Genomic DNA, 72,089 nt, shown 5'->3' with positions numbered 1-72,089 from the left:
CACCAGTCCACTGAGGGTGTTACTGGCCACCTTAAACACCAGTTGGCGATCTTGTGTTTAACCGTAGAGCCCTATTGTTGGGGAGGGCACACGACAGTCGACGTGAACGAGTCGTGTTCTCACTCTTTCTTAATAAGAGGCCGTTAAGATTGACTGGGAGACTCTCCTGGCGTGCAGTGGCGCCGTGAGGATCGAGGGAAGACCCGCAGGGCTACGGTGAGTTACCTTGAGCATAACTATTGCTTACCCCAGAGTAAGGGTAGAGAATAATAGAGAGGTGGAAACCCCAACAGTATGTTCCCCAATTTCCAAGACTGAATGTTTCCGGCACATGTCCCATGACGGTCACCAGAACCTGACGTGTCGCTGCCTTGTCTACTTTTGTGCGGCATCGTTCCGCATTCAGGATTTGCTTGTGTTCTAGTACTGGATCCAGGGGAAAGTCGATTGGGTATCCCAAAAACACGACTCGTGTGCGTCTTTCTGAAGGGTCCAGCTTTTCCAAGCATACAGGTTTCCCTTGCAGGACTCTTACTTTTTCTAAGTAATTTGCAGTCTGTTGGTCTTGTGGTGTTATTATTATTTCTCCTTTCAGGTTGACTGTAATGGAAAGTTTGAGCTCTGATTGCTCTTTTTCCATTGCCGTTACTACTCCATATGCTGTAGGAAAGTGGTCTGTCTGCATTATCTTGAATTTTGGAAGATGTGCAGAGTCTGGCGATGTCTGGTGTGAGACTGGTGGTGTCCTCTCCTGTCTCATACTGTTGTCCTGTGGCTGTGTTGTGGAGAGAGGTACAGTGTCTGACACGGGCTGGTGTGAGACTGGTGGTGTCCTCTCTAGGTCCATTACGTCTGCTATCTTGCTGGTAGAAGCAAGTGGTGAAGCCTCGATAGCAGTTTTCTTCGGTGCCTGCTGCACATCGGTCCACCGTCCCTCCTCGACTGAAAGCTGCCTCCATTTCCTCTTTCTCTTAGCCTTCCCCATGACTCTCTCCACGTAGTGAGGACTGACTCACTGCCCTACCTAATGCCTGAGACACTCCTAGGCCTGGAGAAATTCATTCCCCTCCAACGGAGGTCGTAGAATGATTCCCCCAGGTGGAATCAGGGATACCTAACACCTAAATGAGCTGTTTGGTCTACCTTTCCCTGTCAGGCTCAGTACACCTTCTAATTAAGGTGCCCCCTTGTGGCGCTGCCCGCAGGGTATCGCCTCGCCCTTCAGGGTAGGACTCTAAGTGACCTGGTCAGTGATACGGTCCTCACAAAAAAAAAAGTGCGGTACGAGAGTTTGGGTCGCCTGCATACTGGGTTGCGCAGATTACCAGTCAGCTGGGCAGCAGGTAATCAACAACGTTGTTTCTCCGTCAATTATAGACGAAATCGGAATTGTTTCCTTCAAAACAAGATATTGTCTGGGTCTTGGAGTACTGATGTATTCTTCCTCACAAAACCGCGATGAATGGAGCTGATGGGTGCTCAGAATCGTGAGTTTTTCCGGGAACAAATCCGTGTGCGGCCAGCTAGCAATGGCGCCGGCAGCGAGTTCAGTGCATTGATTAACACATTGAACAGAGTAGGACTGAGGACACCTCCCTGTGGAGTGCCAAGTTCAAAATCTCTCGTTATACTAATATGCCCTTGGAACAGTACAGATGACTTCCTGTTGGATAGATAGCCTCTTATCTACCGTAGAAGCCATCCTCCAACATTCATTTTAGCAAGTTTGCTCAGAATGACGCGGGGGTTAGCAATTTCAAAGGCTGACTTAAGATCTAGGAAAGTGGTGTATGATCTATCAGTATGCAGGGTGAGGAATGTGGTAATACAGTGATGTACACTCTTTCCATGCGTAAAGCCATATATCTGGGGAGACAACATGTTATTAATTCTGTAAAGGAGACGGTTGAGAACCATCCTCTCAAGACACTTACAGAGACAACTAGTGAGGGAGATTGGGCGAAAAGCACTCGGCTGGTTAGGTTTAGGAATGGGAATAATAAGACTGTTGGTCCATGACCTTGGAAGCTCCCCAGTTACATAGCTCATATTATATAATTGAAGCAAGGGATTCCCTGGAACTAGCAGAAGCATATGCAGTATGTCGTAAGTAACTCCATCCTCCCCGGGTGATGTAACTTTGCCTTTATGTAGAGCAGAGTCTAGTTCGTATTCAGTAAAATAATGTCACAGTCATCCTCTTGATGAAGCATGAAGTCAAGGAGCCTTGCCCTATCAGTATATTTATTATTTAATTCAATGTAGCTGTCAAAGCTGGAAGTCGTGGCCCAAGCATCAACAAGCTCATTTGCTATGTGCAGAGGATTAGGGTATGAGATCTCTGCAACATTTTTCTCTTTGATCTTGTTGATACCCTTCCATGCCCGGCTTAGTGGCGTGTGAGAATTGAGACCACGGACAAAAGTGTCACCAGTCTGTCTGCCTCAGCTCTACCATACGTTCCCTGGCCTCTGCCAGAGCCGTTTGAAAGAGCCTAAGCATTTCAGCAGTGCGGATCCTTCTATGACCTAGTCTAGTTCTTCTGGCAGTGCGTTTTAGTGCATGCAATTTATAATCATTATAATAAGCATAAGTGCAATGACCAGTGTCATTTGGGTTACGTGGCCTGGACGATGGATCAAGTGGTTCTATAAGTTGCTCGATAGTACCTGTGAGCTTATTGTTAAAATCTTCAACTAATGAAGGCTCAGATGAACTGTACCATTATGACACATGAGCAACAAAATTTTCTCGTTGATCGATGGGCACAGCCAACCTCTTCCGCTTGAACATTCCGCCGGGGAGGATAGAGCTTCCGATGCTTACAGTGGCTAATATGCCCAGATGATCAGACGCCATATCTGGCACTATTGACGAAGCGCACACGGTGTGGGAGACGTTGACACCGAGCCATAGATCAAGAATACCTCCATAGATATGCGACGGTTCAAGGTCACCCACGATCTGTGCATCATCGTGACTGCCTAATAGTGACACCAGTTGGTTGCCGTTACGATTACTGAACTGTGAATTACCAATATTCCTATGCCTAGCGTTATAATCACCTATAATGATGGTAGGCACAGTCTGAATACAGATAGGAAGGTCAGTATAATTAAAGTTACAAGGAGTTGATTATTTAGTACATAGTTGTTTTTCTCTTTAATTGGAGGATAGAGGGGGAGTCTTTAACGTGATTGGGAATACATACATACATACATACATACATACATACATACATACATACATACATACATACATACATACATACATACATACATACATACATACATGCATACATGCATACATACATACATACATGCATACATGCATACATGCATACATGCATCATACATACATACATACATACATGAGAGGTATGAGCTACGAGGAGAGGCTACGGGAATTAAGCCCCACTTCGCTGGAAGACAGAAGAGTTAGGGGGACATAATCACCACATTCAAGATTCTCAAGGGAATTGATAGGGTAGATAAAGACAGGCTATTTAACACAAGGAACACACACACTAGGGGACACAGGTGGAAACTGAGTGCCCAAATGAGCCACAGAGATATTAGAAAGAACTCTTTTAGTGTCAGAGTGGTTGACAAATGGAATGCATTAGGAAGTGATGTGGTGGAGGCTGACTCCATACACAGTTTCAAGTGTAGATATGATAGAGCCCAATAGGCTCAGGAACCTGTACACCTGTTGATTGACAGTTGAGAGGCAGGACCAAAGAGCCAGAGCTCAACTCCTGCAAGCACAATTAGGTGAGTACATACATACATACATACATACATACATACATACATACATACATACATACATACATACATACATACATACATACATACATACATACTTACATGCATACATACATACATACATACATACATACATATACATACATACATACATACATACATACATACATACATACATACATACATACATACATACATTAGTATATTTTGGTAGTAGTCTTTCCTGTAGACACATATTATTAAATATGACCGAAAAAGTAAGATTAATAATTCTAACACTGTTTACTATAAAACCAAAAAAACGGCCAGCCTACTCATGAGAAACTCTCCAGACACAAAGCAGAACGCTTTAAAAAGAGACCAACGTCGTCTATGCCTTCAAATGCCCTCTTGGGGACTGTAAGCCTCAAAAAACTCAGTATATAGGCAAGACAACAACATCTCTTTCCAGGCGATTAACGATGCATAAGCAACAGGGCTCCATTAAGGAACATATAATCTCTTCCCACAACCAAACCATCACCAGAGAAATCTTAGCAAACAACACAGAAATCATCGATAGATACAGCGATAGCAGGCGGCTTGACATCTGCGAGGCACTACACATCAAGAAGTCAGCACCAGCAATCAACAGCCAATTAATGCACAACTATATTCTACCCACTTCAAGACTCCGCTCCAATATAGAAGCATCAAGAAATATGGGCCAATAGGCCCTCTGCAATTACTTCCATTCTTACCTTCAATACCCATTGTTTCGTGTTCTATCCTGTGTTGAAAGTTTTGTTCACCTCATCCAAAACTGTTGTAACATATCACCTCACCCAAAATGCGGGTATAAAATGAAAAATGAAAGCTGTTTAAATCATAGCATAAGTAAGAACTCTGTTTAGTGTTAGCAGGTAATAGTTGTGTGTGTGTAAACTAAAAGTCTTTGAAAATGTAATAAGTTATTACGAAACGCGTTCAAGTGTCGCGTCAGACTAGAAATAAAAATGAATTTTGGAGAATTGATTTTTCAATTACCATCAACAGTGAAAAGAAACATAAGAAAGATCGAGAAAATTCGTGTTAAAATTATTAATCTTACTTTTTCGGTCATATTTAATAATACATACATACATACATACATACATACATACATACATACATACATACATACATACATACATACATACATACATACATGTGTGCATATGCCCCATAGACCCCATACAAAATTCTCAGGGGAATTGGCAGGGTACACAAAGACAAACTCTTTAGCGCGGGTGGATGTTAATACCCTCGGTTCCTCAATTGGAAACCAGAGGTCAAATTGAGCTAAATAAACTACCACCTTATATTTGACACGCTTGTCGATGTGTCTCTGTTCATATCTTTCTTGCCAAATGTAGGACGAATCTTGTTGCTCACAAAGCATTCAGACTCTTGAGCTTGTTGTGGATTAAGTATAACATTGTAGTAATTATTAACTATCCTTAGAACGAGTAAATTAAACAATATTGTACATCGGTGAAGATTTTTAATGTGTATAGCTGCACGATCAATTAGGCTCTTCCCGGCACCACAACAACTCCGGAGCCCTGGACGGGACGCTGGATGCGGCCTTCTCTGAGCTGGCGTCGTGGTGAAAAGAACCTCTCCCCTTCCTCTTGCTTCTCACCCTTCCTTTTTCTGTGTCTAGTTTACCAAGATAAGTATACTGTATTGTTACCTCATTTTCTGGCATAAACATGTTCTGTGTGTAAAGTAGTATTGTGTAGAATATTATTGGGCATTAAGTAGGTGATCACTAGTGTTTATATTACTCTGTTACTCTAAGGGGGTCCCAGTGGAACCACGTGGGTTCCAGTAGTACCAATAAGTTACCTAGAGTACTTGCTAGTGTCCCTTGCCTGGTAAACTTTACCCTAGCTTGTTCTCATTGTAAAACCTTGTATCCTGTCTATGTGGACCAAGGCTTTTAACGTAAGATAGTGTGGTAAAGTAATTATTGTTAATGGTGTGAATGTATATGGGGGGTTGTTAAGGGGTTAATAAATAGTAAGTTAGTTAAAGGAGTATCCATTTTTCCTGTGTAGGAGATCTATGATCAACCTCTAGACTGACATTGTTTTGTAGCCAATTATTAATCACTGCTATATTTTTATTGGGGGCCGGGCCTTACTGATCTCCACTACTAGAGATACATCTTTATTCTAACAGCTGCCCCTACTCTAAATTAATACTAGATCCCCCATAGAACAACCCACAATTTATAACAAGTGGTTGGCCTGACCGGGAGGAACTTTATAATTGTAAAAAATTAGATTTTTGAGTGCCAAAACTGAAAATTCTTGTTTTCCGCAGAAGGGTTGTGTGTTAGCCTAGGGCCCAGCTCAACTAGCAAAGGATATTCTTGCACTGGATGGATACCCAGCTGGATCCCTTCACGATTGAGGTTAGCGTGGCCTTGTGTTAGGGGCCGTGCAAATTTTTGTTTTTTCAAATTTTTATTTTTTAATTTTTTCCTTTGCTAGGAGCTAAATTTATTAATGATGGCATCTAAAATGCAGGAACTGGCAAAGGATCCTTCAGTGGTAGAGATTAAGAAGCTCACCAAAGCAAATTTAATATTGTTAGGCAAGGAATTTGGTCTCGAGTTAAACGACACTGATAAAAAGTGGACCTTGGTGAATGAAATTTTACGGCATTGTATAGACCAAGAGCTAGTGCCAAGTGATACAATTTTATGCGAGCCCAGTTCAGGGGAAAGTGTAGCTAGTAGAAATATAGAGTTAGAATTAACACTAGCCAAGTTAAGACTGGCAGAGCAAGAGGCCAGAGTAGCAGAACAAAATGCTAAAGTGGAAGAGCAAAGGCTCAAAAATGAGGCGGCAAGAATAGTACCATCTACTGGGGACTCAAACCTCAGGCTGTCTGATAAAAAAACATAACTTGCCTGAATTTTCAGTCAAACCCTGAAAGATTTTTCAACCATTTTCAGAGACTAGCCATGTCCATGAACTGGCCAAGGAAAGAGTGGGTGAAAATCTTGCAGGGGCGGCTTAGGGGTAAAGCACAAGATATTTTTATAAACATGCCTGACGACGAGTGTTTTGAATATAATAAAGTCAGGGAGCGAATTTTAAGGGCACATGAAATTACTCCGGAAGCTCACCGCCAAGCTTATCGCAACCTTAGGCCTACTCACAACCAATCGCTCACTGAATTTGCTAATGATCAAATTAGATTGTTTGATAAATGGATTCGCTCGGCTAAAGCCGAAACATATACGAGGCACTGAAGAATTTTGTTTTAATGGAACATTTTATAGATAATATGCCAGAGAATGTAGCACAGTACATTAGAGGTAGAGTAGAGGTAGATTCTAAAATAGGGGATTTGGCCAAGATGGCAGAAAACTACCAGTTGGTGGGCAAAAGGCCCAATAAAAATAATTATACCTCACAAAGTAGCAAAACTTATACCCACAGCCAATCCAGACCAGTTCATTCTAACCCTTTAACTAATGCACCTTCTGTTTCAGGCATAACTAACCCTGTTAAAGTGTCTAGCCCCACGGTACCTAAGAGTGAACAGAAGGGTAATCCTGTTAGAAATGTACGTCTCTTCTCCCCGACGTATCTGTGGTCACTTTTAACATCCAAACCACATTACTAGCCGTTGTTGGCAACTGTACCCGGAAAAAAGACCCAATGCTCTAGTTGTGACACAGGGCTAGAGGCCTTCTGAAGGGTTAGGGAGTAAGACCTCCAACCCACAGTGGTTGGATTTGCTTACCCCATTCTTATCGAAAGGGAGACTACTTTTGTCTAATGTTCTTTCTGGAAGGACGTGGTGATCTTCCGAGACACCGGTGCCATCCAGACTTTAATTTTAGAGAGTGCTTTGCAAGGTGCCAACACTCTCGACACTGGAGAGGTGGTACTGGTCGAGGGTGTCACTAGTGATACTCGAGCAGTACCCCTCCATAAGGTTACCCTGGAATCTGATTTCCACAAGGGTGTTTGTACAGTCGGAGTCACTTCATACCTACCTTTCTCTAATGTTGATGTAATAGTTGGTAATGATTTAGCAGGGGATAAGGTAGGGGACTCCAGACTGCCTATTATGTTGCCTACCTCTAAGGTTTGGCTGGATCCACCCGCCGCAGAGGATAATGTTGTGTACCCTGCGTGCGCGGTGACCAGGTCTATGGGACTTAAATGTAAGGGCAGCCCTGTGCTTGCCAAGGTGATAAATCCCGAGGATACGAGGAACTTCCGAGTGGTGAAAGCCAAGTGGACCTCGCGGACACATTCATGGCCCGACTCGATGACGTGGCCGAGGATATTGTGGAGAGTCTGCCACCGCCGCCTACCGAGAGTAGCGAGGAGGTGGAGGAGAACATTGTTGAGCCTCGGCCAATGGCATCTGACCAAGGCCTGGACGCCTCCTTGAGTGAGCTACAGAAAGCTGACCCCAGTCTTGCAGAATGCCATGAGGTAGCCATCTCTATGGAGGAAATTGTAGACGCAGCAACTGGGTACTACTACAATGATCGGATTTTGATGAGAAAATGGAGACCACAGAGTGCTCCCTTGTCAAATGAGTGGGAGGTAGTCCACCAGATTATGTTGCCGACCTGCTATAGAGAAAGAGTTTTGTCAGCTGCTCATGATGATCCTATGGGGGGACATCAGGGTATTAATATTACTTATCACAAAATCTGCAAGTATTTCTTTTGGCCCAAGCTGAAAAGCGATGTGGCAAAATTGTGTAATGCATGTATTACTTGTCAACTTGTTGGGAAACCAAACCAGACTCCACCTGAAGCTTCTCTAAGGCCTATTGTTGTGCCGGAGGAACCATTTTCTCATGTGGTAATGGACTGTGTTGGTCCATTACCTAGAACTAAGTCTGGTAATATTTACTTAATCACGATGATGTGTATCACGACTCGTTACCCAGAGGCTTTTGCTGTAAGGAACATCCGAGCAAAGACTGTTGTTGCTCGTATGTTGCAATTTTTTTTCCACTTTTGGACTGCCTCGGGTCGTGCAAACTGACAATGGTACTAACTTTAAGTCAGATATTTTTGAACAATTTTGTAAGGACCATGGAATAACTCATAAGGTTTCCAGCCCATACCATCCACAGAGTCAGGGGGTAATTGAACGGTTCCATGTAACTCTGAAGCAGATGTTGAAGACATCGCGCGAGAGTTCCCATACTTTCTGGGATGAGAACTTGCCGTATATTTTGTTTGCTGCTAGAGAGGGGTTACGAAGTTCACTGGGTTGTTCTCCTTTTGAGTTAGTCTTTGGCCATAAAGTTCGTGGACCCTTGTAAATGTTACAGGATAATCTGTTAGGGAACGTAATGTTAACTGAAGGTTCGGCTTTCTTTGCGCAACACCTCCAGACACTCAAGGACTGCAAGGCGGCTGCACTAAAGTATCTTGGGAAGGTCCAAGAAAATATGAAAGAACGAAACGATGCTAAGGCTAAGTTGTGGGTATTTCAGCCTGGTGACCCTATCCTGGTATTAAAGCCTCTACTAGGGAACACTATGTCCCACAAGTACGAAGGGCCCTACATTGTGACAGAAAAGACTGGGGACCTCACGTACAAAGTTAGACACTCTGACAAGCGTAACCAGGTAATGCTCGTACACTTGAATCGACTGAAGAAGTTCCAGGGCCCCAGGCCCATTGCACTAACCAATGTTTCCATTTCCAGTGAGGGAGGGGATGATTGTTCTAGGGACCCGACTAATCTCATTCTCAATAATTCTAGTTCTGTGAATGCTGTGGAGGAGGGACTGTCCCATTTGCAGATGGCCCAACGTGAAGAGGTGCAGTCGTTGCTTGATGAATTCTCCAGTCTGTTCGGGGAGGTCCCGACCCAGACTGATACCATTTACCATGATGTCGAGTTGACGGACTACACCCCCATTCGCCTTCAACCCTACCGGATGAGTCCGGAAAAGAAGGCCATCGTAAGGAAAGAGGTAGACTTCCTGCTCCAGCACGGCCTCATCCAGCTGAGCCAGGGCTCTTGGTGCTCGCCCTGCCTTTTGGTCCCCAAACCAGACGGCTCCTGGCGATTATGCACCGACTATCGGCAGCTCAACAAGGTGACCATTATTGATGCCTACCCGCTGCCCCTCCTCGAGGGCTACATCGACGAGCTGGGAAACGCCAAGTACGTCTCGAAATTCGACCTTTCGAGGGGATATTATCAAATCCCGCTCAAGAATGTACAAGAATGTAACAACTCTTGTATATATCTAAAAAAAAAAAAAAGTTAACCCCATACCCATCCTGTGGGCGGTAGTATACACAATTTTCATCCTGTGGGTGATTGTGGACCCCATACCCATCCTGTGGGCGGTATAGTGGACGCCACACACATCCTTTGGGCGGAAGTGGAACATATACCCATCCTGTGGCAGTAGTGGACCCCATATCCATCCTGCAGGCGGTAGTGGACGCCATACACATCCTGTGTGTGGTAGTGGACCACATATCCATCCAGTAGCCGGTAGTGGACCCCATACCCATCCTATGAGTAGTTATTGTGCCCAGACCCATCCTATAAGTGGTATGGACCTCTTACCCACCTAACAGGTGGTAGTGGACCCTATACTCATCCTACAGTAGGTAGTAGACACTATACCATTCTGTTTGCAGTCGTTTACCCCATAGACATTCCAACGTAACATCGTTTTCTGTTAACGTTCCTACAATACATTCTTTAAAGATTTTTAAAGCACAAACTAGTGTATATGATGTTGATTGGTGAAGCACTATTATTCTATGTAATAAATTATAGTGCTTATTATAATTTACTAAGAACAACTAATATTTCTCAAAACAAAACTACAAGCCTTCAATAGGATGTAGCTGATCTGTAATATTCTAAGAGTATGGACAATAGCAGGTAAATTTCACAAACCATATGGGACCTGAAAACTACAATTTTCATTATAATTGAACCAATCACGACTATTCTGCTGTCTACGGCGATGGAAGAGTACTGTGAGACGTAAATTGGTACGTGAGGAAGAGTTTGGGCCTTGGAAAAAATGTAACTGGGAATTTGTTCATGGGAATATACCACATATGTACTAATTCATATTCAACATATTGACTTTAAGCATTAAGTCATATATGTGCTATCTTGTGCGAGAGCGGGTTGAGCAGATACTCCACCTACTGTCGCATGATCTTTCTCTTCTCAGGACTTGCCCGATATATATGTGCTCTGCTTGATTGGCTTTCCTCTACTCACATCCATTTCGTGCACGATACTCTTGTGCCGTCGGGGCACATCTGTGAAGAGTGACTTGTGCTTCCTTATTAGGGTCACTAGATCTCCTCTCTGCCCTCTATTTAGATGTAGTTTCTCTTCCAGGCACACCAAACTTTCTGTATTAAAAAGACGCTTACCATCGGCACGGGCCCACTTTCCTTCCTCTGCCGGCAACACTTGGTTCATTTCCATACACAGAACCAACTTCTCTTCTCTTGACTGTGTTGTTTCCTTCCCTTTCGGACTCTCCTTTTCTTCTTGGAAGTATGGCTTCAAACGGTTGCCATGACATACTTGTGTCTTGCGGGGGCAACTCTGCTTGCTGATCTTGTAGCTTACAGGACCTACTCGTCTGACGACTGAGTATGGACCACCAAAGCGTGATTCCGTCACTCTACCTCTCCCAGGTAGCAACATCATCACTCTGGCTCCCACCTCAAACTCCCTTGGGACACTCCTACCCAACGTCCTTGGGCACTCGATCCTACCCAAGAGAAGAATCTCTGAAGGTGTCCCATGACGCATCTTGATGTCACCTTCTGCACTGGGATCGCCTCTGGAAATCTCGTTGAAGCACACATGATGGTCAACAAGTAACTATTTAAAATTTAAATGAGGGATTCACACCCTCTCGAGGGGGCACCTTCATCAACGTCGTCTGCCGCCCCACTAACTGTCACCTCGTCCACACAGTCTTCTCCAAATAGTAGAAAATAATGGCTGCCCTACAACCTATTCTAACACTAATATAATAAGAAACATACTAATAATGTATATGTATATCCACCAGCCTAATCATCAAGGGATATTAGGAGGGAAATATGATCTCCCTTAAACACTCCTGTCCACGACGCCTGTCCTCTGATGGTGTGAGGTCCCACAGTTCCCAGGTCGTCCCTCAACAATCCAGTAGGGTGCTGCAGGTACTCAAGTGTTGTGAAGAAATCGAGTCATCACCGTGCCACTCCCTAGTGTTCAAATTTTCCGAACCTGGTCCAACCAGTGGTCACTGAGCCTGTCACTGTACACACACGTTCCTTCAATTAGACGTTCTCTCCTGGATCCGGAAACGGTGTCTTCCATCCAGTACCTCAGCAGACGTGATCCAATCACTGCAGCTCTGCTCGTCATACCAAGCTAGACTCGCGGGCGCCAGACTTGCCCTCCTGAGTCGTTGCTCACCTCCAGTCGCTGACTAATATCCTCAAGTTCTTGGCACTCCTTTGCCCACTAAACTTGGCTTCTTCGTGCTCCCAAGGAGCACAGTGTCTTCTGTGACAATTGTAGACTGCGATGGCTGCTCAAAATCCACTGAGCAAGGCTCCCAGAGCCTCCAACCTCGAGAGCTCACTGACACACTTTGCTCGCATCCAAAGTCTGTCCAGCTCTGTGGCGACGCCCCCACCAGCGCTGGGCCAGGTCTCTCGGTGACGTCAAGGCGAGCCCTGATTGGTCAGTCATGTCACGTGACCTCGGCCAGCCAATCACCAGCCTGCTGGTATTGTCCACAAAATTGCACACTTTTAAGTAGGGGGTCGCCATTTTGTATGTACAAGGGGGTGCAACCCCCCCTTACCTACCAAACTTATAAACCCTAATTTCTCCATATATAGCTGACCAATTTGGTCGCCTTGCACCCCAAAAAACTACCTGCATCTCAGGGAACCTGCAGGGTTAGTGGATATGACTCTTAACACAGGCATTGGGGAGAAATAGGAGGGGGGGCACTGTAACAATCCTCAGATCAAATTAATCTAAGAATAAACAATATCCAAATTAGTAACAAAGTAGATGGTAAATTCCTTGACGTTCTCATTGATAACAAGCTGAATTTCCAAGCCAACATTCAAAATATAGCAAAAAATGTTTCTAAAACTGTTGGCATTCTTTCTACAATCAGATATTATGTACCTCGCCCTGCCCTGGTAACGCTCTATTACTCTCTCATCTATTCTTATCTCAATTATGGTATTCATGCTTGGGGTTCTACTATCCAAAATCATCTATGTCCTCAAGTAAGTAAGTAATTATCAAAAGAAGGCACCAAACCGGGAAGGCTATGTAGCACCATCAAATGCGCAAAATAATCAGAGGGCGCTAAATTTCACCAAGGATGCCAATAAGAGAACAAAAACGCATAAGGCGAACGATATCAAAAGTATCCGAGTCACCAAGAATTCTATTGAGGGACAGGCGACCGCGAGGGGCGGTCGGAAAGCAAAACACACGCTCGTCCTGGAAGTCAGGACATTCAAGAAGGACATGCACGACCGTAAGAGGGACAATGCAACTAGGACAATAAGGAGCAGGGCGGCGCTCCATCAGTGACCATGGGTTAAGCGAGTATGGCCAATACGCAACCTCGCCAGAGCTGGTTTCCCACCGCCGGTTATGGTGGAAGGAGGACGGCCACGAGGAAACACAACATTTAAGAGTACGTAGTTTGTTACCAGTAACAGACAACCAAGAAGCCTGCCAACGGGTAAGGACGGAGGAATGGATAACCGGGTAAAAGTAGGAATACAGAATACCTTTACGAGAGATGGGACAAGAGCGGACAGCTTCCTTGGCGGCAGCATCCGCACGCTCATTTAAAGACACACCAATATGGCTGGGAACCCAACAAAACTCAACCGACTTATATTTACTTTGAACAAGAAACAGCCAATGATAGATCTCGACAACTACTGGATGAACCGGATTAAAGGACCCGAGAGCCATGAGGGCACTACGAGTGTCAACAATAACTACAAAGGAAGACTGACAACGAGAAAGCAGGAGACGAAGAGCATAGAGAATAGCATAAAGCTCCGCTGTAAAGATGCTAGTCTCCGGAGGTAAGCGACACATATAAGTGCGATCAGGAAAAACAACAGAGTAGCCAACACCGTCCGCAGACTTAGACCCATCGGTGAAGACAGAAAAGGAGCGGAAGTGAGAAGAAAAGTGCTCAAGGAAAAGGCGTTTTAGAACCGTAGGAGGGGTAAAAGCTTTAGTGATACGGGTCAAGGATGTACAAAACCGCGGAAGAGGGACTCTCCACGGGGGCAAAGAAAGAACAACACGAGGAGAAACATTAGAAATACGAACGGAAAGAGAGTCCTGTAGGCGAGATAACCGGACAGAAAGAGGGAGGTGGTGAAGAGGAACAGGAACTGCAGGAGGGGTAAAAGTTAAAGCACGACAGAGGCGAGAGGAAGGATGTTGTAAGGACCGCACAAGATAGCAAAGACAGTAGCGATCACGGCGGTCTTGGAGAGACAGGAAGCCAGTGTCAACATACAAGCTAAGGACGGGAGTCAAACGAAAGGCACCAGAACTGAGGCGCAACCCAGTATGGTGCAAAGCATCAAGACGGCAAAGAGTAGAAGGAGAAGCAGACGAGTAAGCAGGGCAACCATAATCGAGCTTAGACAGGACGAGAGAGGAATGTAAAGCAAGGAGAGTGCGCCTATCTGCCCCCCCAAGAAGTATGGGACAAGACCCAAAGGAGGGGAAGGGCTTTAGAGCACTCAACACGGAGGTAAGAGATATGGGGCGACCAAGACAAACGAGTGTCAAGGATTAACCCCAAAAGCTTCGCGGAATCTTTGTACTCAAGGGGATGACCATAAAGTGACAAAGAGGGACGAAGAACGACCCGTTTCCGCGTAAAAGTCATGGCACAAGTCTTAGAAGTAGAGAACTTGAAGCCATGATCGGTGGCCCAAGATGACAAGATGATGAATTGCAAGTTGAAGCCGGCGCTGAAGGAGAGGCGAATCATCACCCTGACAGCAAAGGGTAAGATCATCGACATAGAGAGCGGAGAAGACACCTGAAGGAAGAGAGGAAAGAAGACCATTGAGGGCAACCAGAAAAAGAGTAGTGCTCAGAACACTACCCTGGGGCACACCTTCGTATTGCTGAAAAGAGGCAGAGAGAGCGGTACCAAGGCACACCCGAAAGGAACGACGAGAGAGGAAGCTGCGGAGAAAGAGAGGGAGATGACCACGATGGCCAAAAGAATGAAGTTGAGATAGGATATGATAACGCCAAGTGGTGTCGTAAGCCTTTTCTAGGTCAAAAAGGACGGCAACAACGGAGGTCTTTGCAGCAAAAGCAGTACGAATATAGACCTACAAGTTCACCAGGACATCTGTCGTGCTGCGGCACTTGCGGAAACCAAATTAAGAAGGGGAGAGGAGGTGATGGTGTTCCAGGAACCACATCAGACGAACGTTAACCATACGTTCAAAGAGCTTGCAGACACAACTTGTGAGGGCAATAGGGCGAAAGTCCTTAGGTTAGGAAGTACCCAGAGACCCCGGTTTGCGAACAGGGAGGACAACGGCATCGAGCCAGTCCTCAGGGACTGACGACGACTCCCAGATCCGATTATACAGACTCAGTAAATACTGAGACGTGCACGGAGGGAGATGGCGAAGCATCTCATAATGAATACCATCGGGGCCCGCCGCCGTAGAACCGCAGAGGGCCAGGGCAGAACGAAGTTCAGAGAGAGAGAAGGGATCATTATAGGGAAGCTGAAGACGAGTGCAGAAATCTAAAGGACGAGACTCGAGGACAGGTTTACGAAGAAGGAAAGATTGGGGAAGATGAAGACCAGAGCTAACAGAAGAAAAGTGGGAACCCAGTACGGAAGCGACCTGCAATGGGTCTGCCACAAGAGTATCATGGAGGTGAAGGACCGGTGAAACATCGGGAACGAACTTACCCGCTATCTTGCGGATACGCTTCCAGATCTGAGGGAGAGGAGTTTCGGATGTAATTGTTGAGACATAAGATGCCCAACATTCACGTTTAGCCGTACGGATGGCCCTACGGGCCACCGCACTCGCTTTCCGAAAGAAAAGAATCGGTCGTCTGCCTACGGCGGTGCCTCTTCCAGGCTGCACGCTTACAGCGGACAGCCCGAGCACAGTCCGCATTCCACCAGGGAACACACTTCCGTGGACCCCGAGAGGAAGAGCGAGGAATAGAGCGGAGGGCAGCGGTGAAGACAGTGTCATGAAAAAGGAGGAGAGCACGAGAGAGAGAGGCAGAAGGGAGAGGTCAGAGAGAGCAGCACTGAGGGTAAATAGGGTCCAGTCCGCCTTAGCAAACTGCCACCTAGGGAAAGAGAGGGAAGGGCGAAAAGAGAAAAAGGAAACAAGGATGGGTAAATGATCACTTCCATGGAGGTCATCAAGAACCTGCCATGTGAAATCTAAGTAAAGAGAAGAAGAGCAGAGAGAAAGATCAAGACAAGAAAGTGTGCGAGTCCGAGAGTCCAAATGAGTGGGCTCACCAGAATTCAAAAGAGACAGGGAAGAAGAGAGGAGAAACGGCTCAAGAAGGCGACCCCGGGTATTCGTCAGAACGTCACCGCAAAGAGAATGACGACAATTGAAGTTACCCAGCAGGAGCACAGGCTCCGGCAAGGAGTCTAGGAGGTGTTTCAAATCAGGAAGAGAAAGCGGGACACTCGGGGGGAGATAAATGGAACAAACTGTGTACCATTTCCCCACAAAGATACGAGCAGCAGAACAATGGAGAGGCGAAGGAAAAAGTAAAGGAACAAAGGGAACATCAGCACGGATCAAGAGAGCAGAAGAATTAGAAGCCCCAGCAATGGCTGGGGGGGGGGAGAGAAAGGAATAGCCACAAAAACGACCAGGACGAGCACCAAGCATCGGCTCCTGGAGACAGACACAAAGGGGCGAAAACCGCGAAATCAGAAGCTGGAGTTCGAGGAAATTGGCTTAATAACCTCGAACATTCCATTGAAGAATAGACATCGACGAGAAGAGAAAGGACAAAAACAGAGAACAAGGAAGAAACAAAGGCGAAAGAGCAACAGAGCACGTTAAAGAATATCAGGGTCAGGATCAGGGTCAGCAAAGTCAGGGTTATGGGTAAACTGAGCAAAGACGGAGGGAAGGAGGCGGGAGAATAGACCAGAGGTGGGCGGGCGGGGTCCGGAGGAGGAAGAGGGGGGTAGAAAGAGGGGAGCGCACCTCAGCAAGGGCAGCAACCGAGAGGGAAGCTGGGGCTAAAGAAACCTCCATAGCAGGAACAGGGGGCGCAACCACCGAAATGGGAGGGGAAGGAGCGAGAGAGGCAGAAATAGGGGCCGAGGAAGAAAGCGAAACCTTCTTACCCGCTGGGGAGGAGAAAGGAGAGGAGCCAGGCTTACGCTTCTGACTTAAAGAGACAGGTGTCTCAGCAACCACGTACTGGGCAACGGATTCTAGCGTCTCAACAGGAGAAGCTGAACGAGAGCACACATGACGGCCGTTTGGATAGCGATGGACATCAGCCCGCACCGACAGGCGGCGGGGAGAGTCAAGAGACGGAGGGAAAGGATGGGAAGGAGGAACGGAGGGAGACGAGGAAGACACAGGAGACAAGACAGACCGGGTAGAAAGAAGGGAAACCCCAGACAGAGGACCAGGAGGTGGATACTTCGGGAGAGAACCCAAAGGAACAGAGGAGGGGGCAGTGGGCGTATCAGGGTCCAAGGCCCGGAAATGGTTGTGAGTCTGAGGAAGGTGGGAAGGACGAGGAGAGGAAGAGCGCAACACGCGAGCATAAGAGATATTAACATAAGGCGGGAGCCGGCGAACCTGGCGTCTCGCCTCAGGAAAAGATAAACGCTCCCGGTGCTTCAAGTTGAGGATGGCTGCCTTAAGCTTGTAATGGACACACGCACGGGAGAAGGTAGGATGGGCCTCACCGCAGTTGAGGCAACGAGCCTGGGAAGAAGTGAGCCACCACACAAAGGACAGAGAGAGACAGTCCCGGAGCAGCTGAGGGCACCATGCCCAAACCTCCAGGACTTGTTACAGAGCCGAGGAGAAGGAATGTACTCCTGGACAGAGCACCTGGCACCAGCAAGAATGACAGAGGGTGGAAGGGTCCTACCATCAAAGGTAATCTTCACAACCCGGAGGGGTTGACGGCGACTACCACGAGGGGGACGAGTAAACGTGTCCACCTGGAGAATAGAATGGCCCTGGGCAGCAAGGATATGTCGAATATCGTCGTGGCAGTCGTGCAGTTCCCGAACACCGGTCGCAACATGGGGCGGGAGCAGAATAGTGCCAACACTGGCATTCTACTGAGCGTTCTTCGAGACCCGAACAGGGGTCTCGCCAAGGCAGGATAAGGCAGCCAACCGGGAAGCAGCATCCTGAGAAGGAGCAGCAACGACACGTGTACCGAGACGAGTGGGGTTGAAAGTAATGGAGGCATCCACGGAATCAACGAGATGTCGATGGAAGGAGAAATCATCAGGAGGCGCAGAATCAAGAGGGAGGAGATCAAAATATTTGGCCCACGAAGCAGGACCAAACAAGGCTTGATAGGTAGCAGAACTGGAAGGAATCAAGCGAGGACGGCGGTGAAAACCCCCAGAAAGAGAGGGGTTAAAAGGCGCAGTAGTTACAACTAGAGACGGAGCCGCACCAGGGGACGAGGTAGTCACCACTGGGGGCATGGGGCTCGACCCAACCACAGAGGAGGGAGGGGAGCCAGGGGAAGGAGTCAGAGAGGCCAAAGGAGGAGCAAGGTCGGGGCCCAATGCAGCGGAGGCTACAGAGCCCGGTCTTCCAACACGGGCCGACTCGGGGGCTTGGTCGCCCACCCCACGAGCCTGAGAAGGTAAAGCAGAAACAGTCGAAACAGGGGTCATCATCATTACGAAAAGGAATATTCATTCACGAATGTGCCCCCACACCCACCATGGAGCCACAATTAGAGGCAGGACACCCAACAAGAAGCTATCGCCGATCATGCCGGGGCCTCCTAGGGGTGCGTCGTGAGTATACGCCCCACAAACGCCACCTTAAGAACCGACAGTCCGTCGAGATCGGGTTCAGTGACGAAAGGGGGATTGACAATAAAAGGTTCCCCTCGCTCTCGACGTCGGGTACTACAGTTCTACGGGTGCAAGAGTATGCCTCCTCAGGCACCCGGGCGTCAAAATAGAAGAAGTCCAAGGGAAGAACCAGAACAAGCAAAAAGTCGGCAGGAAACGGCAAGCAGATAGGAGAAGAGGGGGGAGAAAAACGAAACAGAAGGAAAAGGAAAAGGTGCTCAGCATAATTGGAGAGGACGGCAGCAGGAGCACAAGGCTAGAAAAGGACAGAGGACTGTCCCAAGGAGCATCACACTCCGGCAGCCGCCCACTAAGCCCCCCTCACGGCAACAACGAGCTTCTATGTCCTCAAATTACTCAACACAAATCTGCTATTAGAAGAATAACAAACTCTGGCCCCAGACAGCACTGGGCACCCTTAATTAAATCTTTGAATATGTTAGATATTAAGTCACTGAACATCCTCTCAAGTGTACTCCGTATATTTAAAACTTTGAACTGTAATGCCAATCCTGATGTTAAACGCTTTCTAGAAGGTTGTAACAGAACTCATAGGCATCACACCAGAAACAAATACATATTTGATATTCCAAGAGTGCGACTTCCTTAGTGGTCCTTGTGGCATAGTGGTAAGATGCTCGAATGGCATTTCGTGAGCACTTTGTCCCGGGTTTGTATCCTGGCCGGGGAGGATTTACTGGGCGTCAATCCTTAACTGTAGCCTCTGTTTACCCAGCAGTGAAATTGGTACCTGGTTGTTAAAGCGATTTGGTGGGGTCGTATCCTGGGGAACATAGGATTAAGGACCTGCCAAAATCGCTATGCTTGCTAGTGGCTGTACAAGAATGTAAGAACTCTTGTATATATAAATAAATTAAAAAAAAACTTAACCAAACTAGAAATGCTCTGCAAATCAAAAGACCTGGAATGAGGAATGACCTTCCCAATCACGTCAAAGGCTGTACCTCTCTCAACCAGTTTAAAAGAAAAATTAAGTACTACCTAATAAACTCCATGAAACTTACCTTACCCCCTAAATGTCAACCCATGTCTTGATATTTTCAAACAATACATTTTGTTGACCAACTTGTATAACTACTGATTTCCACCATGTTTTTTCCCCCTTGTTCCCTTTTTCATCTCAATTTATTCTTTGATCTCAATTAGTGTTAAGTTTTAGTCTAAGTTTTTTTTCCCACACCTTGCCCGAAACAGTCTGCGTATTAGTGGCATTAGGCATTTTATGTACTAGCTCTATCTAGAAATCCAACATTATGTTTGTAACTCATCTTGTATATACAGTATGTACTTTTACCCAAATGAACATTTGATTTGATCTGATTTGATTTGATGAAAATCGCTGACTTGGGAGAGGGAGTCGAGGGTGTCAGGGAGCCTCCGGGACTCATCCAGAAAATGGTGTTTCATTACATTCAATGCTGGCTTTCTGAGGGGAACCCCATCATCTCCCTGAAGCTATCTACCAACAGATAAGTAAAAACAGAGATTTACCCCGGGAGGTGGCAGCACCGCAGGTCTCATGACGAAGATGAGACAACTGGGTGCGACAGATGTCCCAAGGCAAAACAAGGCCGCAGAGGGCCCGGGATGTTAACAAGATATCTGGCGGACAGGACTCTGTTCGATTTCCAAAACCCCTGCACCCAAATATCAACCCAAGACATATTACCAAAGACAGCAGCCAGAGCTGCATGATTCCTCATATCATGGGCATGAGGGTAGACCGCAGGCTGGCTACACTTGATAACCCTGTGGGACAACCTGAGAGACAGGAGCCCTAGAACAGGGAACCAAGGAAACCGGGTCTACTCAAAGCGCTTCTATCGTTGCTGAAGCAGTAGCACGCTGGTAGCAATGTAAAGCCGCCAACGGAGACAGAACCCCAAGCCGAACCAAGCCGAACCAACCAAGCCGAACCAACCAAGCATCAACAACCCATAGACCCCCCCACCAGAAACCAGCCTTCTAATTCTTCACAAGAAAAGATGAAGGTTGCAACCTAACAAAACGACCCCAAGCCAGAAAGAATAGAAACCCCTGTGCCAGGAAAGAGCATGAGGCTCTCCCACCCGACCCCCAGAGGCTAAAGCCAACAAAAACAAAGCCTTGAGAAAACAATCCTGGACCAAAGGGACCACGACAAAGTGAGGGGAAGAGAGAGAGCACCTGGTCCAAAGACCAAGAAGGCTTGGGCAGTGCATGAGAAGGCCGAAAGTGAAAAAAACGCACGCGAGAGCTTGCGGCACAGAGTGGAAGTGACATTCTCCCTTAACACAAGCTGGAGCGGCCCCGCCAGCGCCGCACGATAAGAAGCAACAGTATTCGGCATAAGACGCAGGTCCTGAAAGAGCCCAGAACAAAACAACAGGAACACAGAAAAAATCCTACGAAGGGAAAGGAAATGGCAGAAAAACCACCAGGAGACTTCATACTGTCGCTGAGAGGAAGACCATGGGTGGGACACCATCAAAGAAGCACCGTCACCTGATCATCATATAAATGGCAATACACCAGAGTCAGAAAAACCAGATGCGAAGTGCGAAAGAGTAAGCCAAACCGGAAAGATATCTTACCGGCCTGACCTTCTGAAAGAGGCAGAGCAGCAGAAAAACCCTTGGGTTCGGACACCGTGCAAACAGGGTCTGAAACCAAGGTTGGGACAGCCACCATGGGGCCAGGAGGTCCACTCTCCCCCCGAAAGGATTCGAGTTGTGCCAAAACCCGAAGCAACAGCCGGACCGGGGGATGAAACTCGACCAGTCCTGCCGGAAAGCATCCACAACAAATGTCTTGCAATAGGGGAATGACGCCACATATATTGAAAGATGCAGGGACCAAGCCAATGCAAAGAGGTCCACCTCCGGGCACCCGAGATAAACACACAAGAAGGAGGCGGCATCGACCGTCCACTCTGTGTAAAGAGGAATGAAGCGAGACCGGCTGTCCACCAGGACATTGGACACCCCTTGAATGTGAACGGCGCAAAGAACTTAATGTAAACCACCGAAAACTTAGCAGAAGAGCTGCCTGAAGTGACCAGCCCCAAAGAGCCACGAACCATAAAGATGCTCCCCAGTTCAGACAATGAACCATAGGATAGCAGTCCGAATGGAGCCGAATCACTGAGCCCCGAAGCAACCGAATCCGCCCCCGCAGAGCCTGCCACACAGCCGCTAATGCCCGCACTGTTCTGTGAGCCTAAGAGAAGGATGGAGCCCAATGCCCCTGGCTGGCCTGGTGAGCGCTGTTCACAAAACCCTAGCCGAGAGACGTGGTGTTCGGTAACACATCGAACGAGGGAAGGGGGTAGGCACCAAACCCCGAAAAACCCGAAGAGGAAGCTGAAGCCCCAACAATCGACATAAGGACCCTGGAGGTCGAACCAAGTGATCACGAGAGCGTCAAAAAGGGTTTGCCCTGAAGATACCAGAACAGCTTCCGAAGCCAGACCCTGCCCAGCCAGAAAACCAGCAAGGCAAAGTTCAGGCTCCTGCACCTCAAGCAACCACCAAGTGACCTGGGTTCCCCTCAAAAACCTCAGATAATGCGACTGCAGCCGGAGCAAAGCCACCGGAGAAAGAGAAATGGACACAGTCTGAGAATCCCACGAGGCCCAGATAAGTCTGAACCTGAGACGGAACCAGATGGGACTTCCTCCAGTTCACCAGGAACCCAAACCCGGCAAGCTGGGAAAGAGCCATGTCCCTGGTGAGCAGACACGCAGATTGGCTGGTAGCCTAAACCAACTAGTCATTGAGGTAGTCAAGAACCAAAACCCCTAGCAGACAAAGACAGGCCACAATGACTCAAACCCTTGGCAGACGAAGATAGGCCACCACGACCCCAGGTTAACCGTGTGAACATGCGAGGTGCCAGATTCAAGTCAAACAGAAGGCAACGAAAGCAGTAAGCCTGATGCCCAACCACAAAAACCTAGCCAATCCCTGAACCCCGGATGAATAGGAACATACCAATACACGTTCTTGAGGTCCAGGGAGATCATCCAAGCGCCCAGCTTGAGAAGAAGCTGGACCTGGGACAAAGTAGTCGTCCAAAAGGAGGGGGAAGAAATCCAACAATTCAGACAGGACAAGTCCAGAATGAACCGCAGATCTGCACAGTCCTGTTTCAGAACTGGAAACAAGCAGGAAACCAACTTGAGGGACAAAGTCCTTTCTACCACACCCAAGCGAACCCATTCCAAGATGACCTGACTGAGAGGCAAGGACGAAGTCTGCCCTGCCAGCCCAGGGAGGCATTGGTGTTTGGTGGCGTTGGAGGAGCCGCCCAACACTACCACAGGCCAGACGAAGCTATGTGAAAAGCCCACAAATCGTGAAACCAAGCATGGGCAAACAGAACGTGCCTTCCCCCCAATGCCATATCAATGGGGCACCCCAGGAAAGGGCCAACGCGACCTCCGAGAAGCTGACTTCCGCTCAGAACGACCACCGCACTGACCAGACGAAGAAGGCTCCAGAAGATGCACCGACTCCAAACCCGGTACCAAAGGCCCTCCTCGACCAACTGAAACCTGACACGACCACCCTGGGAAGAGAGAGCACCCCCCCCCCCCACCCCGGAGCACCAACAAATCAGAAACATGAAGGCAGCTGGAAGAAGCCGCCGACAAAAGATGAGTAACACAGTCCTGCGGAAATAACAGGGGACAGAACAGAAACGAGAACTGGAAAGCTAGAGCCCCAGAAGAATCTAAAAAGTGAGCAAGGATGGCCTGCCTACACACGAGGTGAGAGGCAAAAAATAGAAACCGTTTCCTGGAAGATCGGAGCAAACGGCTTTAATAAGGCAGCCGACGCCTCGGCAGGCGAAACCAGAACTCCGGCTGAAGGCCCCCACTCATCGCCTCCACATCCTTCGAAAGCCAATCCAAGGGCAGCTCGAGAAGATCAAAGAAGTGCAAGACCGAAGCCAAATGACCTCGAGTTCGATGGTCATCCGCCACCAAGGCACTTGAAAGAGAGGGAACCTGAGTATGTAATTGCTCCAGGCCCACAGCATGGAAAAGTGCAGGGGCATTGAGGAACTCCAAGAAGTCCCCAAGATTACCTACATCACAGAGAAAACCTCTCGCCACTCAAGCATGCAGGTCTAGCAAAACCCCATGCCAAGCTCACAAGGAAAAGAAAGGGCAGTCTGCCAGCCAGGAAGACTCCAGAACCTCATAACGCACCCAATATGGGGAAGAAGAACCGAACTCAAAAAAAGTCGGAACCATTAACGAGGCGTAAACTGGGTCTCACATGAGGTGTGCACCAAGGTCCTTTTTAAACCTCCGCCGAGGAAATCAACAAACTCAGCCCCTGCAACAAGAAACCCCATGCAGATGGCACAAAGGCCCAGGCAGGATCAAAAGGAGTCCAAGCACCTCAAGCGGACTTCCCCTAACCTCCGGGAAACCCCCGACACAGACCCCGAGGCAGAGCCCACATCCAAACCCACTAATCTTGAAGGAAAGGCAGAGTCCAAGGAAAAAGCCTCAAAGAGAAGAGTCTGCTGGGCCGACTACAAAGCTTCAGTGAGGAAATCGGGCTCAACCTCAGTCCCTGAGTCGGAAGGGGCAACCCCCGAAGCCACCTGAGCCTCATTACCAGCTAAACCCTGCCCCGGCCCAAAAAAACCTCAGACGTTTAGGAGCCGGAAGCAGGGGTAAAGGAGCAGGGTGAACCACACCCACCTGGGAAGGAAGCAAGGGCACAGACGGAACAAGGTTGAAGTAACCAATGCCCCTAAATTCTCGTCCCTAAAATCCAAACAGGGCAGCTCTGGAGCTTCCAACTGGGCAACCAACGTGGCCTGTTGCAACACAGAATACCTAGCATACAACTAAGCCATCTCCTGCATGATGGGGTTCTGGGAGTTCTTCTCCCCAAGCTTGGCCTGAGGACAGGCTTGACTTGTGAGAGCTTGGTCCACTAAGCTGTTGCTTGGAATGACCCGCAGGCCCACATATCCACCACAGCCCAGTTGGTCCGGCACTCCTTGGAGAAAACTATCTAGTTTTTTATTAAAGATGTCCGTTAATGTAAAGTTTTCTATTAAAGATGTCCACGGTTGTTCCAGCAATATTTCTTATACTCACTGGGAGGATGTTGAACAACTTAGCATACAAGGTGTTACATACATATATACATACATACATACATACATACATACATACATACATGTACAAGGTAAATTCTCCCACACCTCTGATGTTTATACATTGTTCTCTGATTGTGCCTGTGGCACCCCTGCTCTTTACTGATTCAATTCTGCATTTTCTTCCATATCGTTCACTCAAGTACAGTATATTGTTATTTTACTGTGTAGATTTGGGACCTGGCCCTCCAGTATTTTCCACTTACTGTATATATTATTTGGTACCTCTCTTGTCTCCTTTCTAGTGAGTACATTTGGAGAGCTTTGAGATGATCCCAAAAATTTATGTGCTTTATCGCGTCTATGTATGCAGTATATGTTTTCTGTATTCCCTCCATTTCAGCAATCTCTCCTGCTTTGAAGGGGGGAAGTGAGTACTGAGAAATACTCAAGATGGGACAGTACAAGTGATTTGTATAGTACACCCATTGTGATGGGATCCCTAGATTTGAAAGTTCTCGTAATCCATTCTATCCTTTTTCTGGCTGACACAACATTTGCTTGGTTATGCTCCCTAAACGTTAGGTTGTCAGACATTATTATTCCCAAATCCTTTACATGCTGCTTTCCTACTATTGGCAGATTTGTTTGTGTTTTGTACCCTGTATTATGATTAAGGTCCTCAATTTTACTGTACCTTAGTACCCAGAATTTATCACTGTTAAACATTATATTATTTTCTGTTGTCCAATCAAAAACTTTATTAATATCTGCTTGAAGTTTTTCAATGTCTTCAGCAGAGATAATTTTCATGTTGATTTTTATGTCATCTGCAACAGATGATACAACTAACATCCCCAGCCTAACCCCTAACATCCTCAGACGAGGAATGGGTAAATTGAATAACAAGCGAGGATCTCGTCCTGCAAGACTCAGGGTCGTAGGTTCATCGACCCAACAGGCAGGATGGATGATCATCACCACGAGGCAAATGCAACAAACACCCCTTGGCATCGCACAAGGAGAGGCAAGGCTCGGAAGACACATCCATGGCACCCCCGAGCCCTACGGAGATTTCCAGAGTCCTGGAGGGTACGTAAGCCCTACCTGAAGCACAGGCACTGGGTCCAGCTATGCCAGTAAACCCTGTCTGCAAAAGGCAAACTGGCAACCAGCGTCGCCGTGAAACCTCGGGGCAACAGAGGAGGACTACCAAACACAACCTAGGCTAACCTAATGGGAAGCTAGGCAAACCTCTTCCACCAAAGAAGTAAGACTGTGCTAAAAACAAATAAACAAAAAGAACCCCAAAGCAACACACATACACTACCCGATCTCCCAGAGAGAAACCTCGGCCGCCGCCAGCCCGCAGTGCGTCCTACCCAGCATTAACCCATTCCCCTACTCAGGGCAAGATGTGAAGCCCAAGACCCCCTGCGAACCCCAAGGACGAGAACAACACCAAGCGGGAGTGAGCCCAAGCGGGCTCAGATGGGAGTGCGACCTGAACGACCCAGGAAAGGAAACCCTGAATTGCAAGGGAAGTAATTACCGGGCACACAGTCCCAAAACCAAACCCGGTTTGTGCAGGTCCCAAACCTGCACACAGAAATAACATCACATGAAACCAGAAGGTATGGCAGGATGTGCAGAATACCCCTGTTGAAAAGCAGAGGTGCAACAGCTACTCTGAGAGAGAACTCTATCAACATTAGAGGCCCGAGACTGTTCAACACGCTTCCACTACACATAAGGGGCATAACTGGCCGATCCCTCACAGTGTTCAAGAGAGAACTTGACAAACACCTCCAAAGGATACCTGATCAACCAGGCTTTCAATGTCTTCAGCAGGGTGAGGAAGGAAGGGTGAGGCAGCGAGCTAGTTGGATGACATGCTGCTTCGCCTACCTTTCTGGAGGTATCCCTGGTCAATGGCAGCTGTGACAAACTCTAAATGTAGAGAGCTCATGTGGCCATTGCTCCCTGTGCCTCTCTGAGGCGCAGGGAGCCTAGGTTCTAGGCCAGGCTCTGGCTCATGGTCGCCGTTAGGCACTCAAACTCCAAGGACTTATGGAGTCCTAACAGACAATGAACTAACCCGACGAAGACACAAAAAGAAACAGAAGGACCGCCAGGAAACTTTATTCTGCTGCCGAGAAGAAGCCCTCAGGTGGGACACCAAGGAGGCCACCTGATCACCATAGAGATGATGATAAACTTGAGTCAAAAAACCCATACGCGAAGACTCGAGGAGAAGATCGAACCAGCCATGTGACATACCGGCCCAATCTGTTGAAAGAGGCGGAGCCGCGGGAAAACCCTCGGGTTCGGACACCGAGCAAGCAGCGCCTGAAACCAAGGCTGGGCCGGCCACCAAGGGGCCAGAAGGACAACTCTCCCCTGGTAAGTCTCCAAGTGAGTCGGGACCTGGGGCAACAGACGAACCAGGGGAAAGAGGTACAGGAACCCCCACCTCTACCAGTCTAGCCGAAAGGCATCGACCCCGACGGCCTCGCGATCGGGGAAGGGTGCCGCATACATGGGAAAACGCCGCGACCACGCCGACGCAAAGAGGTCCACCTCGGGGCGCCCGAACGCCTGGCAAAGCCAGTGGAAGGACTCGTCGTCGACCATCCACTCAGTGGAGAGGGGAACGAAGCGAGACAGGGCGTCGGCCAAGATGTTGGACACTCCCTGTACGTGAACCGCCAGGAGAGCCAAACCCCGAGAACTCAGCAGACGAGTCACCCGAAGCAACCAACCCCAAAGAGACAAGGACCGCATCGAACCCCCGCGGTTCAGGCAATGAACCACTGGAGAGCGGTCCGAATGGAGCCAAATCGTTGATCCGCGGGCCACCTGAATCCTCCAAAGAGCAAACCACACTACCGTGAACTCCCGCACCGTGCTGTGAGCTCGACGGAAGGACGGATCCCAACGCCCCTGGCCGGCCTGGTGAGCACTGGTCACAAAGCCCCAGCCGAGAGACGACGCATCCGTGTAGCACTGAACCCCGAAAGACCCTAAGAGGAAGCCGGTGACGCAGCAGCCGACGCAAAGCCCCCGGGGGTCGAACCCTGTGATCGTGAGAGAGGCGAAAGGGGTGACCCCGAAGGAACCAGAACAGCTGATGAAGCCAAATCCAACCCGGCGGGTAGACCACCATCGCAAAGTTCAGGCTCCCACACAGCCCCTCGAGCAACCGCCGGGTGACCCGAGGGCCCACCAGAAACAGATGAAGGCAGGACCGCAGCTGCAGGAGAGACTCCGGAGGGAGAGACAAGGAGGTGGTCCGAGAGTCCCAAACGAGACCCAGCCAAATCCGACCTTGAGAGGGGACCAGATGGGACTTCCTCCAGTTCACCAAGAACCCGAACCCAGCGAGCTGGGAAAGAACCAAATCCCTGGCTAGCAAGCAAGCTGACCGGCTGGGAGCCCAAACCAGCCAGTCGTCGAGGTAGGCCAACACCCGAACACCTAGGAGACGCAAACGGGCTACCACAACCCGCGTAAGGCGCGTGAACACGCAAGGTGTCAGGTTCAACCCGAACGGGAGACAACGAAAGCTGTAACTCAGACGCCCCACAACAAAACCGAGGCAGTCCCTGACCCGTGGATGAATCAGGACTTGCCAATAAGCGTTCTGGAGGTCCATGGGCACCATCCAAGCGTTAGGCTCCAAGAGGAGCCGAACCTGAGAGAGTGTAGTCATCCGAAAGGAGGGGCAATGAACCCAGGGGTTCCGACGGGACAAGTCCAGAATGAACCACAGATCCGCGCAGTCCCGTTTCGGGACCGAAAACAGAAGGGAAACCCATCTGAGGGACGACGTCATTTCGACGACGCCCAAGCAAACCCACTCCAAGATGACCCGACAGAGCGCAGGGGAAGAAACCTGCCCTGCCAGCCCCGACCCCCCCATGGGGGGTGGGTGCCACCCAACGCTACCGCAGGCTGATAGACACGACCCGAAACACCCACGAATCATGGAACCAGGCGTGGGCAAACAGCGCAAGCCGCCCCCCCCCCCATCCCCCATCGCCCCGTCAATGGGGCAAACCGCGAAAGGGCCAGTGCCCCTTACGAGACCCAGAACCTCGCACAGAGCGAAAACCGCACCGACCAGATGAGGGAGAGTCCGAAGTAGGAGCTGAACCCGAACCTGACACCAGTGGCCTACCACGACGAGAGGAACCCCGAGCCCTGGCACGACCCTTTTGGGAAGACCCACCCCGGGACCCCCGGAAAACCAACAAGTCCATTGGACGACAAGCCGACGATGCAGCCTGAATAAACTGCGCCACGGCCGACTCCTCAAACAGAAGAGGACAAAAAGGCGAAGAACGCCTAAGAGCCAGAGTCCAAGCAGATTCCACGGAGGAACCCAGCACCATCTGCCGACACGCGAGACGGGAAGCATAAAACAGGAAAACCGCATCCCGCAAAATCAGCGTGAACAGCTTCAACAAGTCAGCCAACAAACGCGCCGCCGAGGACAAGGCGCTGGACCCCGGGACAGACCCAAGCGTCCTCACATCCTCCACGAGCCAATCCGAGGACAGCTCCAGGAGGGAAAAGAACCGCAAAGCCGAAGCCAAAAGGCCCCGGGCGCACAAGTCCTCCACTATGAGCGCCATCGAAAGGGTGGGAACCTGCACATGGAGCTGAATAGCGCCCACATCGTGGGGAAGGGCAGGGGCAAACAAACACTCATTCAGGTGCTCAAGATCGCCCCCCAGGAAAACCTGAAGCACCGTGGAAGCTTCCCGCCACTCCAGCTTGCGGGAACGACAGAAGGAATGCCAGGAATCCAGAACAAACAAGGGGCAGTCCACTAGCCAGGAAGACTCCGGAACCTCGTAACGGAGCCAGAAAGGGAACAAAGTCCCAAACCTGAACTCGGACGGATCCATTTCCGAGGCATAATTCGGGTCACGCAGGAGGTAAGCTGCAAAGGCCACCCGCACCACACCAGGTTGGATGCGATAAGCCGAAAACCTCCGGAAAGACGGAACCGACGTACCCGGGGGGAACACGGAACCGAACCCGGGGAGGGGCTGACACCAAATCCAATTCGTACACAGAGGGGGGAAAAGAAAACCCCACACCTTGTAACAATAAGCACCACTCAGAGGGAAGAAAAACCCAGGCGGGGTCCAGTGGGGCCCAAGGCCCCCCAAGTCAGCCCCTCCCCAGCCTTGAGGTCCTTCACCGCAGGACCCGGGGCCGAGTCCTCTCCCTGAGCCCCGACCCCACAAGACAAGGACGGAGCAGCCGTAGAAGTCGGAAGAAAGGGGGCCCACTGGTCAGACCCAGAAGCTTCGGCCGGGAGACAAGACTCGAATGCCTCTGCCGCCCCCCCGGAAGGGGCACACCCCGAAGCTGCCCGAGTCTCGAGATCATGTAACCCCTGCTCCGACAACGAAACCCTCAAACGCTTCGGGGCCGGAAGCAGGGGGGGGGGGCCAAAACGAACAGAAAGTAAGGACAAGGAGGTGCGGACTGAACCAGGATCGAAGCGACCCCCACCCCCAAGTCCGGGTCTCGAAAAGCAAAGCGGGGCAGCCCCGGGGCATCCGGGTGAGCAACCAACCGAGCGCGTTGCAGCAGACGAAACCTAGCTTGCAACGCTCGCACCGCCTGTACCCGAATAGAATCATCAGAGGACTGGGTAAATTGAGTCACAAGCAAGCAGCAACACTTACAGGACTCAGGGTCGAAAGTATCACCGACCCAACAGGCAGCGTGGCAGAGGCAAAAACAATGAGGGTCAACCTGAGACAAGAGGACCGAGCAACCCTCAAACTCGCACACAGCGAGCGGGGACTCCGGGGTCACATCCATCGGACCCACGCGCCCCCTAGGGGATTCCCAGGGTCCTGAACGTTTACTTTCAGAGGACTCGCCCTCAGGTAGTCCCAGGCAGGGCGCTGCTAACCGGCGCCCAAGACTACGAAGCAAACTTCTATAGCTGTACCCAGGGACGTGTACACTCACGGGGACCTAGCAGAGGGCGCCACCGAGGAGAACCGTGGAAGGGCAAACACCAGTGGAATAAGAGGGCAGAACAAACACCAGGCAAAAACAAAAAATAAAACAAATCCTCGCAAGAGGACAACGAACCCCAAGGAACAGAGCAGGCCGCTATGTCGGGAATACAAGCTGTGCAGCACCCTGCGCCCCTACCAGTGCAAACTGCCACTTACCTGCTGGTAACAAGGGAGAACAGAACACCCAAGAGCCCAACAGGCAGCCAAAAAACCTTAAAGGTAAAACGGACCAGCAGAGGCAGACCCCGAGGAGCCTGTGGAAGGTGGCCCCAAGCCCCAATGGCAGTACTTACAGGGCACCTAGGAAAGGAAGCCCGAGGCGCATGCAGCCTGAGTACTGAAGATAACTCCTGGCTCTCACACCCACAAAAACAAACACCACACACAAAGCACAGAGCTGTAGTGACACTGGAGCCAGAGCACACGACCTTCGCCTATAGCATCAGTTTCAAGAACTGAGGTGTGGGTAGCCGGCGTGGGGGGTCTGGGGCTCCCCCTTCCCCCTCCCGAGGTGGGGGGGGAAGCTGCGCAGACAGCGGCGCGGCGACGTGTGACGTCACACTAGTTTGCTTGTTTTCTGTTGGGGAGTTCTATCCACTAGTTCGGTTTTTGGTAGCAATTTTAACCAGAATAGGGGTTTGTTTTGGGGCGCTTACCATAATGGGTGCCTGTTCCGGTCGATGGCAGACATAGAATGCTTCCAACCACACAGGGTTTCTATAGGCCATTGCTCCCCTTGCATCTATGAGGGGGCCCGATTCTGGCCGTGGTCCCCGGTAGACTTAAGAACTCCATACACATGACTGATGCCAAAGTCTGACATTAGCATATCAGCTGACAAAGCTCCGGGGAGTCGACAGGGCTTCTTGAGGTTATCTTGAGATGATTTCGGGGCTTTTTTAGTGTCCCCGGGGGCCCGGTCCTCGACCAGGCCTCCACCCCCAGGAAGCAGCCCGTGACAGCTGACTAACACCCAGGTACCTATTTTACTGCTAGGTAACAGGGGCATAGGGTGAAAGAAACTCTGCCCATTGTTTCTCGCCGGCACCTGGAATCGAACCCAGGACCACAGGGCTCCCTGCAGAAAACACACAGTTTTCCTGTTACAGTATTACATAACTATCTACATTTTTATGCACCATTATGAACTACTATGCAGGTCTGGTGGGTGTGGGGTAATCGCATAAGCCAAGCACAGCATAGCATCAAATGCTAATCAATTGTCGATGCCACCTGACAACAAAATACTCCCATTATATTATGAACATTTCTAACTCTAACTACAACACTGCTATTATCACGACAATCCTGGTCACTAAATCCTGAATATTAATAATTTTCTACAAGTTTATTTTCTAAGCATGAGGTCATGTTTCATGATGCATAAATGCACCAAACTGCAGCCGTGTGCTATGGATGTCTGTCTCATGCTGTGAACATCGTTACCAACATTGGGTTCACTGATATCTGAACCTTGTATAGAGTTTTCATCACATCCAGGATCTTCCATGACACTTTCAACAGTAATCATAGTTGCTTATTATCCTTTTAAGAGATGTTATGGGCACAGGCTGCATGGCAGTACTGTGAGCTGCTGCTGTTGCTGTATATGCTACAAGTGATTGTTAACTCAAAACTGATTCTCTCATGCCCAGGAGAGGTGCCCTGTATTTTTTCCAAGATGGCATGTGTTTACTGGAGGCCTGAGGATGCAGAAGTGAGCCCTGTGTACATGCAGGACTTTTAAATCTTATACATTACAGTACTTTAACCCGTTAACTGCGAGGCCTATAAATATGACACCCCCCAGTGCGCAGGAAATAAATTCTCTTGAAAAAATTCTTTTGTTTTTTTAACCATTCAATTGCGCATCGCATCATGTGATGCTTTGGAGTACTACGCAAGATTTAAACGGCCCGCGGATACACGGGGTTCACCACACCTTCATCAGGGCTCTTGTAAACAGACGCCATTTTTAAAAAAAATCGTGGGCCAAACTCCCGGGCGTTAGGCGCCTCAGTACTGAGTCAGCTACCAAGCCTGACGCACACAGCATGAACTCACAGCACTGCTGTTCAGCTTGTGACCACAGCATCGCCTAAAAATGCCATAATATACTTGTTCATGCTATTATGTAGCGATGATATTATTACAGAAGACCCCTGACTGTGATAAAACTGACCAGGGTTCTGATAATAGCAGGACTGTGGTGATATTTGGCGCTGTGCGCCATAGAGGAAGGAGTAATGCTGTGGGAGGGAGGATGGTGGCGTTGTCTTTTGAGTGTGTGTGGCCACCTTTTATTGACTGCACTCACCATACCAGCTTAGTGGTTCGCTATGGTGAACACAAATGTAGATACTTATATATAACGTGTGTATAGTGTGAGATAACAGCAAGAGTAAGAGGTTGGGAGCCGCCATTTTGGTGAGGGAGGAGCGTCGTCTGCAGGACTTACCATGTTGTTTACTGATGACCACGATGGTCTTTGGGCACCATACCAGTTTACTTGTACAAGTATGGTGAATAAAACAGGTAGATATTTATATATAATGTGTGTATATAGCGTAATAACACCACAAACAGTATTGTTGTAGGAGAAATATTAGTGCGTCTGGCCTTGAGGGCGGCCGCCACCAGCTGACTGTGTGAGTAGCTACGTCTTTGTGCCTTTACTCACCATACAAGTTTAGATGTACAGTTATGGTGAACAAAACATGTAAATACTTATAACGTCTGTATATAAAAGCAAAAACAGTATGGTGGGTGGAGAATGGTGGCAAGTCAGGTGAGGTGAGGTGAGGGAGGGAGTGGCAGCCAGTGGCAGCCAGTCACTGCCTGCCACTGCCACTGCCACTCAGCATACCAACTTAGTGGTTCGTCATGGTGAACAAAACATGCAGATACTTATATATAACCTGTGTATATAGTGTAATAACCGACAAAGTATTTGTTCACTGTTTGATGAACATAATTGAATCAACAATATGTACACCATATTGTTTTAGTACAGCGATGATTCACTCATTTTATTATATAAATATATCACACTACACACTATTGAATAATATTACAGCAAAAAAACTACGAAAAATCAATCAGAGACATTGAAATAATTAGGTAATTATCTCTTTGTGGAAACTCCGGCCTGACAGCTGGCGATCAACAGACCGCCTGGGACGCACGCTCAGTCAGCGCCTGATTTTTGCCAGAATTCCCCGCCCTAGAGTGGGCAATATATGCCACTTACGATTTTTTTATTATTTTTCCCGTGACCAGTGAACACAAATTAACAGGTTAGGGAAAAAAAATAATTTTTTATTTTTTTTTTTTTTGGTATGCACCTGTGGGTGTCAAATGGTATATAGCTATGCGCCATTTAAGGGTTAAAGTGTCAAAAATCCTCCCACCAGTATGGGTATGTCAAAAAAAATTTGAACTTGTACTTACTTTGGCTGCTATGGGGTCCGTAAGTTGGCACGTGATGTTATCATTCCTCGTTCGCCCGTGCAGTAAGCTCCCGAGGCCGGTGGGGCGCGCGAGTTGCCGCGAATATATTTTCGTTCATTTTTTGCGCACAGTTCCAAATACATTTTATTTTTTTTACGCACTAATCCTATGTATAATGAACACGTACACTATATTATGGCAGTAAAACATCCGTACTGTCTGAGGACACTGTTACGTGCATGACACTTGTGTACACATATGTTGCACATATTTACTATGTATCATGCTAATTTATGTATATATACAATCTATTTACAGACTGTACACTGTCACACACTATATACATTCACCATTTTCTTGAGGTAATCTTGAGATGATTTCGGGGCTTTAGTGTCCCCGCGGCCCGGTCCTCAACCAGGCCTCCACCCCCAGGAAGCAGCCCGTAATAGCTGACTAACACCCAGGTACCTATTTTACTGCTAGGTAACAGGGCCATAGGGTGAAAGACACTCTGCCCATTGTTTCTCGCCAGCGCCTGGGATCGAACCCAGGACCACAGGATCACAAGTCCAGCGTGCTGTCTACTCGGCCGACCGGCTCCAACACATTCAAAACACCACGAGTGTGAGCAGCCACACCCAGCCAGCCCTCCTTCACTCCAACTTCTTACTCGCCAACATTGCTCCTCCCACCATACTGTTATTGTATTTATTACACTATTTATACATGTTATATATACCTATCTACATGTTTTATTTACCAGAACTATGCAAGTGAGCCGGTATTGTGTCCAAACAGTACAGTGGCCACCATACACTGCATGACAAATCACTCAGCAGACAGCAGACGAAGCCACGATTACGACGTCACCTCCCTCACCAAAATAGCTCCTCACAACATACTCCTGGTGCTGTTATTACACTATTCACACACACTGTATATACCCATGTACATGTGTGTTCCCCATAGCAAACCACGAAGCTAGTATGGTGAGCAAAACAAGAGTTACTGCCACACAGTGAGGCTACCTCAATTCTCTCCCTTCCTCCCTCCCTCACCAAAATTCCTCCTTCCTACGTACAACGCTAATTATAACCACAATCCTGGTCACTAATACCTGTAAATGAATATTTGACCACAAGTTTATTTTGAAAAGGAACCTAAAAAGTCGTTTGAAGATTCCTAGATGGACGAAATAATGCTGTGGTGCTGTGGCTAGCGCTGTGATCATCGTGAACAGCATTGAATCACTGATATTTGAACATTGTACCCAGTCATTTTCACACTCGGGCTCTTCCATAATACTATCATGGCTAAATAACAGATTATATATATATTTTTACAATATTGGGCGATGCTGTGGTCACACGCTGAACAGCAGTGCTGTGCGCTCATGATGCGAGCGCCAGCCTTGGTTGCTCACTCACTACTGAGGCTCTGACACCCGGCAATGTGGACGATGATTTTTTTTAAAGATGGCGTCTGTTTACAAGAGCCCTGAGGAAGCTGATGTGAACCCCATGTAGCCGCGGGAGTTTTGAATGGAATGTGAAAAATAAAAACACCCGGAGGCGCGTTGCGCACCCGAAGCCTGGGCCTGCAGGCGCGTTGCGCAGTTAAAGGGGTAAAGCTTCCTCAGCCGTGTCACACATGTTACGGATAGTTACCGAGATCAACCCCAGATTATATTGGTACAGTACACAGGCACAGCATACAGTATATATTTTACAACAATAAATGCAAATAGGTGTTAACAAACAGATATAACAGAAATGGTAAATCCATTCCATTTATTCCATTTATATACAGAGTACTGTTATGATATTTAAATTTCTCTGTACTCATCAATTGTAATATACAGAGAAAATCTTATACACAAGGATCACAATTCATTTTGTACCTAACAATGATCATGTGTTTTTAACAATATTTTATAGTTGTAAAGATTGTAAGATTAAAAACCAATATCATCAAACAGATATGATTTAAACAATCACATATGCTGTGATTGTGTACCTCTTAAATCCTTAACTTTATTTTAAATAATAGTACTTTCCAAACAAAAAATTTGTAAAATATTGTGAGCATCATGTGTTGGGCTATGAATGAGAGTGAGAGAGAAGTGTAGTGTGTGCATGTGTGTGACTGTGTGCACCCATGTGTGCATTATAATATGAAGCAGTTTTTCAGTACAGTACCTTCAAGGTAACTGTTTGTTGGGTAACTGGCTGAAAACACACACACACACACACACACACACACACACACTATTATTTATATAATACTTATTTGTCAGTTAAGTTCCATTAAATGATGATCCTTTAGCTGCCTCTTTCATATGTTCAGTAACTTTAAACATGGGGCCGTGGCCTGGAATTATATAATCTGCCATGACAAGTACTTTATTTCGATTTTTTCCTGTGATTCTGATTTCTCACTTCCTGCAATATACTTCCAAAGTGATAGATCTGCAATATCCTCTTCTCTTTCAAAAAGGTCACCTGTAGGCAATGAATAATTAAAATTATAATCTTTGCTGCAACTCCAGATTTTAATTTAATAAACACAATGTTTCATATAACAATTAACATTGTTTATATAGCATTGTAAGTCCAACCTGCAATAACAACAGTTCCAAAGTCTTGTGTCTCAACCACAACGCTGACATCTGCCGAGGTGTGGCCGGGAGTGGGGATCACTTGGAGGGCTTCATCAAACTTAAATGGTTCCCCTGAAAATACAATATTTTAATAACTAGGTACTGTACATAATAGGTAAAATGCTGCTCACAATTACTTCTACATCTATAATAAAATACATGCACTAATGTGGTTTGTCATGCATACTGACTACAGTATTTGTAATGGTGACTATTGCATTGCAGGGGGTCTTCAAACTTCTTTTGCATGGCCCATTTCAATAATATCACCTACCCTCATTACCTTTTTCTTGTGCTTAGTCTGAAACTATCACTCATGTAATATAAAACCAGATAACAAGTAAGCTCATTTAAAGTTTTGACTCTGATAATAACAGGATTGTTGTGACAACTAGCACTGTGCATAGTATGGTGGTAGGAGTAATGCTGAGGGAGGTAGTGTATCTACTGTGTGGCCACCTGTTATTGTCTGCACTCACCATACCAGCTTAGTAGTTCGCTATGGTGAACACAAATGTAGATACTTATATATAACATGTGTGTGAGTGTATGCAGTGAAATAACAGCAAAAAGAGTATGTTGGGAGGAGCCATTTTGGTGACGAAGTTGGCGTCGTATGCTGGCTGCTGTGTCTCTTGTCATGCAATTTTGTTGTGGCTATGTTGTTTGGATATCACACCAGCTTAGTTGTACAGTTATGGTGACGAAAACCTGTTGATACTTGTACAGAGGACCACTTGGTTTGCGAACCCCATGGGGATGAGACCCATCGGTTATCGTGTCAGTTCATAAACGAAAAATGGAGGAATTTTTTTTTTATTAATATATTAAGATTTGCACAAATGCAAATCTGCATTTGTGCAGCTACACAAATTTTAGACTATATGATGTGGAGTACAGTGTCAAAAAGCTAGCTACGTGATGCAAAAAATCCCCATCACACAGGATGGTTAGTCATACAGAGGCACGTGACAAGCAGTTTGCACTGGCAGACCCCAGGTGCATTATGAGGATATCAACAAGAATGAATAAGGTCACAGGATGGTTAGTCATACAGGGCCATATGTTTAGTAGCCTGCACTGGCAAATTTTGGATGCAATATGAGGATATCTTCAAGAGCACGAGAGCGAATAAAGTAATTGCAAAGCTCTAGGTACCTCATGCCAACGCGTCTGAAAGGTCTAATAACTGGGCATTCAGTGATGTTGTGTGGGAGATCATGCTGCAGTTCCTGCTCACAGAGTTTGCATGGAAGAAAATGGAGAGAAGAAGAAGAAAAAATCTAGGGGAACAAATTAACAGGTTCATAGCATAAATGCAACAGTATTTTGTTTGCACTCACCAATAAATGTCCTGATCTACTTCTCCCTCTCACCCTCACTGCTGCTCTCCCTCCCACCCTGATTACTACTGGTCTACCCCCCTCCCCCCAGGTAGCTAGCTTAGTAGATTACCAGCCAGAGATAGCCTCCAGGAATCTCCATCTAATACAATAATGCATTCATGAAACAAGTATTTTTATAACTTTTTATTATCCTAGTAATAGTATTACTAAACAAAATCTGTAACCAAAAATATATGATGATGATGTACATCCAAAATTTAAGAAACAAATCTGGCTGATGGGGTCGAGTGTGATAAACTTATTGGAGTGAGCCCGTCCCTCCCCCACCACCGACAGACGTTTATTTGTTTTATTAATAAACAGGAGGCAATAAAACATGTTAATGATTATTAATGCATCGTAATACACTTAACACAAAAATCAACATATAATGGTATAAATATTGTACAGTTTAAGATATAAATTTTAGGGAGATATAACTTAGGATATTAAAAGTTGCTCAGTGTCAACCAAACTTTTTTGACTACTGTAGTTGTATATGAAAAGGGCTGCAACTGTTCCAAGTTTCAGTATCGCAGCCTAAATAGAAAGGGGGAAAAAAAATTCCACAAATTTTCAACATTTTCAAAAATTCGTTACAACCATAAGTTTCAAATGAAATCATTTCTATGACACTCATCTATCACATTAGCATATAATAAAGGATTTTACCAACCGGATTATCCAAAATGCTTAGTTTTACTAATATAAATAGTCAAAGTTTCCAAAACATTTATGCAAATATATTACGTTTATAAATATTTATAAAATCAGTAATGAACTTAAGATAAAAGTGTTAAGAAAAGTTGTAGAGACATAAAATCTACATATAAGGTGTAAGTTTCATGTAAATTGAATAAAAAATAAAAGAGTAGAGTCAATTTTATGTTACTTGAAAAGAAATGAAGTCAAAGATGCTGCCACCTGTGGCTGAGGTTGACATCAACCAATTTCCTTAAAATTTGGCATCCATACAAATAGGCTTACATGCAGTCAGGTGTTTAAGTTTCATGTAAATCACCCAATAAAAAATGAGAAAAAATTAGAGAAAAAACCAGCGTTGAATGTAATGAAATGCCATTTTCCCGGAGGCTCCTCGGAGCCATCCGGGCTGATATGGATATCCCTAACTTTGGCATCAGTCAATGTGGGTGGAGTTCTAGGCCTACCGGGGACCACGAGCCTGAACCTGGCCCCCTCAGAGAGGCACGAGGAGCAATGGCCTATAGCCTATGGCACATGTGATTTTGGAGTATTCTATATCTGCCATCGACCAGGACAGGCACCCAGAAAGGTAAGTGCCCCAAAACAAACTCCTATTCTGGTTAAAAACGACGAAAATGGACAAACGCGTGGACAGAACTCCCTAAATGAAAATGAGCACACAAGTATGACGTCACACGAGCCGCACCGCATATCTGTGCAGCTCCCCCCTCCTCAGGAAGGGGAAGGAGGAGCCCCAGACCCCCCCCCCCACGCGGGAGATCCACCCTGCAGTTCTGAGGCTGGATATCAAAATACACAAAAGCCGCCGACAGGAGGGAGGGTTGCTGGGGAGCCTCCAGGAGTCACCCAGATAATGGTGTTTCATTAGATTCAACGCTGGTTTTCTGAGGGAAGCCCCTATGGCTCCCCGGAGCTTCTTGAGGTTATCTTGAGATGATTTCGGGGCTTTAGTGTCCCTGCGGCCCGGTCCTCGACCAGGCCTCCACCCCCCCAGGAAGCAGCCCGTGACAGCTGACTAACACCCAGGTACCTATTTTACTGCTAGGTAACAGGGGCATAGGGTGAAAGAAACTCTGCCCAATGTTTCTCGCCAGCGCCTGGGATTGAACCCAGGACCACAGGATCACAAGTCCAGCATGCTGTCCGCTCGGCCGACCGGCTCCCTTCACTAAAGAGCCCTTCACCAAGAGCTACTTCACCAAAGACTTAAAAGAAGAAAGGGGACTTAACTAGAAGGCGGTTGGTGCTCCACATCTCAACTCGAATGCGAGACAGACTGCAGCCGCCAACTCAAATCGACACAGGCCTGACTAGGCCCAGGAGGTAGCATGGTAGCATGCAGCCACGACCCTGTTTGACCGCCAAAAAAACCCGTGCCCGAAAGTCAGCCCAGGATATGTTACCAAAGACGGCAGCAAGAACAACAAACTTACCAACGTCATGGGCACAGGGATAGACCGCAGGCCGGCTAGACTTAATAACCCTGCGGATGACCAGAGAAACCCGTATCCGCGAACAGGGAAGAAGGGAAACCGGATCAACCCAAAGCGCATCCCCGGACAAAGAAGTCGTGGCCCACAAATAACGGCGGAGGGCCGCAACCAGACAACACATGATGCAACTCCGGCCTGACCAACTAAGTATCAACAACCCAAAGACCCCTCCAGAAAGCAGCAGACTCATTCTTTGCCAGAAAAGAACGAGACAGCTGCAAACAAAAAAGAAAAAGCTTCGGAAAAACCTGAATGGAAGGGGCCACAACAAACCGAGGTGAAGACAGAAACAAGAGCACGCCGGCCTAAGACCAGGATAGCACAGGCGGTGCATGAGCAGGCCGAAGGCAAACAACGTCCAAGACAGCCCGCGCATTGGTGCAGAAGGAGTTGGTGCAGGAGGAGTATGAAAACCGAAAGCAAACCGTCGCGGTTCCACCAGCGTCGCACGAGACACTACAACAGTATGCGTCAAGCCGACAGTCTCAAACCCCCAAAAAAGAAGGACAAGACCACGTCAACAAAAAATGCAGGATATCTACGAAGAGACAAAAAGAAAAGGAAGGACCATTAGCAAAACCCCCATACCGCTGCCAAGAAGAAGTATGTAGGCGGGACACCATCAACGAAGCCACCTGATCACCAAAGATGGTGAGAGACTCGAGTCAAAATTACCAGACTGGAAGACTCAAGGTTAAGACCGACCATTAAGAAGAGGCGGAGCCAGGGGAAAAAGCCCCTGGGTTCGGACACCGAGCGAACAGCGATCGAAATCAAGGCTGACTAGGAACCAGAAGAAATGTCTGCCAGGGAACCAGGAACCCAAACCAGGCAAGCCGGGAAAGAACCAATCCGGGTGAGCAGATATGCCCGGTCCGGGAGGAACCCCCCCTGGGACCCCGAAAGGACCAACAAGGCCAATAACGAATGACAACAAGAAGAGGGCCGAACCATAGACTCTGTAAACAGCAAGGACAAAATGGTGATGGAAACCAAAGAGCCAGGGCCCAGGCAGAGGTCAACGAGGAAGCGAGCACCACAAGCTGACACGCAAGACGCGAAGCGTAAACAGCGACACCGCAACCCGCAGGAGCAGTGCAACCAGCTCCAGCAGGGCAGAACGACGCATACGAAGCAGAGTAACAGATGCGAACACACAGAGATCACACTAACGTGATGCATCAAATGAACAAATCCACAAGGGCCGTGACGAGGATTTGAATCTGCGTCCGGGAGCATCCCAGACACTGCCTTAATCGACTGAGCTACGACAGGGCAAAAGGGTTGAAACCGAAGTTCTACTGAACTTACTAGATCCCGTAGCCTCTCCGAGGCACAAACCAGGCTTTTACACAACCCCCCCCCCCTGCACCCGAGCTATGTCAATAGGCCGTTCTCCCTCTTCGCCCTTACATCATCACACACAGATCACACTAACGTGATGACTCAAATGAACAAATCCACAAGGGCCGTGACGAGGATTCGAACCTGCGTCCGGGAGCATCCCAGACAATGCCTTAATCGACTGAGCTACGACAGGGTAAAAGGGTTGAAACCGAAGTTCTACTGAACTCAAGTAGAGAACCGACAGCCTCCCTGCAGATATTGCAACACAGAAGCTGGTAGGGACATACAAGAAGATGAAAGAACTCAGTTCTACAACAGAACAGCGGGGCTGTCCAATCGCAGGGAACTGAACATGTACACAGTTCAACCTAGCACCAACACTAGTATAGCCAATAAGCACATACTAAGACACACAACAATGCGTAGTATAGAGGTAGGAAATACAATGCAAACGGAATGTACACAATCAAGTAAATATACAGACACACTCCAATGTACACATCAGAAAGCTGCCAGGCACGACAGCCAAGGAAGGAGTGACTAGAAGCAATGACTGAGTCAAGGATTGAGTGTCCAGAGAGCATTGACTGAGGCAACGAACAAGTGCCCAGCAAGGAAGAAGTATCCAGAAAGCAAAGACATGCAGAAAACAAAGACTTGCAAAGACAATGCTCCTCAGCCTTGGGCTGAGGAGCATTGATATAAGCACATTGGAATGCCACATTAAGATGCACACATTTTCAAAAGGTGACACCCCTAGGGTCAACACTTGCAGCAGAGGAGCTCCAGCATATTTCAACAATCCTAAGTATTGTAGTACAGGTTGATGGTAGTGAGTGGTGTCCCAGAGAACATAAAGGTATAGTGCTCTTGAAAAATAGATGAGATAACAGGAAAGTGCTAAGGGAAGTGAAAAATCGGATGAGAAAAAGTTGCCCTAGTGTTTACAGTGCAGAGAAGAACATTCAAGATGGCCACTGGCAAGGGGAAAAACAAAACAGAGCTTGATTTTGAGGGATTCAATGAAGAAAGCATTGATATTAGTAGTCTACATAACAAGTTGGTAAATTTAGATACTATAGTGAACTCTCATGTAGAAATAATTAGTAAATTGAAAGAAAGTAATGACCATTTGAATAGCAAAGTTTTATGTCTTGAGGGTTTAGTGAAAGACTTGCGCAAGGATAAGAATCAATTGGAAACAAATTGCAAAGCCATGGAAGAAGAAAATAAACTCTTAAAAATAGCTTTGGAAGAAGTTAAAGTAAATTTAAAAATAAATGACTACAATAGGTTAGGCAAGGAAATTCAACAGGAGAAACAGCTTTTGTCAGCACAGATGGAGGAAGTTACACAGGGAAAAGAACAGTGCAAGAAAGATATGCAACTCACTTATGCACAAGTGGCCAAGGAGAAGGAAAAAATAGAAGAAGCAGTAAAGGAAGTCAAACACTGCAGCAACCAAGATAAAACAAACATTAGGCTGGAAGTGAGAAAGGAATTGGTATCTAACCCGAAGTTGGTGCAAAACACAGTTGATCGGAGTAAGTCCCTGATCATTTTTGGCTGCAAAGAAAAGGCGATAACATCTAGGTCAGAAAGAGCTGTAGAAGAAGCTAAAGTAGTAGATAAAATTGTTGGCCTCGTGGAAGGTCTTACAACCATAGAGAATGTGTGCGACTACAGGAGAATAGGCAGGTACGTAAAAGGGAAAGATCGACCTTTGAGGATCACCCTAAACGGTGCCAAACAGATGGAAGAAGTACTAAGGAATGCTAGAAAATTGCAAAGTGATGAGGATGGGAAAGGGTGGTCGTTAAGCCGAGATCTTTCAAAAGAAGATAGAGAGAAGCTGAAACTGAACCTCGCCGAGGCAAAACATTTAAATGAGAGCAGGAATGAAGAAGAAATAAATTCTTTTTTCTACAAAGTGATAGGGGTAGGCAGGCCAGTTAAGTGGTACATAAAGGCAAACCAACAAAATCAATAGAGAGAGGGGGAGTGAAGAATAAGGAGAGGGGGAACAAGTTCCTGAAGATTGCATTCACCAACATAGATGGAGTAAGATCGAAGATACTGGAGTTAAGTGATGTAATACAGCTGCAGACACCAGACATTGTTGCACTCACGGAGACAAAACTTGAAGATGTTATTTTAAATGAGGTCATATTCCCAAGGGGCTACTCAATTTGGAGACGGGACAGAAAAATTAGGAAAGGCGGTGGCGTTGCTGTGCTGGTGAAAGAACACCTAAAGGTGAATGAAATAATGACTGCCAATCCACAAGAAGTTCACATAATAGCAGTAGAGATCTGCCATGAGGATGATAAACTAATGATAATAAATGCATATAGTCCACCGCCAAGCAGCACATGGTCAAAGGAGGAACTAGATAGTAAACGTGAAGGTCTTATAACAATAATGAGAGAGATTATAGCGAGAGCGGATAACGATAGATCACGACTGTTGATAGTCGGTGACTTCAACTTGAAATCCATAGACTGGGAAGCATATGAAGCTAAAACAGAAGATTTTTTGACCTGTAAATTTGTAGACCTCATCCTGGAAACATTCTTGTATCAACATGTTAAACAAGCTACGAGGATGAGGGAAGGGGATGTTCCCTCCATGCTAAATTTGATATTTACCAGGAAGGAGGAAGAGATATTTGACATTCAGTACCTTCCTCCCTTGGGTAAAAGTGACCATGTCTTTTTGGGAATAAAGTATGCAATGCGCTATAAGCTGGAAGAAAATAAAGAGTTTGAAGCAGTTGAAAAACCAGACTTTAGGAGAGGACATTATGGTGACCTTAGAAATTTTTTTAGTGAGTATAATTGGACAGACTTGATGCTAGGCAAGGAAGTGAATGAGATGTATGTCAAGTTTTGTGAAATATATGATAAAGGCACAAAAAAATTTATACCAAAACAGAGATGCAGAACTAGGAAACAGGATTGGTTCAATAGAAATTGCGAGAGCGCTAGAGACCAAAAGACACAAAAATGCAATCAATACAGGAAGAGGCCGAACCCCCAAACATACCAGCGATACAAAGATGCGAGAAACAACTACATGGCAGTGAGGAGAGAGGCAGAAAGAAATTTTGAAAAAGGGATTGCAGACAAATGTAAAACAGAACCAGGTCTATTCTATAAATTCATAAACAACAAATTGCAGGTAAAGGATAATATTCAGAGGTTGAAAATGGGAAATAGATTCACGGAAAATGAAAAGGAAATGTGTGAAACACTAAACGAAAAGTTCCAAAGTGTGTTTGTACAAAATGAAATCTTTAGGGAACCAGATACAATAAGAATTCCAGAGAACAACATAGAGCACATAGAGGTGTCTAGAGACGAAGTGGAAAAAATGCTCAAGGAGCTCGGTAAGAACAAAGCAGCTGGCCCAGGTGGCGTTTCACCATGGGTTCTGAGAGAATGTGCATCTGAGCTCAGCATTCCACTTCACCTGATCTTTCAGGCATCCCTGTGTACAGGAATCGTAGCAGACGTGTGGAAACAGGCTAACATAGTTCCAATCTACAAAAGTGGCAGCAGGGAAGACCCCCTCAATTATAGACCAGTATCATTGACAAGTGTAATAGTGAAAGTATTGGAAAAACTAATCAAAACTAAATGGGTAGAACACCTAGAGAGAAATGATATAATATCAGACAGACAGTATGGTTTTCGATCTGGAAGATCCTGTGTATCGAATTTACTCAGTTTCTATGATCGAGCCACAGAGATATTACAGGAAAGAGATGGTTGGGTTGACTGCATCTATCTGGACCTAAAAAAGGCTTTCGACAGAGTTCCACATAAGAGGTTGTTCTGGAAACTGGAAAATATTGGAGGGGTGACAGGTAAGCTTCTATCATGGATGAAAAATTTTCTAACTGATAGAAAAATGAGGGCAGTAATCAGAGGCAATGTATCGGAATGGAGAAATGTCACAAGTGGAGTACCACAGGGTTCAGTTCTTGCACCAGTGATGTTTATTGTCTACATAAATGATCTACCAGTTGGTATACAGAATTATATGAACATGTTTGCTGATGATGCTAAGATAATAGGAAGGATAAGAAATTTAGATGATTGTCATGCCCTTCAAGATGACCTGGACAAAATAAGTAGATGGAGCACCACTTGGCAAATGGAATTTAATGTTAATAAATGTCATGTTATGGAATGTGGAATAGGAGAACATAGACCCCACACAACCTATATATTATGTGAGAAATCTTTAAAGAATTCTGATAAAGAAAGAGATCTAGGGGTGGTTCTAGATAGAAAACTATCACCTGATGACCACATAAAGAATATTGTGCAAGGAGCCTATGCTATGCTTTCTAACTTCAGAATTGCATTTAAATACATGGATGGCGATATACTAAAAAAATTGTTCATGACTTTTGTTAGGCCAAAGCTAGAATATGCAGCTGTTGTGTGGTGCCCATGTCTTAAGAAGCACATCAACAAACTGGAAAAGGTGCAAAGACATGCTACTAAGTGGCTCCCAGAACTGAAGGGTAAGAGCTACGAGGAGAGGTTAGAAGCATTAAACATGCCAAAACTAGAAGACAGAAGAAAAAGAGGCGATATGATCACTACATACAAAATAGTAACAGGAATTGATAAAATCGACAGGGAAGATTTCCTGAGACCTGGCACTTCAAGAACAAGAGGTCATAGATTTAAACTAGCTAAACACAGATGCCGAAGAAATATAAGAAAATTCACCTTCGCAAATAGAGTGGTAGACGGTTGGAACAAGTTAAGTGAGAAGGTGGAGGAGGCCAAGACCGTCAGCAGTTTCAAAGCGTTATATGACAAAGAGTGCTGGGAAGACGGGACACCACGAGCGTAGCTCTCATCCTGTAACTACACTTAGGTAATTACATTTTGGGGGGATGCTTGATTTTGATAAGTTGCTAGATTTTGGGGGATTCAACGAAGAGAGCATTGATATAAGCAGTCTACACAAGTTGGCAAAATTAGATTCTATAGTGAGCTCTCATGTAGAAATAATTAGTAAATTGAATGAAAGTAATGACCATTTGTGTAGCAAAGTTTTGTCTTGAGGGTTTATTGAAAGACTTGTGCAAGGACAAGAATCAATTGGAAACACATTGCAAAGCCACAGAAGAGGAAAACAAACTTAAAAATAGCTTTGGAAGAAGTTAAAGCAAATTTAAGCATAAAAGACTACAATAGGTTAGGTAAGGAAATTCAACAGGAGAAACAGCGTTTGTCAGCACAGATGGAGGAAGTTACACAGGAAATAGAACAGTGCAGGAAGGATATGCAACTCACCTATGCACAAGTGGCCAAGGAGAAGGAAAAAATTGAAGAAGCAGTAACGGAGGCCAAACACTGCAGCAACCAAGATAAAACATACATTAGGCTGGAAGTGAGAAAGGAATTGGTATCTAACCCGAAAATGGTGCAAAACACAGTTGATCGGAGTAAGTCCCTGATAATTTTTGGTTGCAAAGAAAAGGAGATAACATCTAGGTCAGAAAGAACTGTAGAAGAAGCAAAAGTAGTAGATAAAATTGTTGGCCTCGTGGAAGGTCTTACTACCATAGAGAATGTGTGCGACTACAGGAGAATAGGCAAGTATGTAAAAGGGAAAGATCGACCTTTGAGGATCACCCTAAATGGTGCAAAACAGATGGAAGAAGTACTAAGGAATGCTAGAAAACTACAAAGTGATGAGGATGGGAAAGTGTGGTCGTTAAGACGAGACCTTTCAAGAGAAGACGGAGAGAAGCTGAAACTAAACCTCGTAGAGGAAAAACATCTAAATGAGAGCAGAAACGAAGAAGAAATCAAATCTTTTTTCTACAAAGTGATAGAGGTAAGCAGGCCAGTAAAATGGTACAAAAAGGCAAACCAACAAAATTGCTAGAGGGGTAGTGAAGAATAAGGAGAGGGGGAATATGTTCCTGAAAATAGTATACACCCATGTAGATGGAGTGAGATCGAAGATACTGGAGTTAAGTGATGTAATACAGCTGCAGACACCAGACATTGTTGCACTCACGGAGACAAAACTTGAAGATGTTATTTTAAATGAGGTCATATTCCCAAGGGGCTACTCAATTTGGAGACGGGACAGAAAAATTAGTAAAGGCGGTGGCGTTGCTGTGCTGGTGAAAGAATGCCTAAAGGTGAAAGAAATAATGATTTGCCAATCTACGAGAAGTTGACGTAATAACACTAGAGATCTGCCATGAGGATGATAAACTAATGATCGTAAATGCATATAATAGTTCGCCGCCAAGCAACACATGGACAAAGGAGGAGCTACATAGTAACCGAGAGGATCTTATAACAATAATGAGAGATATTATACCAAGAGTGGATAAAGATAGATTAAGACTGTTTATAGTCAGCGACTTCAACTTGAAATCCATAGACTGGGAAGCATATGAAGCTAGAACAGAGGATTTTTGGATCTGTAGATTTGTAGACATCCTCGAAACATTCTTGTATCAACATGTTAAATAAGCTACAAGGATGAGGGAAGGGGACGTTCCCTCCATGCTAGATTTGATATTTACCAGGAAGGAGAAAGAAATATTTGACATTCAGTACCTTCCTCCCTTGGGTAAAAGTGACCATGTCTTTTTAGGAATAAAGTATGCAATGCGTTATAATCTGGAATAAAATAAGGAGGTTTAAGCAGCTAAAAAATCTGACTTCATGAGAGGACATTATGGCGACCTTAGAAATTTTTTTAGTGAGTATAATTGGACAGACTTGTTGCTAGGCAAGGAAGTAAATGAGATGTATGTCAAGTGTTGTGAAATATATGATAAAGACAAAAAAAATTATACCAAAGCAGATATACAGAACTAGGAAACAGGATTGGTCTAACAGAAATTGCGAGAGGGCCAGAGACCAAAAGACACAAAAATGAAATCAATATAGGAAGAGGCCAAAACACCAAACATACCAGCGATACAAAGATGCGAGAAACAACTACACGGCAGTGAGGAGAGAAGCAGAAAGAGATTTTGAAAAATGGATTGCAGACAAATGTAAAACAGAAGCAGGTCTATTCTATAAATTCATAAACAACAAATTGCAGATAAAGGATAATATTCAGAGGTTGAAAATGGGAAATAGATTCATGGAAAATGAAAAGGAAATGTGTGAAACATTAAACGAAAAGTTCCAAAGTGTGTTTGTACAAAATGAAATCTTCAGGGAACCACACAAAATAAGGATTCCAGAGAACAACATAGAGCACATAGAGGTGTCTAGAGACAAAGTGGGAAAAAATGCTCAAGGAACTAAGTAAGAACAAAGCTGTCGGTCCAGATGGAGTTTCACCATGGGTTCTGAGAGAATGTGCACCTGAGCTCAGCATTCCACTTCAACTGATTTTTCAGGCATCCCTGTGTACAGGAGTTGTTGCTGATGTGTGGAAAAAGGCTAACATAGTTCCAAGCTGCAAAAGTGGCAGCAGGGAAGACCCCCTCATTTATAGACCTGTATCATTGACAAGTGTAACAGTCAAAATATTGGAAAAAATAATGAAAACTAAATGGGTAGAACACCTGGAGAAAAACGATATAATATCAGATAGACAGTATGGTTTTCGAACTGGAAGATCCTGTATAACGAACTTACTCAGTTTCTATGATCGAGCCACAGAGATTTTACAGGAAAGAGATGGTTGGGTTGACTGCATCTATCTGGACCTAAAAAAGGCTTTCGACAGAGTTCCACATAAAGGTTGATCTGGAAACTGGAACATATTGGAGGGGTGACAGGTAAGCTTCTAACATGGATGAAAAATTTCTTGACAGAAAAATGAAGGCCGTAATCAGAAGCAATGTATCGGACTGGAAAAATGTCACGAGTGGTGTACCACAGGGTTCAGTTCTTGCACCGGTAATGTTCATTGTCTACATAAACGATCAACCAGTCGGAATACAGTTTGCTAATGTTTGCTAATGATGCTAAGATAATAGGGAAGATAAGAAACCTAAATGATTGTCATGCCCTTCAAGAAGACCTAGACAAAATAAGTATATGGAGCAACACTTGGCAAATGGAATTTAATGTGAATAAATGCCATGTTATGGAATGTGGAATTGGAAAACATAGAGCCCACACAACCTATAAATTATGTGAGAAATCTTTAAAGAATTCTGACAAAGAAAGGGATCTTGGGGTGGTTCTATATAAACTGTCACCTGAGGACCATATTAACACTATCGCGCTCCACGTGCGGGCGCCGCAAAAATGACGTCATGCGCCGGGCAGTGCAGGCGATTTTGCAGCGACACCGAAAAGTGTATACTAGTTTCAGTTTTGCTAACCGGCGTCCAAGCTACCAATCAACACTACTAATGCTGAACCCCGGGACGTGTCCACTCACGAGGGCGAAGCAGGGGGGTACCACCAAACACAACAACCCTAGTATAAAGGGGGGAGGAATACCAAGACAGAACCCCCCCCCCCACCAGGTAAAATGAAAAATAAAATAAAAACCTCGCAAGAGGACAGCATACCCAGAGGGAACAGAGCCGGCCGCTGTTATAGGTAAAAACTAGTTACAAAGTAACCCATGCCCCTACCAGTGCAAAAACTACCACTTACCCTAAGGCAAATTAGGGAGGAACCCCCCAAAACACTTTAGGGGGTTCAATCATTCAATCGCCAAGCAGCAAAAGAACAACAGAGATAGACCCAAGGTGACTTGTGGAAGGGAACCCTAAGCTCCTAGGGTGGTATTTACAAGGCACTCAGGGAAGGTGACCCCTAAGCACATGCAGCCAAAGTACCTGTGAATATTATTCCCAGCTTGCACAACACCGTAAGAGTAGTACTGAAACAAAGAACAGCAACAGCACAACAGGAGTCCAAAGCTGGAGCCACAACAACCAAGTCGTATTTCATCAGCCGAAAAACTGCAGGGTGGATCACCAGTGCGGGGGTCTGGGGCTTCTCCTTCCCCCCTCCTGGAGAGGGTGGGAGCTGCGCAGACATGCGGCGTGGATCGTGTGACGTCATGCTTGTTGATTGGTTTTCATTTGGGGAGTTCTGTCCACTCGTTTGTCTATTTTCGTCGTTTTTAACCAGAATAGGGATTTGTTTTGGGGGGCGCTTACCTTTCTGAGTGCCTGTCCCGGTCGAAGGCAGACATAGAATGCTCCAAAATCACATGTGCATTTCTATAGGCCATTGCTCCTTGTGCCTCTCTGAGGAGGGCCAGGTTCTGGCTCATGGTCCCTGGTAGGCCTAGAACTCCACCCATATCGATTGATGCCAAAGTTAGGGATATCCATATCAGCCTGGATAGCTCCAGGGAGCTGTAGGGGCTCCACCCAGAAAAAATCTATTTATTTTTGGGGGGGATAAAACTAATTATTAAAATTGTTTATTATATGCTATTGTGATAGCTGAAAGTCTCATAGACATGATTTCAGTTGACACTTGTGTTTGATGTTAATTTTTTAACATTTTGGAAAAATTTTGACACAAAAATATTTTTTCTCCCTTCCTATTTAGGCTATAATGCTGAAACTTGGACCATTTGAAGCCCTTTTCATATACAAAGGGTTAGGCCCACATACCACATACATACTAGTCATAAAAGTTTGATTGAAATTAATCCAGTTTTCATTTATTGCATAGTTTGTAGTTATGCCCCCTTAACCCTTAAGCCGCTAAGGGCTTTTTTGCCTGCAACACCACCAGGCGCAACATAATAAAATCCAATTTTTTTGTTTTCTTATACACGTGTTCATTTGTGTTCCTTGAGAACAGGCAAAATAAAAAACATTTAATTGTACTTACCAATGACGTAAATGAGCCGAGAACTTGGCCGATGACGTCACAGATCTTCATCGCTCGAGCGTGGTGCGTCCTGGAAGAGTCAGACGTGCCGCTGGAGGAGCTCGAGTTGCCGTGAATTTATTTTCGCGGCATTATTTACTGTATCTATGGCATATTTTTCAACCATGTTTTTCACTGATGTAGTACAATATGTGGCCATTTGATGTTTTATTATAATACAACTGTTATAAATTTATCATACTGTCACTTATTCGTGTCACATGTATGTGCTCAAAATTGTTTTATTTTTCAGGAAATACAAAATTTATTATTATTTGTTTTCACTATATACACTCACTCAATATGTACATGTTTTCGCACCAGTATTGGATATTTAGAAGTCCTCGAGACTCTGATACTTGTCAAAACATTTGACATAGCACAAAGGGACCTTACACGCTGTGCACCAAGTTAAGACCAATTTACGTTTCTGTTCCCTCTTTTTTTGTGGTCTTGCATACAATGCATTCACGCTGGCCTACTGCACGCTTTCCAGTTGGTATTAAATACCTTACATTGTGTGTAAGAAAGGCATCCTTGAAAGCAAGCCTTGCTTGCTTGCAAGCAAGCAAGGTGTGTTAGCATGGAGAAATACTGGGTTCACAATGGGCCTTTGTATGCCAGGAATTGGTTTGTCAAACTTTTCTAGTAAGTGAGTCACTTCAATAAAACTGAATGCACAGAAATTTTGTTTACCACCTGTTTTGACAAGATACATATTGTAACTGTTCAGCATTGTTACATCAACAAGGTAGAAAAACATTTTCTTGGTCCACTTCACTTTTTTGTACACACTCGACTGCCCCCACCATATCACATTTATCCACCAAATGCATGTTGATGTTATAGTCCAAAACACAATCTGGTTTATAAAATGGTTGTTTTGTGGTTTTGTTCAACTTGCCACTGTTCACCATTGTACCATCGTGAACGGTGGTCAACATGTTCACTTCACGCGTGTCTTTCCACCGCACTGAAAGCATTCCACCAGTTTTTCTTAGCTCGTAATCACCAACCGCCATAGCAGTGTCAAACACTGGCATTTCCCTTCGTCTTGCTTTCACTGTGCCACACACTCTAGTTCTATTATCAAGCAAGAATCTAGTTAGCATGGGACAGGTATAATAGTTATCTGTATATAATATGTGGCCCTTGTTCATGTATGGTGCTAGTAGTGACTTCACCACACTACCTGAGAAGCCATGTTTGTTATTAGCAGGAATGTCTATATTTGTACCCGTAAACATTATCATGTGTAACACAATTCTTGTTTCACAGTCACAGAGTACAAAGAATTTCAATCCAAATCTGTGGCGTTTGGAGGGAATATACTGCTTGATGGCAAGACGTCCTTTGAAAAGCACAAGGGATTCATCAATCACCAGCTTCTGAGCTGGTATGTAGAAATCTCTGTACTTTCCAACAAGTTCATTCAGGATGTGCCTCACCTTCCAAAATCTATCATCTTCAGTCTGGTCTTCTTTATTTGGAAAATGAACACACCTGGGGAGCATCGCAAATCTGTCTCAAAACATATATTTCCAACAATGGAATTGGAACAGTATGGTCTTTGCTCAAATAATGGTCGAGAACGTGTTTGACACAATGTTTCATCTACATACACAGTGCCAAAAACACATACATTTCACATAAAGTCATATCTTTCCAACGCTGTAATCGTTAAAAACCGGATCACTCCTCACCAATGAGATGAGCCGCATATTTGTTCGTTTCCTGAACAATATGTTCCATGAGTGGCTCATCAAAATATGCAGTAAAGTAGTCCACTTCACACATACCGTCACCTGTATCAGAGAAAGGGTCTGTAATCCCAACATCAGAATTGTCAAAGGCAGAAATTTCTGGAACAAAATCTGTCCCATCACTCCACACAAATACTCCTGGTTGGTTGATACCTGGTTGATGGAGTTCTGGGAGTTCTTCTACTCCCCAAGCCCGGCCCGAGGCCAGACTTGACTTGTGAGAGTTTGGCCCACTAGGCTGTTGCTTGGAGCGGCCAGCAGGCCCACATACCCACCACAGCCCGGTTGGTCTGGCACTCCTTGGAGGAATAAATCTAGTTTCCTCTTGAAGATGTCCACGGTTGTTCCGGCAATATTTCTTATGCTCGCTGGGAGGGTGTTGAACAACCGTGGACCTCTGATGTTTATACAGTGTTCTCTGATTGTGCCTATGGCACCCCTGCTCTTCACTGGTTCTATTCTGCATTTTCTTCCATATCGTTCACTCCAGTACGTTGTTTTTTTTACTGTGTAGATTTGGTACTTGGCCCTCCAGTACGTTGTTTTTTTACTGTGTAGATTTGGTACTTGGCCCTCTAGTACTGTATCTTCCAGGTGTATATTATTTGATATCTCTCTCGTCTTCTTTCTAGTGAGTACATTTGGAGGGCTTTGAGATGATCCCAATAATTTAGGTGCTTCATCGCGTCTATGCATGCCGTATATGTTCTCTGTATTCCCTCTATTTCAGCAATCTCACCTGCTCTGACGGGGGAAGTGAGTACTGAGCAGTACTCAAGACAGGACAACACAAGTGACTTGAAGAGTACAACCATTGTGATGGGATCCCTGGATTTGAAAGTTCTCGTAATCCATCCTATCATTTTTCTGGCTGTTGCAATATTTGCTTGGTTATGCTCCCTAAACGTTAGATCGTCAGACATCATTATTCCCAAATCCTTTACATGCTGTTTTCCTACTATGGGCACATTTGATTGTGTTTTGTACCCTGTATTATGTTTAAGGTCCTCATTTTTACCGTACCTGGAATTTATCACTGTTAAACATCATGTTATTTTCTGATGCCCAGTCGAAAACTTTATAAATATCAGCTTGAAGGTTTTCAATGTCTTCAGCCGAGGTAATTTTCATACTGATTTTTGTGTCATCTGCAAAGGATGATACAAAGCTGTGACTTGTATTTTTGTCTATATCTGATATGAGAATAAGGAAAAGCAGCGGTGCAAGGACTGTACCCTGAGGTACAGAGCTTTTAACTGAGCTCGGACTAGATTTTATATGGTTTACTATTACTCGCCGAGTCCTGTTTGACAGAAAACTGAGTATCCAGCGTCCTACTTTACCGGTTATTCCCATTGACTTATTTTGTGTGCTATCACGCCATGGTCACATTTATCGAAAGCCTTTGCGAAGTCTGTGTATATGACATCAGCACTCTGTTTTTCTTCTAATGCCTCAGTGACTTTGTCATAGAGTTCAAGTAGCTGTGAGAGGCACGATCTTCCCGCTCGAAATCCATGTCGGCCTGGGTTGTGAAGGTCATTGGTCTCCATGAAATTGGTGACCTGACTCCTAATCACTCTCTCAAATACTTTTATTATGTGCGATGTTAGTGCAACTGGTCTATAATTCTTTGCCAATGCTTTGCTCCCTCCCTTGTGTAGAGGGGCTATGTCTGCTACTTTAAGTGCATCTGGTATCTCCCCCGTGTCCAAGCTCTTCCTCCACACTATACTGAGTGCCTGTGCTACCGGCACTTTGCATTTCTTTATAAATATTGAATTCCATGAATCTGGACCTGGGGCCGAGTGCATGGGCATGTTTTCAATTTCTCTTTCAAAGTCTAGTGTGCTCGTGTTGATATCAGTTATATTTACAGGGGTTTGAATAACCCGCATAAAGAAATTATCTGAATCTTCCACTTTCATGTTGTTTATTGGAATGCTAAACATGTCCTAATACTGCTTTTTTAGGATTTCACTAATTTCTTTGTCATCCTCCGTGTATGAACCTTCACTTTTATGAATAGGTCCAATACTGGCAGTGGTTTTTGCTTTTGATTTGGCATATGTGAAGAAGTATTTTGTATTTTTCTTTATTTCCTGAATTGCTTTCTGTTCTAACTGCCTTTCTTCAGTTTCATATGAGTGTTTCAATTTCCTCTCGATTTCTTCAATCTCCCTATTTAAATTATTCCTTCTTTGACGGGAAATTCATGTCTGCATAAGCATTTCCGTTATTTTTTTCCTTCATTTATAGTGTCGTCTGCATTCTCTTTCTATGTTGGATCTCTTTCTGGCTTTCCTCAAAGGAACATGTTTCAGACAGATTTGATACGCTTCCGAAGTCAGTTTTCCTATTCCTTCTGTAGGACTTGTATTACTTAGAACAGTACCCAATGGAATGTTTGTAAGTTCCCTGATTATTATCTCCCAGTCTATCCTTTTATTATTAAATTGGAATTTACTGAATAGCCCCTCTCGCTTTATCAATGTTTTAGGTCTATTCTGAGTATTGATGGTCGTTTGCACTTCAATGAGTTTGTGATCTGAGTATGTGGTATCCGATATCGTAATGTCTCTGATAATGTCTTCATTGTTCGTAAAGACCAGATCTAGAATATTTTCATATCTCGTTCGCTCCGATATCTGCTGGTTGAGTGAAAATTTGTCACAGAATCTAAATAGTTCTCTAATCTGTGGTTGGTTAGGTCCTGATAGATTTCCTGGTATATTATTGTTTGTTATTCTCCACCTGAGACTAGGCAAGTTGAAGTCACCTAGGAAGATAATATCAGGTATCGGGTTCTCCAAATTATCAAGGCTATTCTCTATTTTGTTTATCTGTTCTGTGAATTCCTCGGCCGTTGCATCTGGCGGTTTGTATATTAGAATAATCACTAAATTTATTTTCTCTATTTTTAATCCCAGTACCTCTACCACCTCATTTGTAACGTTAAGGAGCTCCGAGCATACAAGGTCTTCCCTAATATACAGACCCACTCCTCCAAGTGACCTAATTTTCTTTTCACACCTGTATAGGTTATATCCTGGAATCCAGATCTCACTGTCTAAGAATTCCCCTGCATGGGTTTGTGAAAGTTCCAAATACTGCATTTGACTCCGTGAGGAGGCCATTTATGAACTGTACTTTGTTGTTTATTCTTGTTTTCAGTCCTTGTATGTTGGCAAAGATGAATGAGGTTACTCTATTAGTGATTGTTTGACTGGGAGACTTTTTCGGCAAGCCCATTATGCGTGGACATATTGAGTTTGTTCTGACCAGTACTGATTGTTGTAGGGCAGTTGCCTGTCGTAGTTGTAGTTCCCTTTCGGTGTGTAATTGTATCTGTAATTCTGGAATGCAAGTGGATCTGGCATCCAGTTCCATACACTCTCCATGCTCCTCCTTTTGAATTCTCTTTCGGTTTGGTATAAAAAATTTATCGAGTTTCCTCCAAATTCATTATCCTGCTTGCCACTCTTTATGTAGCGTTCCGTGCCTTTCACGTGAAAGTGTGGGCAGCTGAGGTCATAGCATTTTCTGTCCTCCAGTGAGGTTTGGCACATGTCAGGATGGAAAAACCTACATATTGATCCAAATCGACACTCACCTTTCCTAAGCATACTTAAACATTTTTTGGGATGTTGGTAACTGCATTCTAATCCTTTCACATTACCAGCATATCTATGTCTGCAAATGCCCTTTGCATAAAATTTGCATAAGTCTGTCCTTCTGGTCAGACTCGCTCTATCGGGAACCGTCGTAGTGTCTGTACCTATCAAGCTGTCAGTGCTGTCTGTTACACTTTCTAGTTTACTATCATCTACATCCGGGCCTGCTGAGTCAGAGTTTAGAACTTCCTGAGTTTCAGCTTCAGTTTCATCCCTGACTATAGCCTCCGCCCCTGGTATATTAGAATTGTTGTTGTTCCTTTCCCACTCCTTCTGGATGGCTGGTAGGCTTTCAATAAACGATGTTTTCTGTTCATGCGTCATGTTATCTAGAAGGTTATCTGGTGTCTTTCGAGAGGCAGCAGCGATACCACAGTGAGGAATCCGTGGACCAGGAGCTGAAGCCCGTCTAACAACAGTACGGGCGGGAAGAGACGATGAGGGGAAATTGCAGATGAGGAGTCACAATAACATGGCAGAAATATGTTGACCACTCACACACTAGGAAGTAAAGGTTGATACCTGGTTGATACCTGGTTGATGGGGTTCTGGGAGTTCTTCTACTCCCCAAGCCCGGCCCGAGGCCAGGCTTGACTTGTGAGAGTTTGGTCCACCAGGCTGTTGCTTGGAGCGGCCCGCAGGCCCACATACCCACCACAGCCCGGTTGGTCCGGCACTCCTTGGAGGAATAAATCTAGTTTCCTCTTGAAAATGTCCACGGTTGTTCCGGCAACAGCGGAACGACAACGTTTCGTCCCTTCGTTAATTCCTCTCCAATACTTTGGTGAAACTGGCCATACACTTAATGACAGACTTAAAGAACACAAAAGAAGTGTTAAGTCTGCAGACACAAACAATGCTCTCTTTTGTCATGTTAGGGATTCTAATCATCCTATTCATTGGTCTTCCTCCAAAATATTCTTTCCTGCCTCTACACAGTCTTGTTGAAACGGCTCTAATACACAACGTACCTAACATGAACCTGAATCCTGGCTTTGTTGCTGTTGACTCTTCCCTTTCACAGTATACTGTATACTCAAATGCTCTAAACTTTCTAACAAATGTGACTTAACATAAGCTTATCCCTTCCATTTTCTTTCCTTCTTTCTTTTTCTTTCCCTTGTTTTCTCTTACGATCCCTTGCTTATTACTATCCCCTTTCTTATTCCTATTACTATTCCCTTCTTATTGGGTTGGTATAAATAGGAGCTGCCTCGTATGGGCCAATAGGCCTACTGCAGTTACCTTTGTTCTTGTGTTCTTATTCCTATTACTATCCCCTGTGTTACACCTTACCTTGCGTAACTTTTGCCATGCTTTTTCCTCCTCTAAGATTCTCTTCTCTTCACCTCTCTCTTGCCTATTTATTGCCTCAACTCCTTTCCTCATCACAATTGACTCGAGGGAAAATTACTTGACGATGAGGGGCTTTGTTAATCAGTGTCCCCATATGGTGCCATGCGGTGGTGTGTGGCTGGGCCAGATGCTGCTGACGTGACAAGATGTTGCTTGGCAACACCACGCACTCCACTGGCACTAGCGGCAGCAAAACTATTTTCTGATTCTAAATCACTAAAACTAGAAAATTATTCACCTTCTTTAGACTCGTCGACCAAAACATCATAATCTGGCAGAGTAACACATGAACTATGTGCTTTGGCGTGAAATGGTGTTGAGTGTGGACGAGTAGGCAGTGGAGAGTCTGTAGGGCTCCTCACCCTTGTGGCCTCCACATGTTCATTCTCACTGTCCATGGTATCAACATCGTCAGGCTGTATGTAGTCTTCATCTATGTCTGAGTCGTCATTATCAGGTTCATCACTCTCTGGGAACAAATTCTGATTAATTTCATCCTCAGTCAAAGGTCGCAATGCATGCTGAGCTGAGTGGGGTCGGTCGGTGGAATGTGATGTGCTCTCCATGGTTTCTGTTGGGTAACTGAGGCCTGCAGACAATGGGCTGGCCTATGGTGGATTTTTTTTAAGATGCATCTGTTTACATTTGAAGTCGGCTTGGCAATAGCTGCCCCTATCCCTCATGGGGCCTTTCAAATCGTGCGCTAGACCCTCAATCGTATATGTGTGTATTGCGCAGTTTAAAGGTTAATATGGGCAAGAGGCTTTGGTCGGTGTTATGTCAGTATTTAACATGCTGACTTCGTAACACATCCACCTCTACCTCTCTCCTTCATTGCCTCCCTCTCTGCCTGCCTCCCTCCCTGACTGCCTGACCCCCCTTATGCCTGCCTCCCTCCCTGCACACCCTCCCTCCCTCCCTGCCTGCTTGCCTCCTTGTCTGCCTGCCTGCCTCTCATCCTACTTGCCTGCCTGCCTACCTCCCTACCTGCCTGCCTGCCTACCTCCCTACCTGCCTGCCTGCCTACCTCCCTACCTGCCTGCCTGCCTACCTCCCTACCTGCCTGCCTGCCTACCTCCCTACCTGCCTGCCTGCCTACCTCCCTACCTGCCTGCCTGCCTACCTCCCTACCTGCCTGCCTGCCTACCTCCCTACCTGCCTGCCTGCCTACCTCCCTACCTCCCTCCCTCCCTGCCTGCCTGCCTGCCTGCCTGCCTGCCTCTCTCCCTGCCTGCCTGCCTACCTCCCTACCTGCCTGCCTGCCTACCTCCCTACCTCCCTCCCTGCCTGCCTGCCTGCCTGCCTGCCTGCCTGCCTGCCTGCCTGCCTGCCTGCCTGCCAACCTACCTGCCTCTCTCCCTGCCTGCCTTTCCCTCCCTCCCTCCCTCACTAATTATCCCCCTCCCTCACTACTTCCCTCCCTTCCTGCCTCTCTCCCTACCTCACCCTCCCCCACTACCTCCCCCCTCCCTCACTGCCTCCCTCCCTCCCTCTTTCACTTACTGCCTTCCACCCAAGCTACCCCATCCATCCACCCATCAGTCAGCCATCACTGACACAATGTGTGCATTTGGAGCCGACATTGTGTGCAGATGTTTCTTGATTGTGCAGATATGTAAAACAAAGTCACGGAATGAACACTGCAGCCTTGTGACAAATCAAAACAATGGGAACAATAGGCCGTCAATTTGTGACATCCCAGGGTACCTTACCTTGAGTTTACCTTGAGGAGCTTCCGGGGCTTAGCGTCCCCGCGGCCCGGTCGTCGACCAGGCCTCCTGGTTGCTGGACTGATCAACCAGGCTGTTGGACGCGGCTGCTCGCAGCCTGACGTATGAGTCACAGCCTGGTTGATCAGGTATCCTTTGGAGGTGCTTATCCAGTTCTCTCTTGAACACTGTGAGGGGACGGCCAGTTATGCCCCTTATGTGTAGCGGAAGCGTGTTGAACAGTCTCGGGCCTCTGATGTTGATAGAGTTCTCTCTCAGAGTACCTGTTGCACCTCCGCTTTTCAACGGGGGTATTCTGCACATCCTGCCATGTCTTCTAGTCTCATGTGATGTTATTTCTGTGTGCAGGTTTGGGACCAGCCCCTCTAACATTTTCCACGGGTAAATTATTATATATCTCTCCCGCCTGCGCTCAAGGGAGTACAGATTTAGGCTCTTTAGTCGGTCCCAATAGTTTAGGTGTTTTACTGAGTGAATTCTAGCAGTATAGGATCTCTGCACGCTCTCCAGGTCGGCAATTTCTCCAGCTTTGAAAGGGGCTGTCATGTCATTGTGCAGCAGTACTCCACTCTAGAGAGCACAAGCGTTTTGAAAAGTGTCATCATCGGTATAGCATCTCTAGTGTGAAAAGTTCTTGTTATCCAACCTGTCATTTTTCTTGCAGTTGTGACGGCTACTTTATTGTGTTCTTTAAAGGTAAGGTCTTCCGACATGAGTACACCCAGATCCTTTACATTGCCTTTTCGTTCTATGTCATGATTTGCCTGAGTTTTGTACGTGGTTTCCGTTTTTATATTTTCATTTTTTCCATAGCGCATGAGCTGGAACTTATCTTCGTTAAACACCATATTATTTTCTGTACCCCATGGAAAGACCTGATCTACATCTGATTGGAGGTTTGCCGTGTCCTCTATGTTGCCTACTCTCATGAAGACCCTAGTGTCATCTGCAAAGGATGATACAGTGCTATAGGTTGTGTTCTGGTCTATGTCCGATATGAGGATGAGAAAAAGGACTGGAGCAAGCACAGTACCCTGGGGAACTGAGCTCTTCACGGTTGATGGGCTGGATTTTATTTTGTTGACTATTACACATTGGGTTCTGTTGGTCAGGAAATTGTAGATCCATCTGCCTATTTTTCCGGTAATTCCTTTTGAACGCATTTTATGTGCAATAACGCCATGATCACATTTATCAAAAGCTTTTGCGAAATCTGTGTAAATTACATCAGCGTTTTGTTTGTCTTCCATAGCATCTAATGCCATATCATAGTGGTCCAGCAACTGCGACAGGCAAGAGCGCCCTGTTCTGAAACCGTGTTGTCCGGGGTTATGGAGATGCTGTGATTCCATGTATTTTGTGATCTTACTTCTTAGCACTCTCTCAAATTTTTTTATAATGTGCGATGTTAGTGCTATCGGTCTGTAATTTTTTGCCTCTGCCTTATTTCCTCCTTTATGAAGTGGTGCTATCTCTGCTGTTTTAGTATATCAGGAATAATGCCAGTATCTAGGCTTTGTCTCCACAGAATGTGGAGGGCCTGCGATAGTGTTTTTTTACAGTTCTTGATGAATATGGAGTTCCAAGAATCCGGGCCTGGTGCAGAGTGCATAGGCATACTGTTTATGGCTTCTTCAAAATCTAGTGGGGATAGGGTGACGTCTGATATATGATTTGATGTTGGTATCATATCCATGAAAAATTCATTTGGGTTATCAATCTTTAGTGCGTTTAATGGCTCGCTGAAAACAGAGTCGTACTGCTTCCTCAGTAGCTCGCTCATTTCTTTGTTGTCATCGGTGAAAGTTCCATCTCCCTTTCGCAGGGGCCCGATACTGCCCCTGCTTTGTTAATCAGTGTCCCCATATGGTGCCATGCGGTGGTGTGTGGCTTGGCCATACCTTGCATACCTGCTACAACACGGTCAGTGGGAAAACTAGGCCATGTATCCACACCACCCTGGGCCGGTGCGAAGCTTGGTGGACCGCTTCTTTACCCGAACTTAGTTCGTGAAGCATGAAACTCCAATCAGGAAACTAAAACTTTTGGATAACTAAAGTTCATAAACCAAGTGGCTGTCTGTATATAATGTGTGTATATACTGTAAAAACAGCACAAACAGTATAGTGGGAGTAGGAATGTTGGCGAGTGAAGGAAGGAGCATCAGCTGACTGTGTAGTGACCTCAATTATTGTCTTGACTCACCATACCAGCTTAGTTGTACAGTTGGTTCACACATTTTATTATGAAAATATATCACTACACACTATTGAAAAATATTGCTGCAAAAACAAACAGCGTTGAATGTAATGAAACACCATTTTTTGGGTGAGTCCTGGAGGCTTCCCCTAGCTATCCAGGCTGATATGGATACCCTAACTATTTTGCATCAGTCAATGTGGGTGGAGTTCTAGGCCTACTGGGGACTACGAGCCAGAACCTGGCTTCCCTCAGAGAGGTTATCTTGGTTATCTTGAGATGATTTCGGGGCTTTTTAGTGTCCCCGCGGCCCGGTCCTCGACCAGGCCTCCACCCCCAGGAAGCAGCCCGTGACAGCTGACTAACACCCAGGTACCTATTTTACTGCTAGGTAACAGGGGAATAGGGTGAAAAACTCTGCCCATTGTTTCTCTCCGGCGCCTGGGATCGAACCCAGGACCACAGGATCACAAGTCCAGCGTGCTGTCCGCTCGGCCGACCGGCTCCCAGAGGGAGGTGGGACGAGGAGCAATGGCCCAAAGAAATGCACATGTGATTTGGAGCATTCTAAATCTGCCATCGACCGGGACAGGCACCCAGAAAGGCAAACGCCACAAAACAAACACCTATTCTGGTTAAAACAACGAAAATCGCCGACGAGTGGACAGAACTCCCCAAAAGAAAAACGAGCAAGCAAGCATGACGTCACACGAGCTGCACCGCATGTCTGCGCAGCTATCCCCGTCCCCGGGAGGGGGAAGGGGGAGCCCCAGACCCTCGTGCCGGTGATCCACACCTCAATTCTGAGGCTGGATATCAAAAATGCGAAAAGACCACCGACTGGAGGGAGGGAGGGAGGGTTGCCAGGGAGTCTCCGGGACTCTCCCAGAAAATGGCGTTTCATTACATTCAACACTGGTTTTCTGGGGTTTTACAGCTCCCCGGAGCTACTTCACCAAAGACGAAAACAGAGGGACGCATCCGGGAGGCGGTCGTCGCTCACACCACAATACGAAGTCGAGACAACAGGCTGCAACAGCTGACCCAAGGCGACACAGGTCCGACTAGGCCCAGGAACATACATGAGGGAGCATGCAGCCAGGACCCAGTACGACTGCCACTAGCAACAAACTAGTGCCCGAATGTCAGTCCAAGACATGCCACCAAGACGGCAGCAAGTGCAACAAGCCTACGAACGTCAAGGGCACAGAAAGAGATTGCAGACAGGCTAGACAGAAAGAAGGGGAAACAGGATAAACCCAAAGCGCAGCACCAGCCGTAGAGGCCGCGGCGCACAAAGAACGGCGGAGAGCCGCAACCAGACAAAAACAACACCCCGGCCAACCAACCAAACAGCAACAACCCCAGGAACTCCTCCAGAAAGAGCCGTCGCAACCCCACCGGAAAAGACACGGCCGCAAACGACCGAACACCAGAACCCCAAGAAGGAGAACCACTGACAAAAAACCGGAACCGAAGGGGCCACAACAAACCGAAGGGGAGAGAGAAAAGAGCACCCTGCCCAAGAGCAGGAAGGCACAAGTGGAGCAGAAGCAGGCCGGAGGCGAATAAAGCCCGAGACAACACGTAACGGTGCAGAAGGAACAACAAAACTGGGCAATCCGAAGCGGCTCCGCCAATGCCGCACAAGACAGGGTGATGGTATGCGGCCAGATTACAGCCCTGAACCACCACGAGGAAAGAACAAGACCATGACAAAAAAGATCGCAGTACACCTACGAAGAGACAAAAAGGAAAAGGAAGGACTGCCAGAAAACCCCATACTGCCGCCAAGACGAAGCACACGGGTGGGACACATTCAAGAAGCCACCTGATCACCAAACAGATGGTGAGATATTCGAGTCAAAACGACCAGACAAGAAGACTCGAAAAGACCGAACCAGCCCCGCCACGGAATGGACCGGCCATGCAAGAGAGGCGGAGCCAAGGGAAAACCCCTAGGTGCGGACATCAAGTAAGCCGCGCCGGAACCAAGGCTGTCAAAGAACCAAAAGTAACGTCCACCGGGGAACCAGGAACCCCGACAAAACCATGCAAGCCAGGAAAGAACTAACCCAGCCGAGCAGACACGCTCCGTCCGGAAGGCCCCCCTCCCCCAGGGACCCTGGAAGGAGCAACAAAGATAAACCGTAGCCAGGGCCAGAAGCCAAACGCCCCCTGCCCCAACAAAAGGAACTGGAGGGGCAGGAGTGAGTAATTGGAAGCAATAGACACCAGCAGACAATGCAACACAGAAGCTGGTAGTGACAAAGGAGAAGAGGAAGAATGTAGAGCTGCACCAGAACACCGGGCCCATTCCACTACAGGAAAACTGAACAAGAACAGAACGCAACTTAGCACAAGCATGAAAGCAGCCAATACGCACTTATCAAGAAACACAACAACGTGTAGGATAAGGAAGGAACACGTAAAAATGCAATGAAAAGACAGTCCAAGTACTGGAAGCCAGGGACAAAAGCAGAAGCAACCGGCAACAGAAGGCACATGAGCTACATGCAGACAAAGTGAGAGGAAAAAAGACCCCCTGCCACCACTCAAGTGCTAATGGGAAAAGCAACCCCCACATGAGCACCAAAAACCCCAACCCCAAGATACAGGAAAAAGTCATCCAAACCACAGGAGGAAGGTGAGGGTATAGAAGGCATGTACACATGCCGGATGTATATGAATGTGGAGAAGGAGCATACATATGGTTGAACCACAAGGTAGAAACTGACCAGAAAGGCAACTGGTCTAACGCACACTCTGCGACCCCACAATGGACGCCCAAGTCAAAATCGAGGAACGTCCCAAGAAGAATGCGGAAAACATTCTAACAACCCATTAAACCAAAAGTCAAAGGCTCTTAATGACAAGTTAGGGTAAGTCGGGTGAAAACTATGGAGAAATCCCAAATGTGAAAATCAGCACCCGCCGACGTCAACTCGAGCGACCACCGAGGAAGTGCAACACATGGGCCGACCCAACTGCTACTTGAGTCAGACATCAGAATGGTACGGAACATATATATATAAGGAAGCAGTCAGATGCTGAACGACGGCAGTGAATGAGTGTCCAGAGTCCCAGCTAACAAAACACCAGACCGTAGAATCTCACCTGTAGAGCATAGGCACTATCGAGGAATGATAGCGTAGCCGCGTAACAGTGTGGGAGCATTGCTAGTGGAACATGTAATTACCTAAGTGTAATTACCTAAGTGTAGTTACAGGATGAGAGCTACGCTCGTGGTGTCCCGTCTTCCCAGCACTCTTTGTCATATAACGCTTTGAAACTGCTGACGGTCTTGGCCTCCTCCACCTTCTCACCTAACTTGTTCCAACCGTCTACCACTCTGTTTGCGAAAGTGAATTTTCTTATATTTCTTCGGCATCTGTGTTTAGCTAGTTTATATCTATGACCTCTTGTTCTTAAAGTTCCAGGTCTCAGGAAATCTTCCCTATCGATTTTATCAATTCCTGTTACTATTTTGTATGTAGTGATCATATCACCTCTTTTTCTTCTGTCTTCCAGTTTTGGCATATTTAATGCCTCTAACCTCTCTTCGTAGCTCTTGCCCTTCAGTTCTGGGAGCCACTTAGTAGCATGTCTTTGCACCTTTTCCAGTTTGTTGATGTGCTTCTTAAGATATGGGCACCACACAACCGCTGCATATTCTAGCTTTGGCCTAACAAAAGTCGTGAACAATTTCTTTAGTTTAGAACATTTCTCTCCAGAAATGCTTGTGCAGGAGAGCAGGGGCAGTGGAGAGGCAGAGGAAGTGCCACTCCCAGCCACCCCACACCCATAAGCAGAGAAAGAACTAGATGTGTTCCCCACATATAAAACTCAGCACTCCCACAATATCCAGGGGAATATTGTGGGAGTGCACCCGAGGAATGCCATCAACAGACTGGGTGAATGGAGCCACAAACAAGCAACAAAGCTTGCAGGACTCAGGGTAGAATGTGTCACCAACCCAACAGGCAGCACGACGGAGGGAAAAACAAGGAGTGTCGCCCTGAGACAAGGGGACAGAGCAACCCTCAAACTCGCACAAAGCGAGGGGAGATGCAGGGATCTCGTCCATTGGAGCTGAGTGTCCCCACGGAGTTTTCCAGGGCCCTTAGACTGGGTCTGCTAAGGGTTATCCCAGGCAGGGTACTGCTAACCGGCATCCCAAAACTACCAAGCAAACTGCTAAAAGCTGAACTCCTGAGAAGTATCCACTCACGAGGGCGAAACAGGGGGTGCCACCACACAAACCACCCTAATATAAGGGGGGGAGAGAAAACAAGGCAGACCCCCACCAGGCAAAAAGAAAAAGAAAAGAAAAGAAAACCTCGCAAGAAAACAATGTACCCGAAGAGAACAGAGCCGGCCATTGTTATAGGTGAAAACTAGCTATGCACTACCCAGCGCCCCACCAGTAAAACAACTACCACGTACCCCAAGGGAAACAAGGGAGGAAAACCCCCATACACTCGGGGCGGCCAAACGCCAGGCAGCAAAAAACCAACAGAGGTAGACCCAAGGTGACTTGTGGAAGAGAACCCCCAAGCCCCAAGGGCGGTACTTACAGGGCACTCAGGGAAGGTGATCCTAAGCACATGCAGCCCGAGAACCTGAGAATAATACTCCCAGCTCGCACGACCACTGGAAGAGCAGCACTGAAGAAAACCAGAGCAGGAGCCACACAACTGTGCACGATCCCATCAGCCAAGGAACTGAGGTGTGGATCACCGGCGCGTGGGTCTGGGACTCCCCCTTCCCCCTCCCAGGGACGGGGGAAGCTGCGCAGACATGCGGCGCGGCTCGTGTGACTTCATGCTTGTTTGCTCGTTTTTCTTTTGGGGAGTTCTATCCATTCAGTGGCGATTTTCGTTGTTTTAACCAGAATAGGTGTTTGTTTTGTGATGCTTTCCTTTCTGGGTACCTGTCCTGGTCAATGGTAGATTTAGAATGCTCCAAATCACATGTGCATTTCTATGGGCCATTGCTCCTCATGCCTATGTGAGGGGGGGGTGGGGCCAGGCTCTGGCTCGTGGTCCCCAGTAGGCCTAGAACTCCACCCCACATTGACTGATGCAAAATAGTTAGGGTATCCATATCAGCCTGGATAGCTCCGAGGAGCCGTAGGGGCTCCCCCCAGAAAAAAAAGAGAAAAAATCAGACATTGAAATAATTAGGTAATAATATCTTTGTGGCAACTCCCCCCTGACAGCTCGGACGGGGAAGACCCCCTCCGGCGCTTGCTATGTCAACATTTCATTTTTTGCCATATTTCCCCACCCTATTGCGGCCAAAATATACCACCTACGATTTTTTAGTATTTTTCCTGTGATCACGGAACACAAATGAACACTTTTATCAAACGAAAAAAAATTTGATTATTTTATTTCTTGAACCTGGGTGTGTTGCAGGTTATAATTGCAAGAGCAGCCCCAGGGGTTAAATGTAAAGTGCTCATAGGCCATTGCTCCCTGCACCTCGGTGAGGGGACCAGGTTCTGGCTCCTTGGCCCCGGTAGACAAAAGGACTCCAGTGACTAATGACCCCAAACTAATATAGGACACAACAGTTCAGATAGCTTCAGGGAGCCGACGGGGTTCCCCACAGAAAAAATCTTGAAATTGTAAGTACGTATATAAAAACAGGTGCAGATGTGATTTATAATGATACAATAGTTTTTATTGTTGACCAAACCACGCACTAGAAATTGAAGAGACGACGATGTTTCAGTCTGTCCTGGACCATTATCAAATCGATTGTGATGAGACGAGGGAGGCAAGGGCATTAAGTAGGCAAGAGAGAGGCGAGGAGATGGAAATCTTAGAGGAAGATACGAGCAAGGCATCTTGAAGGTACAAAAGATAAGGTGTAATAAAGAGTGTAATAATAGTTATAAGATAGAGATCATAAGAGAAAACACGTGACAGAAAAACAAAGAAAAAAGAAGGATAGGCTTATGTTAGGTCACGTTTGTTAAAAAATTTAAAACATTTGGGTATATACTGAGAAAGGGAAGAGTCAACAGCATCAAAGCCAGGACTAAGGTTCATGTTGGGTTAAATGTTCTAAACTTTCTAACAAACATGACCTAACATAAGCCTACCCTTCCCTTTTCTTTGTTTTTCTTTCTCTTGTTTTCTCTTATGATCCTTTTCTTATTCCTATTATTACAACTTTTATTGCACCTTACCTTCTGTACCTTTTGCGTTGCTCGTCTCGTCCTCTAAGATTTCCATCACCTCACCCGCTCTCTCTTGCCTACTTAACCATTGTGCTGCGCCGGCTTTAACCCTTTAACTGCGCAACGCGCCTGCAGGCCCACGTCTGGGGTGCGCTGCGCGCCTCCGGGTATTTGTATTTTTCACGTTCCATTCAAAACTCCCGTGGCTACATAGGGTTCACATCAGCTTCCTCAGGGCTCTTGTAAACAGACGCCATCTTTAAAAAAAAATCGTGGTCTACATTCCCGGGTGTGAGAGCCTCAGTAGTGAGTGAGTAACCAAGGCCGGTGCACGCTGCATGAGCTCACAGCACTGCTGTTCAGCTTGTGACCACAGTATCACCTAATAATGTCAAAAAAAATATATATATATATATATATATATATATATATAACTTGTTTTATTTAGCCATGATAGTATTACAGAAGAGCCTGAATGTGATAATGACTGTGTACAATGTTCAAATATTGGTGATTCAATGCTGTTCACGATGTTCACAGCGCTAGCCACAGCACCACAGCATTATTTCATCCATCTAGGAATCTTCAAATGACTTCTTAGGTTCCTTTACAAAATAAACTTGTGGTCAGTAATGTATTTAAAGGATTTAGTGACCAGTATTGTGATAACAGCAGGATTGTGGTGATAATAAGCACTGTGCATAGTATTGTGGGAGGAGTAATTGTGGTGAGGGAGCGAGGGAGAGAATCGAGGTAGCCTCACTGGTTGGCAGCCACTCTTGTTTTGCTCATCATACTAACTTAGTGGTTCGCTTTGGTGAACACATTTGTACATGGGTATATACAATGTAGATAGGTATACATAACATGTGTAAATAGTGTAATACAAACAATAACAGTATGATGGGAGGAACAATGTTGGCGAGTAAGTTGGAGGAGTGAGGGTGTGGCAGCAGACATTCGCGGAGTTCTGAGTGTGTTCATGGTGAATGTATATAGTGTGTGATAGTGTATAGTGTGTAAATAGACTGTATATATACATAAATTAGCATAATACAATGGAAATATGTGCTGGATATGTGTACACATGTGTCATACACGTAACACAGTGTCTTCGGACAGTACGGATGTTCTACTGCCATAATATAGTGTACGTGTTCATAATACATAGGACTGGCACGTAAAAGCATATAAAATGTATTTGGAACTGTGCGAAGAAAATGAACAAAAATATATTCGCGGAAACTCGCTCATCCTGCCCCGAGCGCCCTACCGGCGCTCGGGGCAGACCAGGGAATGATGACGTCATTCTCGACCAGGGAATGATGACGTCACGCACAAACTTACGGACCCCATAGCAGCTAAAGTACTTACAATTTCAACTTCTGTTACTATACCCTTACTCAGGGAAGGGTTTTTGACACTTTAAAAACAGAAAAGAATTTTTTCCAGAGATTTAATTTCCTGCGCACTGGGGGGTGTCATATTTGGAGTCCGCGCAGTTAAGGGGTTAATGCCCTTGCCTCCCTTGTCTCATCACAATCGACTTGATAATGATCCAGACCGGACCAAAACATTGTCGTCTCTTTAATTTCTAGTGTGGTTCGGTCAACATTTTTCAGACATGTTATTGTGACTCATCATCTGCAATAGTTTTTATTGATTATAAGCCAGTGTAACAAACCTGTGTCAAAAGTATGGATGAAGAATTCATCTTCATGTGACACTATATACCCAACAATATGCTTGGCCTTGGTGAACAGATTGAGGTTTCCAAGATGATCTGAATGTCCATGCGTTCCAACAGCATAATTTATGTCATCACAGCATATCCCATGCGAGTCAAGACCTAAAGATAAGAGAAAAATTTATAATTTTAAGAATCAGTTCATTCATGAACCTTTAAATTTCTTACACTATTTTTATACCCTAGCTCTATATTTTTTTAGAATAGTTTCTGAAAATAAAAGTATTATATAAATTTTATTTTATATAAGTTTACAGTATTGTATAAATGAAAAGTTATATGTCAGTTCTACATAAAGTTAAACAAGTTCCACTCATTCAACCACTGCACTGCACAGAGCACCTTGAAGAACTGGATCGAGGGTACACAGAACGCCACTTGGCATTTTTAGGCAAAGTATAGGGAATGATTCAAAACTCCCGCAGGTACACAGGGCTCACATCCTGTGCCTCAGGACTCCTGTAAACAGATACCACCTTGAAAAAAAATCGTCAGCATCTGTGCTGGCTGTGAGAGCCTAAGTATTGAGAGAGAGCGACCAAGGATTTTGAGGAGCCGGTGGCTGAGAAGACAGAACACTGGACGCGTGATCCTGTGGTTCCGGGTTTGATCCTGGGCACCAACGAGAAACAATGGGCAGAGTTTCTTTCACCCTGATGCCCCTGTTACCTAGCAGTAAATAGGTACCTGGGAGTTAGCTGTCACGGGCTGCTTCCTGGGGGTGGGGGCCTGGTCAAGGACTGGGCCGGGGGTACACTAAGCCCCAAAATCATATCAAGATAAGGCTGGCACATGCAGGAGCTGCGCACAGCACTGCTGTACAGCTAGGAGCCACAGTACCACTTAGTAATGATGAATAAAATAGGTAACTGAAAATTACATTGCATTGATAGTGTTATAGATGATCCAGACTGTGATAAAGACTATGTACAACATTCAAATATCAGTGAACACAATGTTAGCTCTGATATTCCCAGCATGAGGTAAAGACACAGCACCCAGCTATTGTTTCCTCCATCTATGCATCATGAAACAACCTTATGTTCTGTCACCAATGTTCATTTTGTTATGGAAATAGATTAATATTCAGGATTTTGTGAAGGAATGTGATAATAATAATAGTGGTTTTTAGCAAGTTATAGCAAGATGAGTAGAATATTGGAGGCATTATATTGCATCATGTGACTACTGGCATTGTCTGTTTGTGGCTCCATGCTGTGTTTTGATTTTATCATTATATTCACCAGAACTGCTTATTAATATGTTATGATGCATATAAATGTTGATAATGATATATAAAATGTGTACATAGTGTAATAACAACAAGAATGTACTTGTGGATAACCCTTCAATTTACTTTAATATACCTACTTTTTTTTCTGTCAAATTTCTTATGCAATCTATTTTTTTT

General features: G+C 46.0%; 1 long non-coding RNA gene across 1 annotated transcript; it reads right to left on the bottom strand.

The window, feature by feature from the left end:
- Nucleotides 1–36,313: 36,313 nt before the first annotated feature.
- Nucleotides 36,314–67,485, bottom strand: LOC138354697 (uncharacterized). Its single transcript, XR_011223628.1, has 3 exons — nt 67,319–67,485; nt 37,167–37,280; nt 36,314–37,050 (listed from the first exon to the last, which is right to left on the bottom strand). It is a non-coding gene; the product is annotated as an uncharacterized lncRNA (long non-coding RNA).
- Between the last annotated feature and the right edge of the window lie 4,604 nt (nt 67,486–72,089).

This window comes from Procambarus clarkii, chromosome 6, assembly GCF_040958095.1.
Source record: "Procambarus clarkii isolate CNS0578487 chromosome 6, FALCON_Pclarkii_2.0, whole genome shotgun sequence".
Lineage (NCBI taxonomy): Eukaryota > Metazoa > Arthropoda > Malacostraca > Decapoda > Cambaridae > Procambarus > Procambarus clarkii.
The sequence above is the reverse complement of the archived record's forward strand: the minus strand, read 5'-3'. Positions and strand labels throughout refer to the sequence as shown.